The sequence below is a fragment of the Gobio gobio genome (assembly GCF_949357685.1).
Source record: "Gobio gobio genome assembly, chromosome: 25".
NCBI lineage: Eukaryota > Metazoa > Chordata > Actinopteri > Cypriniformes > Gobionidae > Gobio > Gobio gobio.
Window position 1 is genome coordinate 22832422 of NC_137121.1, and position 72089 is coordinate 22904510.

Sequence of the window (72089 nt, forward strand, 5' to 3'; positions counted from 1 at the left end):
GGGCGACACCCAACACGTTCGCTAGATTCTATAGCCTACGTGTAGAGCCGGTCTCCTCCTGTGTTCTCACCTCAAACGGGTAGAAGCACTGAGAGGCCCCGGCTCTTGTCGGCTTGCTGCGCTACGGCGCTTATATTCTCCAGAAGCAAACTCTGTGAGTCCTCCACCGCCCTTGGTGCCGGACGTGGCGGAACGTCTGGCATCAGGCCCCTTGCCGCTGAATCCTTGAGAACCGGTATTGGGCTTGGGCCATATGAGTGACCCTGCAGGGATCCCATATTTTCTTCCACGGTCGCTCCTACGGGGAGCCCGTGTCTTTCCCTAGGGAGAGCCTTCCCTGCAGTGGGACTGAGCCCCCTTCTCCTTGCGCGCTACGGCTCAGCATTGTACTCCACATAACTCCTTCGGGGTACGATGTGGGCTCCGCAGCGTTCCCTTCTATAGGGCACGCTTCCCAGTGTTATCCAATAATCACTGAGCGGGTCATGCGGAACAGCAGTGATGGACTTCCCCACAGGGCACTGGATGGGGGCAGAAGCCATGGCGCTTTGGTAGGGATTCCTATTCGTCGGTACTCCGACGTGGCGTCAAGAGTGACCGACTGAATGGGAACGTCTCGGTTACGTATGTAACCCTCGTTCCCTGAAGGAGGGAACGGAGACGCCACGTCCCGTCGCCATGTCCTCTGTACCCTGCTGGGCTGCCTGTCTACCTACTCGGCTCCTCAGCAAAAGGCTGATTTGATGCAATCACCTGTGTCTCATTTATACCCGCACGGCGTGGCATGAGCACCTGGTGCAATCATTGCATGCCAATGTGCATTGGCTCGTTTAGTTACACTTGAAGTAGATTGGCTCTCGTGAGCAAGATTCCTATTCGTCGGTACTCCGACGTGGCGTCTCCGTTCCCTCCTTCAGGAAACGAGGGTTACATACGTAACCCGAGACGTTACTTTGATTTCCCATTTATTGACTAGCATCTCTCCTGTTGCCATGTTGAGAGAAACTGTGAGTGTAGAAGCCTTGTGTGAACAGGATGGTTATTGTAGTTCTAAATGTGAGCATGCATTTATACGGTGACGCATTGCTGCCACATACAGTACATATAATTTTTTCCAAACAATTATGTCGTAATAACGAGATGTTATGCCGTTAAAACGACATATTTTTCTTGTTAAAACGACATGTATTTTCTCCTAATAAGGACGTGTTGTATAGTGATGTGTACAAAATATGCCTGTATCCACATTAGAGAATTAATATAGCCTATGTGCCTTTGTCACACACTTCCATGTTTGAAAAGCAGAAGCGAACTCAGGGTAAAATAGGCTCTTCCACTGCCTGTATCAATGGCAGTGCCAATAGCACGAAATTGTTGTAATTTATTGATGTAGCCTACGGTTCATAACGGCTTCAACTTTATATAGTTTTAAATATGGATATTTTTCTTACACAAATGCATCGATTCGCTTCAAAAGGCCTTTATTAACACCCCGGGGGCCGTGTGGAGCACGTTATTCGGCAGATAGATGCATTTTTTATGGACTTCAAAAACAGAGCAACTATTACTGCTATTATAAAGCTTAGATTAGGACTTTTTTAATATAACTCTGATTGTATTAGTCTGAAAGAAGAATGTCATACCTGGGATGACTTGAGGGTGAGTAAATCATGGGCTAATTAAAATTTTTGGGTGAACTAACCCTTTAAATTATTCATAATTCATTGAGTCTCCCTACTACTTTTATCTTTTAAAAATCAAACTGCTTATATACATTCAGAAGGTCTTCCAGGTTTGTGGAATTGCAGACCAGCTACTGGTCATGTGACTATCACTGAAAACTGAGACCCAGCAGCAGTTGATCACTGGATTTACAGATATCATTTCAATTTTAAGAAGTGTTTTTATCTAATCAGTTCCTGGCGAATACATTAATTGTTATTTGAATTATCACTCAGTGAGTCATTTTACCTTGCATTACTGTGTTTGAAAGGCTTTTCTTTTCAAACACAATAAAATGTTTGTGGCTCTTCATGAATTTTTTTGCTTGGTTAAAAGAACCCCTTCTTTCAAGGATGCCAGGGGGAAAACTTATTTTTTCTCATGCTCTATATTGACTATGCCTTGCTGTTGAGTGGCTCCTCATTTACTGTGGAAGAACAGTAACAGAACACTCCATGTCTGGAGTTATTCACGCCATGCCAGGGCCTGTTCACGTCATGCCTGCCAAGCAGGAGCCTGGTCCCATCATGGCCACCACTCCAGAGTCTCTTCCCAAGATGTCCGTCTCTCGTCCACAGTCCAGAGCCGACCAGCGTCCAATGTGTCCCCCGACCAGCGTCCAATGATGGCTCCGGCCCCCGACCAGAGTCCAGTGATGGCTCTGGACCCCGACCAACATCCAGAGAGGGCTCCGGCCCCCGACCAGCTTCTAGAGGGGCCTCGGCCTCTGACCAGAGTCCAGTGATGGCCCTGGCCCCCGACAAGCTTCGAGAGAGGGCTCTAGCCCCTGATCAGCATTCCAGTTCCACTCCAGGCCACGACCCCATCGTTCCGCCGAAGTACATTTTTTATTGGGTTGGTTGTAGGTACCTTGCTAGGCTTGACATGGCTTCCTGAACTTTGGTCCTCTGAACTGCAGGCGCTGCTCTGGCTTCCTGGGGGCCTGCCATGCCAAATATTGCATTTATTTCACTTCAGATGTGATAAAGTATGCAAACACAGCGCGAGCGTCACAGAAAGTGTCCGACTTTGTGTCTCCGTTTGCAGCTCCTCCCCGCCTGCACGCAGCCACTCTCGCCGATCGGTTGCATCCAGCTGCAGCCGATGTCGAACACACCTACCGTTTCCTGGTTTGCCATGTGTTCCCTTTTGTCATGTGACTTCCTTGCCCTCATGTGTTATGTTATCATTGGTTCATTGTCCTGATTGTTCACAGGTGTGTCTTGTTCAGTCATCAGTCCCTGTGTATGTAAGCCCTCATGTTTGCCATGTTATTTCCAGTATTGTTTGTTGCAACCCACTGTTGGTGAGTTTGCCATGTCATGCCAAGCCATGTTTTGTCAAGTTCTCATTTATTTTGTATCTGTTCATGTGTTTAAACTGCACTCGGGTTCTCATCAAGCTCGCTTTCAGTGGATCCTCATTACATTCCAATGCAAAGCTCAGTCTGGGAATCCCTATTTAATGCACTTCATGTTGTTGATAACAAAGAAAGGAATATATTTTTATATCAATGCGATTAAGATTATTGTATTGAAATCAATGCGAAACGAGTTAGGTCAAAAGTAATCCAAAAGTAGTCAGATTATATTATTTTAAATGTGTAATGTAATGGATTACTTTACTAACTACAAGTTGTCATGTCATTTGGAATCAGTAACTGAATACAATTTGTAAGTAATCAAACCAGCACTGGATATAAACTTGTCGGGGGGAAAAACAAGCTTCTCCAAGCTAAATCGGTCACATCCATATGTCACATTATGTGAATGACCCACTGGAGACACATGGATGATCGTTTAATGAATCAAAGGTCAAATGAAGGAGAAGTGATATACCATCTGAGCCACTCCAGAATAAACATATTTTGCATTTTTAGACGTAATATAATTATGTATTATTTTTTTTAAATAAATCTAATTTATGACGGGACTGAAGATTTGAATTGACTGAAGTGTGTGTCAATGTTTCACTATAAGGAACAGCCAATGCTGAAACCTGATTCTGCCACATCCTTTGTGGAGCCTCTTACTGGCATCATGCTAGATACTATTTTCACTTGTAACCTCTAAAGAATTCTCCCATAGCGAGGTGCATTAAAATGGTCATTATATATTATATTATATATTATTCTTCTATAATTCTTCTTTTACCTTCTTTCTTTAACTATTCTTCTTTTAAAATTATTTCAAATTCTGTGCTGGGCCAAAGCTAATTATTTTTAAATGCCATAACAGTTTGTTTTTACTTAGCACTGTATAATCGCGTTATTGGAAATCATACTCATTTCCTCCTCCAAGTTTATTGCTCTTTAAACAGTACAAAGTTCATATCACCCAGTCCTCTCCGATCATTGTTTAATCAAACATTCATATACACCAACATTCACAAGATTCTGCGGTTCACTATGAGGGAACTTGGCATAATTTTGTTTATTTTTACTCTGAACCACAACATTCAGGCACAAACTCGGAAGCCAGGTAAACGTTGTTATTTTAAAATATAGATAATAAATAAAACAAATTAAGAAATTAATTTGATTTGTGAGTGATAACATGGTTTATGTCTGTGTGAAGTTCAAATTCCAAACTTGATAGAAGATTTTAAGAAACTACTGGCAGCTGTGATTGCAAGATTAATTATGTAAAAATACAGCAAAATGTACACAACTTTACAGAACAAAGTACATTTTACAGTTTAAAACTTGTAATTTACAAAATAAATAAACTTGTAAATCCAACAGATCTTTTCTGCTGAAGAAGCATAACCACACTACTAAAATCTGTTTTGATCCTTTAACATATACTGACAAGCACCATAATAACACAGGTGGTAAAGAAAAAGCCACACGACGAATCCCCGTTAATATATAGAGAAGGCGCAAGCAGTGTCACAAATACAAAACACCATCATTGTAACACTCATGATGACACTAAAATAATGCAATAAACATTCATTTTTTTATTAATAAGATGTAACATAAAACCCTAACGTAGGTAACTTATAATAAACTTAAAATTAATAAGAAACAATTATTTAATTGTCACACAGGAAATGTTCACTGTATATTATTAAATTAAATGTCCTGACAGATCTATTACAGTTTTTTTTACCATATAGTAAGGGAACGTACTGTTTTCAATTTTCAGAGAGGCTAGCAATAGCAGGATTGCTTTGAAAGCATGAGATCCCACCCTCCCTTCAGAGTGTCTCCAAAGCTACGCCTCCTCCAAAACACATGAATGCGTAGCCTACCTCAGGCAGCAAACAAAAGGGTCGGGACATACAACGTTAAACTACCCCGTGTCTCAAAGCATTACATAAACAACTTAAAGAGCACTGACCTGTACCACCTGACTGCTGCAGATTGATTTCGGTGTTGATAGTGTTGCCATTGAAACACATACATTCGAGTCACAAACCGCTACGAAAATAACGTCACAGGTTTTCATCTCTTAGTTATGGAGTGAACGCAGCACAAACTGGTTGTTTTGGTTCAAAGGGAACTGTAAAAGGCGGCAGTGGTCTCGGTTATGGTCCTTGGTGACTGACGTCTAACTCGTAGCATGAAACGCGCTGATGACGTGTGATGTCTGCGTGACCAGGTGTGCGGAGGTATGGAAATATTTAAGCTGATAGGCATTCAAACTGAATGCAATGATTAGACAAACATTTTATGGTCCTACGCCTTCCACAGACGATATACACCGATCAGGCATAACATTATGTGTTGTAATCTAATATTGTGTGTGTCCCCCTTTTTGGACTCCACTAGACCCCTGAAGGTGTGCTGTGGTATCTGGCACCAAGATGTTAGCAGCAGATTCTTTAAGTCCTGTAAGTTGCGAGGTGGGGCCTCCATGGATCGGACTTGTTTGTTCAGCACATCCCACAGATGCTCGATTGGATTGAGATCCTGGGAATTTGGAGGCCAATTCAACACCTCAAACTCATTGTTGTGCTCCTCAAACCATTCCTGAACATATTTTGCTTTGTGGCAGGACGCATTATCCTGCTGAAAGAGGACACAGCCAACAGGGAATACCGTTTCCACGAAAGGGTGTACATGGTCTGCAACAATGCTTAGGTAGGTGGTACGTTTCAACATCCACATGGATGGCAGGACCCAAGGTTTCCCAGCAGAACATAGCCCAAAGCATCACACTGCCTCCGCCGGCTTGCCTTTTTCCCATAGTGCATCCTGGTGCCATGTGTTCCCCAGGTAAGCGACGCACACGCACCCGGCCATCCACATGATGTAAAAGAAAACGTGATTCATCAGACCAGGCCACCTTCTTCCATTGCTCCGTGATCCATATTCTGATGCTCACGTGCATGGGCACCCTGACTGGTCTGCGGCTATGCAACCCCTTACGCAACAAACTGTGATGCACTGCGTATTCTGACACCTTTCTATCAGAACCATCATTAACCTCTTGAGAAATTTGAGCTACAGTAGCTCGTCTGTTTGATCAGACCACACGGGCCAGCCTTCGCTCCCCACGTGCATCAGTGAGCCTTGGCCGCCCATGACCCTGTCGCCGGTTCACCACTGTTCCTTCCTTGGACCACTTTTGATAGATACTGACCACTGCAGACCGGGAACAGCCCACAAGAGCTGCAGTTTTGGAGATACTCTGACCCAGTCGTCTAGCCATCACAATTTGGCCCATATCAAACTTGCTCAAATCCTTTTTAGAGCTTGACGACGTAGATGTGACGTGAGCAACCTGTCTGACAGTGGCAAGCCTTTCAGTAGTTGTGCAACGTAAAATCTGAATCACCGAATCTTGTAGAGACAGAGAGGGTGAGCAGGAGCAACTTTTAAAGGTCCTGTTCTTCGTGATCCCATTTTTCAAACTTTAGTTAGTGTGTAATGTTGCTGTTAGAGCATTTATAATACCTGTAAAATTATAAAGCTCAAAGTTCAATGCCAAGCGAGATATTTTATTTAACAGAAGTTCCCTTTCAAAGCCTACAGCGAACGGCTGGTTAGGACTACATCCTGGTATTTCCTGCTTTAATTACGTCAGTAGAGCAGTATGTCGACTAACATCAGCCCACAAGAATGCGCGAAAAAGGGGGCGTGGTCTTGTTGCTCCCGCGTGGAGAATAGGAAGTGTTGCGTTCGGTTGCGTTCGTATAGTTTGTATGTTGCCATTTTCGTGGAGACGCTGTTATTTTCATCCCGGAGTCAAGTCACCTTTGTTTGGCTATCCCAGGGACGCTGTACTTAGAGATCATTGAGCGCATGCATCCCCGTTATGGTGAGAGGCGTGACCTTTCCGGTAACGTGCGCTCTGCGTGCCCTGAACTGCTGTCGAATCACAACACGGAAACCGCTGGCACAATCAGAACTCGTTACGTGTTTCTGAAGGAGGGACTTCATAGAACAGGGAAATCTTTCAAGCCGTTTTGAGGACAGTGAAAACAGCAGTATACAGATAAGTAAATTGTGTGAAAAAAACTGTGTTTTTTTACACGCGAAACATGAACACGTTATATTGCACACTGTAAACACAATAAAAGCTTCAAAAAAACACGAAAAACGGGACCTTTAATGAATGAAGCAGGATTTGCGACATCTCTATCGGCGTTTATGCCTCCACGTCCCCCCGATTGCCTCATAGACAGTAAAAGATTGCCTACCAGCATCTCCTCGGGTCTATACGGTACAGCGCGACGTAACTTATAACTAATACACTTAAAATTAATAAGAAACAATTATTTCATTGAAATACCATCAAATGTGAAGTGTCACACAAGAAATGTTCACTGTACATTATTAAATGAAATGTCCTGACAGATCTATTACAGTTTTTTTTTTTTACCATATAGTAAGGGAACGTACTGTTAAAGGTAGGGTAGGCAATTTTCGGAGAGCAGGGATCCCACTCTTTCATGAACATCAGATTCAAGGACATTTTAAAGCACCTTTATTTTATTTCAAGCAGATTCCTATCAGATTCATAACACAGCATATGTAGCATCACGAAAGACCTCTTAAAGTAGGCTACTTAAAGGAACACGCCGACTTTTTGGGACTTTAGCTTATTCACCGTATCTCCCAGAGTTAGATAAGTCCATACATACATTCTCATCTCGGTGTCTGGTTGTGTCTCAACTCTGTTTGACGCACCCACCGCTAGCCTAGCTTAGAACAAAGACTGGAGGTAAACGGCTCCAGCTAGCCTACTGCTCAATAAGTGACAAAATAACGCCAACATTTTCCTATTTACATGTTGTGATGTGTATAGTTACATCGTGTACTAAGACCGACGGAAAATGAAAAGTTGTTATTTTCTAGGCCGATATGGCTAGGAACTATACTCTCATTCCTGCGTAATAATCAAGGAACTTTGAGCCGTACCATGGGTGCAGCGGCGCAATGATATTACATAGCGTCTGAAAATAGTCCCCAGCATGCTCCCTGTGCAAGCACATTGTCACGTTGGATATGTTGACGGAAGTTAGCCTATTTTCAGGCACTGTGTAATATCATTGCTCCGCTGCAACCCATGGTACGGCAGCAAAGTTCCTTGATTATTATGCAGAAATAAGAGTATAGTTCCTAGCCATAATCGGCCTAGATATCGCAACTTTTCATTTTGAGCAAGTGTATGTACTGCTCTCCAAGTTTTTTTTTCCACGCTACCCCTCCACCCCCTGAACATAAGCAACGTTTCGTTCTGTCGTTGATAGCGCATATACAGTAGGACAATTTTTGAAATAACACCATTCTAAACAAAATTTATTTGAAATTTAATTCAAGCACTTTCAAGGACCTATATTTGTTTTCAAGTACTTTCCAGGCCTTGAATCCATGTGTCTGAAATTCAAGTACTTTCAAGAAGCCTGGATATAGTGTAGATTTTACAACATTTTAATTGAGCACCTTGGACAGAGATGCACTGTACAGTACAAATCACTCTCCTTGTTATTTTTTTCTCCAAATCTAGACGCCTGCAGTCTGAAACCAGAAGAAGGAACTGGGACAGCTGGGGTTATGGTTTATATGTACTACGATGGAGAAAAAGACAGTTGTTTTCCATTCCGGTACAAGGGAGAGGGTGGAAATGCAAACCGGTTCATAACTGAGAAGCAGTGCATGAGAAACTGTTCACGCAGAGCTGAAGAACTGTTCCCTACAGACGGTAATCTTTCTACGCACATTTGTCTGCAATAATGCAACATTAATCTTTTTGCATGAAAAGCATTTTCATTGATTTATTCCTAAATCAAACATCTTTGACTTAAGAAAATGCTGCCACCCTGTGGTTATTTTTTTTTAATCTACAGAAAGACTAGCTTGCAAGCTTCCAAAAAAAACAGGAGAATGTTTCGGTCACTATCTGCGGTATTACTACAGTCCTGAAGATCACACATGCAAGTCTTTCTACTGGACTGGATGTGTGGGAAACGGAAACCGATTCCTCTCACTTGCCCAGTGCAATGAAATGTGTTTCAATGCAGCAGGTACGTGTGGTAAGAAATTAAACGAAGATTTTAAGAACAGTGTACAGAAAAAAAAAACTTTACAGACAAACTACTGGAAGCTGTGAGTGCAAGATTAATTATGTAAAAATACAGCAAAATGTACACAACTTTACAGAACAATGTACATTTTACGGTTTAAAACTTGTAATTTACAAAATAAATAAACTTGTAAATCCAACAGATCTTTTCTGCTGAAGAAGCATAACCACACTACTAAAATCTGTTTTGATCCTTTAACATATACTGACAAGCACCATAATAACACAGGTGGTAAAGAAAAAGCCACACGACGAATCCCCGTTAATATATAGAGAAGGCGCAAGCAGTGTCACAAATACAAAACACCATCATTGTAACACTCATGATGACACTAAAATAATGCAATAAACATTTATTTTTTTATTAATAAGATGTAACATAAAACCCTAATGTATGTAATTTATAACTAATAAATTTAAAATGAATAAGAAACAATTATTTAATTGAAATACCATCAAATATGAAGTGTCAGGAAATGTTCACTGTACATTATTAAATTAAATGTCCTGACAGATCTATTATTACAGTTTTTATTTTTACCATATAGTAAGGGAACGTACTGTTAAAGGTAGGGTAGGCAATTTTCGGAGAGCAGGGTTCTCACTCTTTCATGAACACCAGATTCAAGGACATTTTCAAGGACTTTTTAAAGCACCTTTATTTTATTTCAAGCACCTATCAGATTCATAACCCAGCATATGTAGCATCACGAAAGACCTCTTAAAGTAGGCTACTTAAAGGAACACGCCGACTTTTTGGGACTTTAGCTTTGAAAAAAGTGTTTGTGGGTTTAAATGGCTCGTCACTCTATACACCAAGTTGCTGGTTCAGGGAGCTGACCCACCAAAGAGGATCCGACTAGAGACCACACAAAGATTCACGTGTTTCCTGGGAATAACCCATTTATTGACTTAAATTGTAATGCTTAAATTATGGCAAGTGCACAGATGTAACCTGACACCTTGTTAATGCTGCAAAGCTCTGTAAAAGCGGCACATCATCAGGTCTAGGAGTGAGCCTGACAAAAGCCAATTGTTTACATCTATTTCCCATTATGTATATAGCAAAACACTGAGAACCTTGCATCAAGCCGGCATATAACATGTATTAATAACAACAAGGACTCTCTTGCACGGAAATAATAGCGATATGTACACAAACATACAATCTAGCGAGTTATAGCCATGAATACACGCATACATATACATCGTTACCTCACGTGCATATTAAGTTGTTTACAGGAACGAATACAGTTCTCACCATCTATATAATTAAATATTGCACACTTACTTCTGCATACACGCACAACACTTTGACCCAACAGGCGATATATTAACAGTTTATCAACTTCAGCATAACTTCCGCGAGCTGTCTCTCGTGTCCCGCTGCACTGAACTAGCGTCTCTGTGAGGGAGGGGGAGATCACATGTTCATGTGTCCGGCTGCTGATTGGCTCAGGCAAGGTGTTGTGTATGCGTGTGTGCCTCAGAATACAGAGGGAGATTTAAGAGAGAGAGGTTAGTGACAGTAAACCATAGCCTTTTTTACAGCCGCCCCCAGATTTACACAAGGAAATATGTACATCTAGAAAAGGCTTCTTCTGTGGGGTTTACAATTACAGGGATGGCAGGTAATTGTATAAGGCGTGCAACTGGCCGAGTGTACGTTTTTTCTCCCACTTGAACCTTTGCTGTTCTCACTCTGGTATCAGGTCCAGGGAAAACTTCCGACACCTTTCCCACAGGCCAGAGAGCTCTGGCTAGCTGAGGATCAACAATCAGCACCGTGGTGCCAACCTGGATGTCTGGAGCGTCATTTTGCCATTTTTGACGGCTTTGAAGGCCAGGGAGGTAGAATTTAAGGTAGGGTCCCCAGAATTGGTCCGCAAGGATTTGGCTATGACGCCATCGACGCTGGCTGACCAGCTCAGACTGAGGGTATACTGTCAGGGGAAGTGAAGCATCTGGCCGCCCCATCAGGAGACAATATGGAGTAATGGGGTCAGGATCCAAAACATTAGATGATGTATATCCCAGTGGTTTGGAGTTCAAGATTCCTTCAATCTCCACCAGCACAGTTTGAAGGACCTCAAAAGTCACTGATTGAGCTCCTAGAGTAACCATCAATGCATTTTTCAAAGAGCGAATCTCTCGCTCCCAGCAACCTCCAAAGTGTGGCGCGTTTGGAGGGTAAAAATGAAGCTCAATCTGCTGTTTAGCCAACTGGCTCTGGAGATCTGGAACAAGGGCTGCAAAAGCTTCCTTTAGCTCTCTTTCGCCTCCCCTGAAGTTTGTGCCTTGATCTGACAAGAGCTCATGGGGTTTTCCTCGTCTAGCCGTGAACCGCCTGAGGGCCATAAGGAAGGAGTCACTTTCCAGACTATGGATGATATCAATGTATACTGCTCTTGTGGTGAGGCATTTGAAGATTATCCCCCATTTCTTCTCATTTCGTCGACCCGTTCTGACAGTATAGGGACCAAAGCATTCCACACTAGTGGAGTAAAAAGCGGGCTTAAAAAGACGCAGTCTTGCTGGGGGAAGGTCTGCCATTTTAGGTACCTCTGGTTTTTTTTCCTTTTTTGGCACTGCGCACACTCTCGCTGCAGATTCTTAACGGCCTCTCTACCACGCACAACCCACGCAGTTTGGAATCATAACTTTGGATGATAAGTTTAGTAATGGGATGCCTCGGGTCCAGTACTATAGGGTGCATGTTGTCCGATTCAAGGTAGGGACTATGCCGTAAACGTCCACCAACTCTGATTAAGTTAGTTTCTACATCGACTTCTGGGGCCAGTGCTTTTAGACGACTGTTGCGTCCAAGTGGTTTACCGGTCCGTAGTTGTTCCAAGTCTGATGAAAAGCATTCCTGTTGTGCTTGCTGCAAAACACTAACCTCAGCACTTCTGTAGTCACTGGCTGTGGGCTTACCATCGGCCGCTCCTTGAAGAGCCATGGACTCGATTAGCTCCTGGAGATTCTTAAACTGATTGAAATCAGAGGATGTGAAGCAGACCAAAGTACAGGAATCAGACTTGCGCAGTTCTTTATTGTCTAGTACCTCTGGACTGGGGCATTCAGGCCACAGATTGGGTGGATCTTTCAGGAACAGCGGTGCTTTGCACCAGCGGCTTCCCGTATTGAGCTTGAGTAGACTCATTCCCCGAGTGATGTCATTGGCTGGATTGCTTGCGGAGGGTACGTATCGCCAGATGTGTTACTCTGTGAGATCTTGGATCTCTGCTACCCGGGTCCCTACAAATACTTTGAATCGGCAAGATTCAGATTGTAACCATGTTAGGACAGTGGTGGAGTCCGTCCACAAGATTATGTGACGTATTGGCAGGTTCAACTCAGTGCTGAGCACTTTAGCAAGTTGGGCTCCAGTCAATGCAGCGCACAATTCTAGTCGGGGAACGGATTGTTGTTTGGGCGCTACACATGATCTTGCTGTTAGGAAGGCTACCTCTGCTTGTCCGTGTTGGTCCTCAGTCTGAAGATATGCCACCGAGCCATATGCGCGTTCAGAGGCATCACAGAAAACATGTATGTCCCGTAGACTCGTTTCGGTGTCTTTGGTGGGGCTACAGTAACACCGAGGAACAACGATATTCTGTAGGGTGGGTAGCTCCTCCTCCCATTCGGTCCAAGTTTGTAGCAGATCTGTAGGCAAGTGTGGATCATCCCAATCCCGTTTTTTGTCCCACAGTCTTTGTACAATGATCTTGGCGCGAGTGGTATAAGAGATTAGGTAACCCAACGGGTCATACTGGCTGGCCAGGATTCTGTATATGTTGCGCATGGTAGTCTTACTATTGTCCTTGGCATGGTATTTGTAGGAGATTGGGGCTCCTCTGGAACCATCAGTCTGACACAATGTTGACTCCTGACTGTCTGTTTGGCCTTGTGAGATCCAGAGTTCTGCACTGTCTGATATGGCATCATGGAGCAGGTGACTTATCGTTGAAGGGACATTGCTGGACCACTGCCTCAACTCAAAGCCTACATCTGCCAGCAGGTTCCTTATTCTGTCAACAAAACCTTTTGCTTCTTCTGCTGAGGTGAAACTTTGTAGGCAGTTGTCCACATAAAAAGATTTCAGCCCGGAATTGTGGACATAATATCCAGGCTGGCTATGGTCAAGCACGTGTTTCTGGAGTGCAAAGACGGCACAGCAGGGGCTACAGGTAGTCCTGAAAGGGAGGACTTGCCATTCGTACACGCTGGGTAGTTCCTGCATGTTTAGGTCTCTCCGGAGAAAGCGCAAGAGCGGTTTTTCTTCTGGGAGCAGTCTAATTTGGTGGAACATCCCCTTGATGTCGCTGCTGACTGCCACCGAATGTTCCCTAAATCTGAGTAGCACAGCAAGTAGGGATGGCCCCAACACTGGTCCAGGGAGCAAAAGCTCATTCAGGTTTTGTCCGTGATATTGGAATGAGCAGTTGAAGACAATCCTGTTTTTCCCATTGTGCTGCACCATGTGATGCGGGATGTACCAGGAGCAGGAAGAGTCTGTCTCAGCGTTCTGTGGCAATTTATTAACATAGCCTGCTTGTTCCAGTTTTGAAATCTCAGAAGTATAAGCGGCTGCTTGCTGTGGCATCTTTGTCAGTCTCCTTTCAGTGGCCCTCAGTTGTGACAAGACTGCTTCTTTGGGTGCTCTGAGTTCGGGCATATTCTTGACCCGCAAGAGAGGGGTTGCATATCGCTTGACGCCATCTACCTCAACCCTTACTGTCTTCCTTTCCAGAAGTTCCACAGCCTCCTGGTCCAGTCTGGATCTGATGCAAGTCTTTTCGTTGCGCCAGGGCAGTATATCCATCTCCCATAATTTCTCCACTTGCTTGAAGAGATCTGATTCTGGGAACGAAACTGAAGTGAAGAAACAGTGCTGTTCAGTCAAGTCCTTCCGTGAGTGTTGGACCGTGCCCTGTAACGTCCAACCAAGATGTGTCTTTATTGCTGCTGGTCCCCCTGGAGGGCCTAGCTTTACTGGTTCCACAGGAGTAATCAGATGGAGGTAATCCGATCCAATGAGCAGCACAGGACAGACCGCTTCAAAAATCATGCAGTGGAAGCCCTTTAAGGTGCCGATATCTCTCCCTCAGATGCTTCACTGGGTGTGAGTGCTCTGCTAGGCTTCGCTGTTGAGCAGTAAAGGCACCTTTGATGTGATACCGTTTAGTGGGCTGAGCAATTGGGGAGATCGTAAATGAGACTGCTGCTCCTTTGAGAACCTCTAACTCTTGCCTGACTGTTCAAAGCGGAAGGTCTTCGGGCTGGCCTTTAAGGCCCAACTGCTGAGCTGCACTATGGAGGAGGATAGTTCTCTCAGATCCATCATCCTGGATTGCATATGGGTTCATCCTCTTCTTTCCATTTCTGAGAATCACTTTGCAGATTTTAAGTAGAACCTTTCGGCTGGTGGGTGGCTTATGAATCAGGAGAATCTCATTCATGGTGTTGAGCAGACAGGTGTTGGTATCAGCAGTTTCATCTTGAACAGGCCTTGGATTCTCTGGTTTCCCAGCACTGATGTCGTGCAGAGCCATGAGGTGTCGGCTGCTATACTGTCTGCAACACATTTTTAGGTTACATTCTGCTGACTTATGAGTTCTACCACAGCGCCAACATCTGTTGTTGTCTTTGATCCAGCTTCGTTTCTGGTCTTTAGTAAGCTGCCTGAAGTTGGTACAGTTGTTTAGGGAGTGCTTACTGTTGTCACAGTAGGGGCAGTAGGGACTCAGAGAAGTCCTAGATGATGGGGCAGACGGTGTAGACTCAGAGATCACCTTCTCAGTGCCCAGAAAGATTGTGGTGCTTTTAGCGGCTCGGATAGTCTCTCTTGATCGTGTCAAAGGCCCTCTATGTTGATTGCTTGCATACCTTGTAGTGTCCTCTTGAGCTTGGATTTCAAACTCCAGCCACTCTGCAAAATCCAGAAGCGTAGGAATGGGTACACTATGCGGATGTGCGAACCTCCTAAACCCTGATCTTAGGTTGTGTGGAAGCTTCCCAAGCAGCCGAGACACATGAGACCCACACTGTAACTCAAAAGTGCCCTTCCTACCTAATTGCTCCAACATGCCAACCAGGGAACGGACTTTGAGAGCGAAAAGTCTAAAGGCCATCCATTAACTCTGCAATCCATTGTAGAGCTAGGTGATGTGGCTGGCCATACTGCTGGTCTAAAGCAGCCATTGTCCTGGTGTAAGGGTGTTGCGAATGGCAGTATGAGTCAGCAACTAGTAGAGCCTCCTCTAATTTCAGATGGTCCATCAATATCTGAAATTTGAATCGTTCGGTTGCATGAGCTGGGAGGATATTTTCCAGAGCAATTTTCAATCGTGAGAACTCTCTTGGGTTAGGATGTGTGAAGTCAGGAATCATGGGAGCTGGACCTCGATACATCAATTCCTGTTCAGGGGGAGGTGATGGAGTAAGTGACTGGCTCGGCATTTGTGGATGCCTGACTTTTTTACAAGCTTATTTACCGTATCTCCCAGAGTTAGATAACTCCATACATACATTCTCATCTCGGTGTCTGGTTGTGTCTTAACTCTGTCTGACGCACCCACCGCTAGCCTAGCTTAGCACAAAGACTGGAGGTAAACGGCTCCAGCTAGCCTACTGCTCAATAAGTGACAAAATAACGCCAACATTTTCCTATTTACATGTTGTGATGTGTATAGACATCGTGTACTAAGACCGACGGAAAATGAAAAGTTGTGATTTTCTAGGCCGATATGGCTAGGAACTATACTCTCATTCCTGCGTAATAATCAAGAAACTTTGAGCCGTACCATGGGTGCAGCGGCGCAATGATATTACATAGCGTCTGAAAATAGTCCCCAGTATGCTCCCTGTGCAAGCACATTGTCACGTTGGTTATGTTGACGGAAGTTAGCCTATTTTCAGGCACTGTGTAATATCATTGCTCCGCTGCAACCCATGGTACGGCAGCAAAGTTCCTTGATTATTATGCAGAAATAAGAGTATAGTTCCTAGCCATAATCGGTCTAGATATCGCAACTTTTCAGCAAGTGTATGTACTGCTCTTCAAGTTTTTTTTTTCCACGCTACCCCTCCACCCCCTGAACATAAGCAACGTTTCGTTCGGTCTTTGATAGCGCATACAGTGGAACCATTTTTGAAATAACACCATTCTAAACAAAATTTAAAATTGTATTTATTTGAAATTTAATTCAAGCACTTTCAAGGACCTATATTTGTTTTCAAGTACTTTCCAGGCCTTGAATCCATGTGTCTGAAATTCAAGTACTTTCAAGAAGCCTGGATATAGTGTAGATTTTACAACATTTTAATTGAGCACCTTGGACAGAGATGCACTGTACAGTACAAATCACTCTCCTTGTTATTTTTTTCTCCAAATCTAGACGCCTGCAGTCTGAAACCAGAAGAAGGAACTGGGACAGCTGGGGTTATGGTTTATATGTACTACGATGGAGAAAAAGACAGTTGTTTTCCATTCCGTTACAAGGGAGAGGGTGGAAATGCAAACCGGTTCATAACCGAGAAGCAGTGCATGAGAAACTGTTCACGCAGAGCTGAAGAACTGTTCCCTACAGAAGGTAATCTTTCTACGCACATTTGTCTGCAATAATGCAACATTAATCTTTTTGCATGAAAAGCATTTTCATTGATTTATTCCTAAATCAAACATCTTTGACTTAAGAAAATGCTGCCACCCTGTGGTAATTTTTTTTTAATCTACAGAAAGACTAGCTTGCAAGCTTCCAAAAGAACCAGGAGAATGTTTCGGTCACTATCTGCGGTATTACTACAGTCCTGAAGATCACACATGCAAGTCTTTCTACTGGACTGGATGTGTGGGAAACGGAAACCGATTCCTCTCACTTGCCCAGTGCAATGAAATGTGTTTCAATGCAGCAGGTACGTGTGGCAAGAAATTAAACGAAGATTTTAAGAACAGTGTAAAGAAAAAAAAAATTTACAGACAAACTACTGGAAGCTGTGATTGCAAGATTAATTATGTAAAAATACAGCAAAATGTACACAACTTTACAGAACAATGTACATTTTACAATTTAAAACTTGTAATTTACAAAATAAATAAACTTGTAAATCCAACAGATCTTTTCTGCTGAAGAAGCATAACCACACTACTAAAATCAGTTTTGATCCTTTAACATATACTGACAAGCACCATAATAACACAGGTGGTAAAGAAAAAGCCACACGACGAATCCCCGTTAATATATAGAGAAGGCGCAAGCAGTGTCACAAATACAAAACACCATCATTGTAACACTCATGATGACACTAAAATAATGCAATAAACATTTATTTTTTTATTAATAAGATGTAACATAAAACCCTAATGTACGTAATTTATAACTAATAAACTTAAAATTAATAAGAAACAATTATTTAATTGAAATATCATCAAATATGAAGTGTCAGGAAATGTTCACTGTACATTATTAAATTAAATGTCCTGACAGATCTATTATTACAGTTTTTTTACCATATAGTAAGGGAACGTACTGTTAAAGGTAGGGTAGGCAATTTTCGGAGAGGAGGGTTCTCACTCTTTCATGAACACCAGATTCAAGGACATTTTCAAGGACTTTTTAAAGCACCTTTATTTTATTTCAAGCACCTATCAGATTCATAACCCAGCATATGTAGCATCAAGAAACACCTCTTAAAGTAGGCTACTTATAGGAACACGGCGACTTTTTGGGACTTTAGCTTATTCACCGTATCTCCCAGAGTTAGATAAGTCCATACATACATTCTCATCTCGGTGTCTGGTTGTGTCTCAACTCTGTTTGACGCACCCACCGCTAGCCTAGCTTAGAACAAAGACTGGAGGTAAACGGCTCCAGCTAGCCTACTGCTCAATAAGTGACAAAATAACGCCAACATTTTCCTATTTACATGTTGTGATGTGTATAGTTACATCGTGTACTAAGACCGACGGAAAATGAAAAGTTGTGATTTTCTAGGCTGATATGGCTAGGAACTATACTCTCATTCCTGCGTAATAATCAAGGAACTTTGAGCCGTACCATGGGTGCAGCAGCGCAATGATATTACATAGCGTCTGAAAATAGTCCCCAGCATGCTCCCTGTGCAAGCACATTGTCACGTTGGATATGTTGACGGAAGTTAGCCTATTTTCAGGCACTGTGTAATATCATTGCGCCGCTGCAACCCATGGTACGGCAGCAAAGTTCCTTGATTATTACGCAGAAATGAGAGTATATAATTCCTAGCCATATCGGCCTAGATATCGCAACTTTTCATTTTGAGCAAGTGTATGTACTGCTCTCCAAGTTTTTTTTCCACGAACCCCTCCACCCCCTGAACATAAGCAACGTTTCGTTCTGTCTTTGATAGCGCATATACAGTAGGACAATTTTTGAAATAACACCATTCTAAACTAAATTTATTTGAAATTTAATTAAAGCACTTTCAAGGACCTATATTTGTTTTCAAGTACTTTCCAGGCCTTGAATCCATGTGTCTGAAATTCAAGTACTTTCAAGAAGCCTGGATATAGTGTAGATTTTACAACATTTTAATTGAGCACCTTGGACAGAGATGCACTGTACAGTACAAATCACTCTCCTTGTTATTTTTTTCTCCAAATCTAGACGCCTGCAGTCTGAAACCAGAAGAAGGAACTGGGACAGCTGGGGTTATGGTTTATATGTACTACGATGGAGAAAAAGACAGTTGTTTTCCATTCCGGTACAAGGGAGAGGGTGGAAATGCAAACCGGTTCATAACTGAGAAGCAGTGCATGAGAAACTGTTCACGCAGAGCTGAAGAACTGTTCCCTACAGACGGTAATCTTTCTACGCACATTTGTCTGCAATAATGCAACATTAATCTTTTTGCATGAAAAGCATTTTCATTGATTTATTCCTAAATCAAACATCTTTGACTTAAGAAAATGCTGCCACCCTGTGGTTATTTTTTTTTAATCTACAGAAAGACTAGCTTGCAAGCTTCCAAAAAAAACAGGAGAATGTTTCGGTCACTATCTGCGGTATTACTACAGTCCTGAAGATCACACATGCAAGTCTTTCTACTGGACTGGATGTGTGGGAAACGGAAATCGATTCCTCTCACTTGCCCAGTGCAATGAAACATGTTTCAATGCAGCAGGTCCGTGTGGTAAGAAATTAAACTTATAGCTAATAGTGATTTTACCCAATAATATGTATTCAAAAATGTATATTAATGTACATTTGTTTGATCAGATCTAGGACGCAAATGACTCCACTTGGTCTGACTTACTGGTGTCCTTATTTTCACTCTGGTGATTGTCTTTGCTGTCAAGAAGAAGTCTTTCCACAACCATGTCATATATGCAAAACAAATCAACCATTTTATATAAACCTGTTAAATACTATATCTGTAATTCAACTTATTTAAAATTCTGCAAAACAATAAAGTTTCATTTGACTTAGCATTGTTAGTCTCTGCAATCAAGTTATTTGAAAGAAATCATACTTTGAATCTACAGTAACAGTTGTCCCCTCCTCAAAGTTTATTGCTCTTATCTCGAGAGAAAGTACAAAGTGCAAAGCATCCTCCCCTCGCTGATTATTATTTGCAAACGTACATCTTCACCAGCGTTCACATGGCTCTGTGGTTCACTATGAGGGAACTTGGCATCATTTTGTTAATTTTTGCTCTGAACCACAACATTCAGGCCCAGGCTCAGACATCAGGTAAGAGTTTTTGTTTGTTTTTTAAAACGCAGAAGGGTAAAGATATTAATTTGTGTTGTGTGTTATAATAAGGTTTATGGGTTTGGTCTTTGATTTTAAATCATTACTTAAAAAAATTAATGTTGAAAATACAATTCTCAAGGTAAAAACGAAATACTAAAGCATGCATAACACAATCATCTTGTATTCTGTGTGATGAAATGAGGTAAAGTCAAGATATATAAAGCAAGAGCAAAGGTTCTGTATATGGAGCACCGACACACCTTAGAAAGTCAGTTCACAATATCAGGGTTGTGTTCCTTTCAGAATTAAATTGAGAAAACATTTTCATTTCCCATTTAAGGAAGTAGAGTTCAAATGTACTTAAGTTGAAAGAAATTCATATAACTGCAAATGTATTTTTTAACTAGAAAACAAAGGTGTGTAGAGACAAACCTTGGATTATTTCTTTAAAAAAAAAAGTTTTATATCAAAGTCCCTTTCAAGGAAAGTCTGTTCACTCAGCGGCCATATTTGCAACGCCTCCGGGCAGCTATTTCGGGCATACAAGACCAAGTCCTATCAATCTGAATGGGGAATCATTGAATCTCAAAAACTGCTTGACAAACTCACAATTAAATAACATATTTCAGATCAGCAACAAAATCTGACATGAACTGTACCATTAATGTTGTTTCTTATTATCAAATGGCGTTAAAAAGCTTATTTTTCAGGCTAGACGAGCCAATGCGCATGTGCAGTCCTAAGTGTGAGTCTCAGGTTTCTATCGGAACCGGAGCTTCTAACGGCTCCTAACAGTGACACAGTGATCAGCGATTGGCTCTTTTACTTTAGAAGGCGAGGCTATTATGCCATATTGCGCGTGAAATTTTACCTAAAAGTCTATTCAATATTTAAAAACTCTTCATATTTAATCAATTAACTTTTATTTTATGGATCAGAACAGGTAATTTGTCGTTGAATTGGTTGTAATTCAGTAAATTCCGCTTTCTGTAATTACTATTCAACTTCCTGTGGGGTGTGGCCAATTCAATTCAAATTCACACTCATGAACTGAAAAACAATGGAAAAGCAGCGTTGAAGTTTCATAATATTTCCAAGAAGAATCGGTCACATAAAAACCAGAACAGACTTCACTCTTATAAGACCTGTGTAAACTATGGCCATTGCAATTGATAATATTAATGAGAATCAGAAAACTGATGTTTGTGTTTGTTTTCTATTGCAAATGTGCACATCTGTTTCAAAAGCATATTTTTTTTTAACTGTAAAAGCAGGTACAAATAAAACCATTGTCTCAGGTTTTTGTAGGCCACAGTCAGTCACTGGTTGTCCAAGTTTAAATGTGAGCAATTGGTCTATCTGTAAAAAATGACAACATTTACAACCACCATAAAACTAGGTGTGGACTGTGTCCAGATTAGTTACACATTACTCATTCAAGATACAAAGATCACTCCCATTTCCATTATTGTTTCAACTATTTAGCAGAATGTCCAACACAATCTCACAGCGATTCATAACTATTTACGTTTTGACGAATTAGTGGCTAAATCGTGTGAATCGTAGCATCTCATTCGTATGTTTTTGTATGATCGGCATAAGCCGAGTTAAAGGGATAGTTCACCCAAAAATGAAAATTCTGTCATCATTTATTCACCCTAAAGTTGTTCCTAACCTGTATGAGTTTCTTTCTTCTGCTGAACACAAAAGAAGATATTTTGAAGAAGGTTTGTAACCAAGCAGAGCAACCGTTGACTACCATAGTAGGGGGAAAAATACTATGGTAGTCAATGGTTGCTTTATCTGCTTTGTTACAAACATTCTTCAAAATATCTTTGTTTGTGTTCAGCAGAAGAAAGAAACTCATACAGGTTTGGAACAACTTGAGGGTTATTATGACATTTAAAAAAAAACAATTTTAACTAGAAAGCTTATTTCATTTCATTCTGAAAATATTTAGTTCTATTTTTTAATGCTTTTTTTTTTTTAGATTTTTTTTTTCTCATAGCTCTATTTGGAGCAAATGAGCCGTTCCGCTGGGTCCTAAAGTCAGTTCCGTTCTTTGTGTACTGAACAAGCGGCAACCTCCCGCAGTTTCTCTTGAAGCAAATACGGAAGTGACATATACTGCAATTCATCGACTGGCCGCTAGGGACAGGCTCCAGAAGGGACCAGAATCTCATTGAGCCCCATGTTAAAATGCCCAATTTTATAGCAGAAAAAAAAACATGTTTACAGCCTGGTACAAATTGTGATTTTGGTCTATACGGCTAATTTTGCCCTTCATGACAACTGTGAGGGGGGTGAATTTTTTTATAACTCCTTCGTTTACATCATAGGGGAGAGCGGGGCACAACCTAACACTTTTTGACTTTCTCAGTTTGTGTAAATCCACTTGGGGTTCAGAGTATTTATTGTTTCCCACATTAATTGCACACATGTCTAGTACAATTATGTGGTTTTGTTTCATTAATACAGTGTATAATTTTTTCTTGATTTACCCCGAAAGAATGGAAGTGAAATGTGACAACATGCCCCATTGGTGGGGTACATTGTAACATGTGGTGGGGCACAATGTATGTAACATGACCTTAAAATGTTACCTGATATAATAAAAAAAAATATACAAGACAAACTAAAATATTTTGTCAACAAAATACAATTATCAACTTTTTAAAATATAATAATGGCATTTTTTAATCATTAAAAATATAAGCATTTTTGTGTTTGACTACAAACACATCGCTAAATACAGCTATAGAGCATAGTTAAAAACATAATAATAATTAATAATTTCTGAACATTAACTCTCAGTCATTATTCACCCTTTTCTCATGGTTTCTCAAAAGAATTCATAAAAGTATAGAATATAATGGCATATTTCTAATAGGGGCTCATTGTAACGCAGTGTTACAACACACCCCATCTGCGCAACTGGGATTTAAACTGCGGCTCGCGTCTTCTGCTGGTTAGATCAGCATTAAAGAACGATCTCAGCTGTTAAATAATAGATATAAGATTAAAATAATATTGGATTTCTTATTTTAAATAAACACAAAAAACAGATGAAAACTAAACTTAAGTAAGAAATTTACTTTTGCTATGGTTAAATACATGTTCAGCGATATCTTCCAGAGATGTTTTAATTTTGGCGCTATTTTTTCTCTAAATAATGTTGATATGGCAACTAGTAAATACACTAAGTTTCGTCATTCTGGCATGTGTGGAAAGGGTTAAAACATGAGTGTTACAACTAACCCCACGTTAGGTTGTGCCCCGCGCTCCCCTATAAAGCATTACATTTCTGCATAATTAAGGGCGTGGCCACTTCGAGTGACAGGTGGATAGCCATTTATCTGCTTTCTGTTAGTCATCGCGTCACCTCAGCTCCACCCACGTCCCACCTTTTTGCCCATTTTCTGTTATCCGGGAGTGACGCGTTGCCAAGATGGCAACGGCCATTTCGTCCCTACTTTACGCTTCAAACCTGCTCTTCAGAATTCTATGGGTGACGTCATGGACACTACATCCATATTTTTTTACAGTCTATGGTACTGAAGCAAGAGGGAAGGATTTGTTACTTTTTTACCACATAAACTCCTCAAATCCAGTCAATTGTTTTGGTGTGTATTCGTGGTTGAAGTGCGACAAAAGTCCTAAGGTCTTGGACCACTCAGATTTAAAAAAAATTAGTTTCGGGTCACAATTACCCGAGGGAGAGCTTAAGCATTTAAAATGGCCGACAACACAACCGCAGCATGTGCTTATAATAAACATAAAAATAGTAACAATATAATATAATTAATTATGCATCGTTTTCGTTATTATTCATATCATGTATCTGTATCGTTATCTTTATAGTTCATTCTTGGTGTGAACGGGCCTTAAATCTGGGGTTAGGGGTAATCGCCACCTCGTAACAGTTATATTTTCCTCAGGTTGGAATGTAGGGGTTAAAGGTGGGCTGTGTACATTTTAGCGGCATCTAGTGGTGAGGATACAAATTGCACCTGCCCACCGCTCACCCCTCCCTTTCAAAGCATAGAGAAGCTACGGTGGCCGACACAGGACAAAGATGTTGTCGTCGGAGACAGAAGAGAGTAGCTAGCGCTATGTAGAGCAATTTATTCTGTTTAGGGCTACTGTAAAAAAAATGGCAGCGCAAAATGGAAATTTCACTGTAAGGGGACCCGCGATGTACACACTGCACCTTTAAATCTGTGGTTAGGGGTGGATCTTCATGCTTACTTTTTTTAATACTCGTACGTTTTCACATTGTACAAATTGATATGTAATCGCCACCTTGTAAAAGTTACATTTCCCTGTGAGGTCAGGTTGGAATGTAGGGGTTAAGTAACGCTTTACTAGATCTTGGACAAGACCATACTCTTCCTTTCTTTATTTTTTCAAAAATCTAGACGCCTGCAGTCTGAAACCAGATGGAGGAACTGGGACAGCTGGGGTTATGGTTTATATGTACTACGATGGAGAAAAAGACAGTTGTCATCCATTCCAGTACAAGGGAGAGGGTGGAAATGCAAACCGGTTCATAACCGAGAAGCAGTGCATGAGAAACTGTTCACGCAGAGCTGAAGAACTGTTCCCTACAGACGGTAATCTTTCTACGCACATTTGTCTGCAATAATGCAACAAATCTTTTTGCATGAAAAGCATTTTCATTGATTTATTCCTAAATCAAACATCTTTGATTTAAGAAAATGCTGCCACCCTGTGGTAATTTTTTTTTAATCTACAGAAAAACTAGCTTGCAAGCTTCCAAAAGAACAAGGAGAATGTTTCGGTCACTATCTGCGGTATTACTACAGTCCTGAACTTCACACATGCACGTCTTTCTTCTGGACCGGATGTGTGGGAAACGGAAACCGATTCTTCTCATTTGCCAAGTGCAATGATACGTGTTTCAATGCAGCAGGTACGTGTGGTAAGGAACTTGTAATAGTGATTTATATGCTAAATGTATATTAATGTACATTTGTTTGAATAGATCTAGGCCACGAGGACCACACAGGTGAATCAGATGTACCAGTCGGTAAGTGAAACTCGAATATGGTGTTTTCAGCTCATTCAACTCATTTATCCACTGATATTAATTTCTTATTATCCCTTCAGGAATTATCTTGGGCGTTGTGTTTGGTCTTATTGGTGCCATTATTCTCATTGTGGTGCTTGTCTTTGCATTCAAGAAGTATGTCATTACAGTACACTATTGTTTGTGTTAGGCTATATTATTTTTTACTTTCACTTTTTTCTGTAATTACGCTGGAATTTATATCATTCAATTTTAATTTTTGTAGGCCTAGCTCGAAGAAACGTCAGAAAAAAGATGGGAAGACAGCAGAACAGCCGCTGAAAGAGCAGGCCATTGAGATGGAAGGAGGGGAAGCACAGCCAGCGACTCTTGAAATCTCTACAGCCCAGAATTGAAATATCTGAACTTACATTTTAAACCACAATGTACATTGAATTTTTTTTTTTTTTTTTTTGGTAAAGTGATTTTTTTAAAGAAGGAAAGGCTTGACTGTAAAAAAAGGGGTAAATAATATTTCTGTTGCTTATTTACTTGTACTTCATACTTGTGTCTACTATATTTGGAAGGTCCTTTCTCATTTACATTGTTTTATATGTCAGTCAAACTGGTCATATCACAATAAAGATTTTAAGTAGAAATGTCTGCATGGTCTTAAATTGCTTAAAATGTATAACGGTGGCATGTTTGTCTCTATGTGAGAGAACTTCAGTGCATGGTAAAAATGTGAAAATAAATCAATTAAAACTTAACATTTACAGAAATAATTGTATTATATTGTTAGCCATAGTTTTATGTTTCTCTTCAGAAATAAAATAAATATGAAATAAAAAAATTGCGATAATAAGAACAAAATAAAATGAAAACTAAATAAGTTAACATTTACAGAATTAATTTTATTGTTAGTCACAGTTTTGTTTCTCATCAGAAATAAAAGGCAAAAATATATAATAGCAAAATAAATAAAATGTATGTAAAATGAAAATAAATCAATAAATAAATTACATATCGAATTTATTATATTGTTAGCCATATTTTTACATTTCTCTTGAAAAATTATATTAAAGGGTTAGTTCACCCAAAAATGAAAATTCTGTCATTAATTACTCACCCTCATGTCGTTCGACACCCGTAAAACCTCCGTTCATATTCGGAACACAAATGAAGATATTTTTGTTGAAAGCTGATGGCTGAGAAAGGCTTCAGATAGGCCTCCATTGGCATTCAGTACATTTACACTCCCAAAACCCATAAAAGGCACTTAAAACGTTGTTACAAAGTCCATTTCACCACAGTGACTCTACAATAATTTTACGATGCGACGAAAAATAGTTTTTGTGCGCAAAAAAAAAAATCAAAATAACACCTTTATCCAACTTGTTATTGTCTTCTGCGTGTGACTCCACGACGCATGCGCGAGAATATGACGCAGATCCGGCGTTCGGACACATGACCCAGAAGCGATTTGTTTACGAGCAGAGGAAGACGCGAGTATCTAAGCTGTTGAATTCTACATTGATCGTGCTTTAGGTCTCGGCGTAGTTCTCAAAATGGGGCTTAAGTGTGCATTTCATGGATTCCCGAACGCTGGCGCTACGTCATATTCTCGCGCATGCGTCGTGGAGGCACACGCGGAAGACAATAACAAGTTGGATAAAGGTGTTATTTTGATTTTTTTTTGCGTACAAAAACTATTGTCGTCGCATCGTAAAATTATTGTAGAGCCACTGAGGTGAGATGGACTTTGTAACGACGTTTTAAGTGCCTTTTATTGTTCTGGGGAGTGTAAATGTACTGAATGCCAATGGAGGCCTATCTGAAGCCTTTCTCAGCCATCAGCTTTCAACAAAAATATCTTCATTTGTGTTCCGAAGATGAACGGAGGACTTACGGGTGTCGAACGACATGAGGGTGAGTAATTAATGACAGAATTTTCATTTTTGGGTGAACTAACCCTTTAATTTAATAAAATGAAATAAATAAAATAAATATAATAACAAAAAAGTAAATACAATTATTAAATAAATAAGCTAACATTTACAGAATTTATTTTACTACACATTAGCCATAGATTAAAAAATGAAAATAAATAAATAAAATCTGTTTTTATCATGTTTCTCTTCAGGATTATATAATTACATTTATATATTCAGGGGCTCAAACTGGGATAATGATATATTGGGGCACACGGTATCAAAAAGTTTGAAAGTAAAATATTGATTTGATAGTTACACTGTATCACTTATCGGCCACTCTGACAAATCCTTTACAGCACTTGTTCATAATATGCACTTCCTCCCTCAGTGCATTTCCAATTTTCAAGTTAAATTTAAGTGTGCTTTATTGGCATGGCAAAAACTGTACATCTATTTTGCCAAAACAAATGTAGCTAAGCTGCGTTCAAAATGTGTGCAATGTACAATAACATTAGTGCAAATTCTTCTCAGTATTTATCACTGCTCTCCCTATGAATGTTACGTGGCCCTGGTGCAGAATTGAATCATGCCTTTTCTCGATTAACACACGCTTGTGTGTATACATCCCATCAAAGTAAAAGTAAAGTTTGAAGATTGTCAAGTACGCTCCCCATTTAGACTGTAATTTTGCTGTCTAGGTAGGGAGCCCAGTGGGTTTTGAGACAGCCCGAGTGTGTGGATGCATGTCGGCTCTCTTAAACCATAACAACGCACTTACTAGCAGAGCAACGTCAACTGCCAACACATCTATACGTCTAGGAATCTACCTACTGCTTCTCAAAAACACATTGTGTGGCTTTTAAACATACACGTTTAGAGCTTAAACAGAAATCGTGCTGAAGAGGACAGGCTGGGTTAGCTAGTGCTGTAGCTACTAGCTCACAGGCTCATGGAGTGCCCTCATCTCAACTCCAGTGTCTGTATGACGGTGGACCCGAGCCGCTTCCCCAACGGTTCCCCTTCCTCATGGTGCTGTTCTGGTGAGTTAAATGCGGATACCAATGAATATTCACTAATAATCACTAACAATTAAACCTGTTTCCTGTGAAATAGCTCGAGCTAGCCGAGCCGGCTAGTGCTTCATTGCTCCCACAGCAGCTCGCGCTAGGAGACTTTTGTGTGTTTTGTAAAAACTAATATAACTGAAAACTGAGGAAACCGTAATCGTAAAATATAGTAACATGATGTGAAATGATAATATTTCGCAATTGTACGCATTTAAAACCCCAAACTAAATAGTTAAGCTTCACACAGCACTAAAACTTGCTAAGCGCAAAGCTTATTGTTCTGTGAACACATTTCACATTTTTTGTTTTCAAATATGAAACGGTTCTCACATTTACTTTCGCGAAGGAAATGTTTGTGCTTCAGAAGGTTGACTTTTTAATCTGCGATTGGCTCTCAATTAACGTTAGTCATTTTCTTTATGTCGAGCTGTTGATTTAATATAACAGGCCTTCTGATTTACAGTAAATGATTAATTTATGATCTTTATATGCAATATTGTGAGGAAAATATAAAACAGGCTAGATATGCACACCTTGCTAACAAAATAAACCGGAAATAACGTCTGCAAACGTTTTTGCAACACTAGTGTAATGCATTCATGGCCTTAAATGAATGCTTAAATGTGTGAAAGGATCAAAAAACTGAAATCTAGAGGATCTACATTTTATACTTTTTCAATCTTCTCACCTTCGTTTTGGATTTGGTCAGTTGCTGTATGTAGGAAAGTATTGGGCCTAAATGTGGCATCTGAAAGTAAGTTATTGTAAATGGTAATTATTGGCTTAGTGTGGGACCCGCTCTTTTAAGGGCCAGTTTGCTGAAAAATGTTCCCGAGGACATTTCGAGGAAGCCATTAAAGGTTGGAGAGACTTTTACAGTAACCCATTAAGTCTTACGGCAACAAACTTGTGGAAAGAAAAGAAGTGCGGGATCTATTTTTTTCACCAAATCATAGTTTTTTAGACCAAATAAAAATGTAAAAATGGGTGTATTCGAACAATTATTTCTGGGGGTGCATTCATGGATATCAAATTTTTGCAGATAATTGTTTTTATATCATGGCCAATATTATAAATATTTTTGAAAGAAGTCTCTTCTGCTCAGCAAGGCTGCATTTATTGGATCAAAAATATAGTAAAACAGTATTAAATATTATAATATATTATTATAATTAATAGAAATCATTATAATATGCTGATTTAATGAAGAAACACATTTTCTTATCATTACCAGACAACGTTTGTAACATTTAAATGTATTTACCGTCACTTTTAATCATTTTAACGTATCCTTGCTGAACAAAAGTGTTAATTTCTTTCTTTTTGATGCCACATTTTTCAATGCTAAGTGCATTTGGCAAAAATTGAGTTTTTCGACATGGATAAATATCATTGCAGAAACATTTACTTGTTTAAGATGTTTTGTAGTGAATATAAAAACTAGAAAATGGCAATGCCGTATAAAATGTGTTAATTTAAATGTAGCCATATTGTGTACATAGCCTAATGTATTTTATTATTTATATACATGCATATATTGTGTAGATATAGTATTAAAAAACCCTTTTCAGGTGACTGATTATAAATATTTATTGTCGTGCCTGTTTTTGAACGCCATTCACCCTAATATTTAGAATGAATAAAATATAAGTTTAATACCAAAATAGCATCACCAATATATCATGCATCCCTAATTGAATTGAACATTGAAGTAGAAAGACTGAAATAGTATCTTAGAAAAATCTTTTTTTTTTACTGTGTATTTTTGGTTGCAAGGCCAGAGGCGAGATGAATTGTCATGTTAGATTACACTGAAAACACATGAACATTTAGGGCGTGACGCCAGAGGCCCTTTAGCACACCCACGGGACATGAGAAATGCCCCATATCTCTTTTTTAACACATTTCACACGTCTTTTCAGAGACCCTCTCACTAATACTACTAAAACATGCTTTAATATTAATTTAAAATGATCAAATTAGTAAAAACAAAGCTGTGAACTCCCTTAAATACCATATAATTAATGTTGCTCTACATTGTGGGAGATTCTTTGGAAAAATCATACAAATTGTACCTGCTTAGGTGACATTGTTCCCGACTTTGTTAAAATGTCGCTTCTTTTGTGTGAAGCACATTAAATAAAGCATGTTACAATAGCACAGCATTGCTGCTTTCTTAATCAGCGCACAGCAGGTACGAGGAGACGCACGGGGTCTATTGACTTTTTCCACATTTGTTGGGTCGTGCACAGACCAGCATTCACCAGAATCGACCGTTCCTTAGCAACGGCTAATTCAGATGCTTGTTGTGCACTCAGAAGGGAAGGTGATCAAGGCAATTAGAACAAAGCTCTCTCTCTCTCTCTCTCTCTCTCTCTCTCTCTCTCTCTCTCTCTCTCTCTCTCTCCCAGCAGGCCACAGCTAGAGATTACTTTCACATGAGGTTAACATGCCACCTCAGCTCTTCACAGTGCAAAAGTGCTTCTTCTTATTATTATTATACACTAGGTTTCATGTTTTTGTTGTGGGTCTGGATGTATTATACAGCTTACATTCTTATTATAAGTTACATTCTGGGAAAATAAAAAAGTTATTGGAGGGAAAAATAATGAAGGAAACATTATAAAACGTAAAGTAAAAAATACAAATATTATACAAATGCAGAAAATATTTAGAAACATAGAAAAAAATATTACACTGTGTGTTTATTTATTTATTTTTATTTTGTATTAAGTCTAAGAGAAGAATGTGTATGTCTAAATATTATACAAATTACACGCATATTATACACATACAGAAAATATTCAGAAATGTAGAAAACATATATATATATATATATATATATATATATATATATATATATATATATATATATATATATATATATATATATACATATATACATATATACATATATACATATATACATATATACATATATATATATATATATACATATATACATATATACATATATACATATATACATATATACATATATACATATATATATATATATATATATATATATATATATATATATATATATATATATATATATATATATATATATATACATATATACATACATACATACATACATTTTAATTGTTATAATTTGTTTTATTATTATTGTATTATTATTTTGTAATATTAGGCCCAAGAGAAGAATGTGTATGTAAAATATGCCTTGTGGGAAAATTAATAATATTTTTAATAATAATACAATTATATTCATAATAATTGAACTTGCAGAATATTTGACAATGCATTATATATAATATAAAGCCCAAGAGAAGCTGAAAATTCACATGTAAAAAAGTATTAAAAAAATGAAAAGAAAAGAAATATCGGCTGTTACTCCTATATTTAGATTTTTTTTTTTATGTGTGGGAGCTGGATAAAATATGTTTTGGGAGAAAATGAATCAATTAATATTTTTTTTATATAAAACAATTATACAAATTTTGCAAAGTAAAACTACATTATACAAATAATATTACTATAATATTATACAAATAGAGGAATATTAAGCTCAATTTTTTTAAAGGTGTTCAAAATAAGAAAAAAATGGTTTTATACATTTCTAAAATGCCATTGTTCATGGATGTATTTTGAATTTTTTTTTTTTTTTTTTTTTGTAGTTTGCCGGTCAAACAAAAGCCCATGGGTTTGTCTGACGTGCTTGAACGTGCATTGCGGAAGGTGAGTGCTTAAATTGATATTTTTAATCTGTATGGTTTCATTTATGATTTACAGTAAATATTACATTCAGATGTAAAGCTATAGTTCCTTGATTTAGTATTAATATTGTGAAGAATTATATTTAAGCTGTATTGAAATATTCAAATTATTTTAGTAATTAAATTAAATTAAAATCAATCAAATTTTAATTATTAATACATGAAATTTCACACATATTAAAATGTCTTTGCATCTGTTTGCTGTGGCAGGTATGTTAACGGCCATGCCAAAAAGCATTTTGAGGAGATTCAGGCTCCAGGTGGCGGTCAAAGGAAGCCAGAGAGAGAAAAGTTGAGCGAGAAGAGTCAGCCGCACTCTGTGTGTATGGACTGCAACAGTTTTAGCACATTCTGGTTGGTTTCCTTCCACAAATACTTTAAAATGGACATTAATAAGATGAATGTTTTTCAAGGGACAGTTATACAATATTATTCATTGAGCTTTGTTTGTGTTAATCTTTCACATTGTTTTCTTCTGCAGTTACAGATGTGACGAATTTGTGGTGAACGACACAAAACTAGGGCATGTGCAGAGGGTCAGAGAACATCTTCAGAGTCTGGAAAAGTAAGACTGATGCTTGTCGAAGTGCATCCATTCAACAACCATCGTCACATGAATACATTGTTGATGTTATTGTCAAACTATTTATTCTCTTTGTTCAGCTCTGTGTCTAATACCGACAGACAGAGGAAGAGAAAACTGTCAGACAGTTCTTCTCCTGACAGCAAGCTGAAGAAAGACAGTGTAAGTTCAATTGGATTCTAGATATGCGTGTAAAAGGGCCCAGTGTGCTGAGAAATGGTTCCGAAAAACACAATGCGACCATCTACATATCTAACCAAATATTTAATTTAATGATTTCTGGAAGGTAAAAAATTCTTATGATTCCCCACTGCAATATGTTGTCATGTTGTAGCCTATTAATATTTGAAGTTTAATATTTTGCTTATTTTATTAAGCCTAACAAGGAGCTTTAACATTTTTAAATGGTTCGAAAAATTATTATAAATAAAAAATGATTATCATTATTATATATATATATTATTTTCTATTATATATGTTATGTATTAATTAATTATAAACATTTTAAGCCTAAAAAACTATTTTACATGTATAGGCCTAGCATAGAATTTAAAAAATGCTTTGGGGAAAAACATTCATAAAAAATAAAAAAAATTAAATGTTTATATGAATATAATGTATAATGTACGCAATAGTTTAATAAAATACTATTCTAAATACTAATACTATATTGCCAAACATTTTGGGATGCCTATATATATATATATATATATATATATATATATATGTGTATGTATGTATGTATGTATATGTGTTATTTTTATTAATTATATTTTATTATATCAAAAATCTCTCTCTAAATAGATAAAAATACATAAATGTACATTTCATAGAAATCTCTGGTGATGCCACTGTTAAGAAATACTAGGATTTTTGCTTTGTAAATGTAATTTGTGGTATTTATGTATGCATCACTTGTCAAATTTGTGCTGGCTCCATAATTTTTCTGAAATGTCCCCACACAGGACGGCACTCTAGCACATTGTGCCACGGGCCTCCGCAACCTGGGCAACACCTGCTTCATGAACGCCATTCTCCAGTCCCTGAGGTAAGAGCAACCCTCACGACCCCGAGCCAAGGGCAGCCGGTGATGTGTATCCTGGCAGGGTGTGTGTGGCCCGGCTGGAGGAGGTTGACTGGCTCCCTGCTCTCTGCTGGCGGAGAACAGTGTCTCTGTGGCCAGTGAGCTGGCTGGAGTACAGCTTGATGGGCAGCCAGGTGACGGATTAGGCCGTCTTCCTGCTCGCCGCAGCCAACCTTACACTGGCCGGGCTGAAGGCTAAACCGCAGCGAGTAGCTCATGCCAAATATCATATAAACCGTTAGGCCTGTGTTGTCATGAACTAGTGAGGGGAAGCATTAATTTCACTGCAGTTACACTACCAATCAAAAGGTTGAAATCAGTATTTTTTTATTTAATTAATAATTTTACTCAGCAGGGACACATTACAATGATCAAAAGTGACAGTTAAGATTATACATTTATAAAAAAAAAAAACTATATTTCAAATAAATGCTGGTCTTTTGAACTTTATATAATCTTGGAAAACATGTATCATGGTTTCCACCAAAATATCAAGCAGCACAGCTATTTTCAACGTTGATCATAATAAAAAATCATATAAGAATGATTTCTGAAGGATTGTGTAATACTGAAGACTGGAGTAACGGTGCTGAAAATTCAGCTTTGCATCACAGGAATAAATTACATTTGAAAATGTAATAAAATAGAAAACAGGTATTTTAAATTGTAATAATATCTCACAATATTACTGTTTTTATTGTATTTCTGACCCCAAACTTTTTGATGGTAGTGTATGTGCTTTTGCTTTCAGATTTGTCATGGTCAACTATGTTACAAATATGTAATGGGTCTTTTTTTATTTCTGAGCTGTCATTAGTTTTAAGGCCTGAATGAGGTCTAAATCTACCTTTAAAAATAAAAAACCTTTCCATTTGCGCACTTTTGCTGATCATAATCCATGGAAAAGGAAGCTTTTGCAAGGTTTCAGAGGATTCTGGCATATTGTCGATGTTTAGTTTGCATTTGGAAAGATATACTAAAAAGTCATAAGGATTTTTAGTTATGCTAGAGTCAGATCTGTTTAGTTAAACGCTGGTTTTTGTTTCCTGTCTCCAGTAACATCCAGGTGTTCAGCTGTTATTTCAAGGAGCTGCCCTCCGTGGCCTTACGAAGCGGAAAAACGGCAGGAAGGAGAATGTACCACACCAGAAGTCAGGGGGACAGCAGTGTGTAAGGTCCTCTCCACTGAATGGCAAAGAGGGGGATTTGAATGGTGTCCTTTATTTTAAAGAAAATAGTCAGAACACACTTTTCCTAGTGTAAGCTTTTAAAGTATTGCATACGTAAGGGATAATCCATGGCTAGCTGTGCATTCAATTATTTAAATGATTTTAATGCACAATGTGGAGGCAAAGAACCATCTGATGTGAAGCGAAGTGCATTCAAATGGTTTAATGCACAGCTAGCCGTGGATTATCCCTCTTATACCATGATCATTTGCCAGCATTAACAGCGTAAGGCTGTTGTTGATGTTTGCAGTACAATATTTGACCTGAAGGGTCAGTGCCCGGTTGCATAAAGCACCTTAAGTTTTTCCCTCAAGTATGATACTCCTTACCTAAGAGAATAACTTAAGGGTGTTGCATATAATCTCTTAAACGGTTCTCTTAGGTAAGGGATACATTTAAGTGTTTCATGACAGCGATCCTAGATTCATTTTATAAAAGTCTTGTTGCCATAGATACGCGAAACACACCAAACGTGAATAGAGCGTCAAATTCGCGTCTAGTTTGACGCTTGAATGCATTCGCGAGATGGACATGCATAAAAAGCAAGCGTTTGAAGTGAAATTGACGCACGTCCTTTTGCGCTTTTCACAGTGGTTGTGTGTGGCCGCGAAATTGAAAAATACTACTGTTATTGTGTCATGAAATGTAGTTTTAAGAGTTGTTCAGTCGAGAATGTAGTTGTTTAAAGCTCAAATCTGTGGTTTATTTGTAAAGATAGCGCCTATTTAAAAATGTTGTGAGATCCCGGCGATCACCGGGAGCTTGCACTCATGTAACCCGCCTGGAACAGCCTTACCTCGGCTAGTCCTCCTGACTTTTGCCGCTGGTAAATGAGAAATGTGTAAATTCACAATCTATAGCTTTGCTTCTATTATATGAAACATATAAGTTAAAAGACATTAATGACTTGTTATAACGTCAAACGACTTCTTTAACTATGTGAGTTTTTCTTCATCTCATTCAGAAATGTACGTATGACTGCAAGTGTTCAGTGTCACAGTGGTTGCGCTGTGTGACGATCAAATCGGTATTCTTGCAACAATTTTTCATCGCTAAGATGGTCCAAAGGGTTCTCCCTATCCCTAAAAATTCTTCTTGGCACATAATGATCTTCAGCTGGTTCCATAAATAGTTTTTGTCCGCTTTACTCTTAAGGTTACGATTTCCAAACCTTAAGTTATACTTAGGGAAATGACCGTTAAGGGGTTTTATGCAACACTTAACGCTTTTTAAGGGATTACTTAAGTGAAAAAACAGCATTTTATGTGTTTATGACGTTTCACTTAAAGAAACCCTTAAGTAACACTTAAGGGTTTTTTTCTGCAACACCCTTAGGTTTAAGGGAAACATAAGGGCAAACTTAAGGGAAAATTACACTTAAGGTGCTTTATGCAACCGGGCACAGATCTAGCATTCTGCCCACTTTGAATCAGACACAGAGATAAAGTAGTGCGCAAGATTGCATTTATTTGAATGAATGAATTATAGCATTAACTTGAACTCGATTGAGAGAGAGAGCCATACGAGTTCCATTTTGATCTAAATGTCTATGGAATATATATATATATATATATATATATATATATATATATATATATATATATATATATATATATATATATATATATATATATCCACCGATCAGGCATAACATTATGACCTAAAATTGTGTTGGTCCTCCTCTTGCTGCCAAAACAGCCCTATGCAGCCCCATACGCAACAAACTGCGATGCATTGTGTATTCTGACACTTTCACCTTTCTATCAGAACCAGCCTTAACTTCTTGAGCAATTTCAGCTACAGTAGCTTGTCTGTTTGATCGGACCACGTGCATCAATGAGCCTTGGCCGCCCATGACCCTGTCGCCGGTTCACCACTGTTCCTTCCTTGGACCACATTTGATAGATACTGACCACTGCAGACCGGGAACAGCCCACAAAAGCTGCAGTTTTGACCCAGTCGTCCAGTAGTCGTCTAGCCATCACCATTTGGCCCCTTGTCAAACTTGCTCAAATCCTTACGCTTGCCCATTTTTCCTGCTTCTAACACATTAACTTTGAGGACAAAATGTTAATTTGCTGCCTAATATATCCCACCCACTAACAGGTGCCGTGATGAAGAGATAATCAGTGTTATTCACTTCACCTCATAATGTAATGCTTGATCGGTGTATATAAATAATCAAATATAGTATAATAAATTATTATTATAATCATTTATAATTATTATTGTATAAATTAATTAATTTATTATATATATCACACTATATAAAACTATAAATAAAAAAAATCTGAATTTCATATATATATATAATTTTTTTTTTTTTTTTTTTTTTTTTTTTTTTAATTTTGGTGTCTTGGTCTCAGCAGCCAAAAATTCAGCTTACAAAACACAATGTGGTTGATCCAATCCATGTTTATCCTCAATACAACCTGTATTTAATATAGTCTGGGTAATTTTTTTGTTACTTTGTGTAGTTTGTTTATGGTTGTCGAGGATGAGGGCAGCCCATTTATTTTGACATCCTAAACACACAATTATATGTTGAGATGCATTGTTTTTATTTGCATTAATCATAGTTTGCTATTTGCCACCCCAGAACAGGCCTGACGTATCAGTTCCTGTAATGTCTGCTAAAATGCCTGTGTTTTTCTGCTCTGTTGTGCAGATCTCTGGTTGAGGAGTTCAGGAAAACACTCTGTTCACTTTGGCAGGGGAGTCAGACTGCCTTCAGCCCAGACGCCCTCTTTTATGTCATCTGGAAAATAATGCCAAGTTTCAGGTATCATAAAATCACACAATTTATTTCAGTTTTTCCATGGATTTTTTTCATCCTGAGCTTTTATAAGATATGCTACAAGTTGTACCAAAATGCTACATTTTACATCATTCAAGCACCCTGAAGAATAATTTGTCTTCATCCATTTTTGCTAGTGGTCAACCGTTATGGATTTTTTTTGATGGCTTCTCATAAATTATTTGTAATAACATTGCGTAATATAAGTGACCCAAAATATTAAACAAGTAAAAATGTGTCCAAGTTCTTGATTGTGAATAACCAATATGCCGTCAGACCAAATTTCAGTTTTTCTAAACTAATGCCTAAGTGGCTGTTTGATTATTGGTTAACATTATCCAATAGCCTGCATGGCCTCAGTGATGTCATCGGAAAAAAAGGTTTTTTTTTTCTTTGTTAATTTTGAAATAAAGTTTACAGTCAAACTATTTTTGTCTTTGAAGTAATATGCGCTAATGAATCTTCAAAAAATGCCAAGAAAATCTTTAAGAAAGTAAGTGGGATCAATGTTGACGTTAATCTGATGTTTTTCAGGGGTTACCAGCAACAGGACGCTCACGAGTTCCTGCGTTACCTGCTGGATCATCTTCACAGAGAGATGCAGGGAAGCAAGAACGGGTCGCCCAGTCCCGCCCTGACCCCGGACCGACCCAAACATGCCTCCGAGAGCAAATGCTGCATGTACGATACCCCTCTGAACACATATTTGTAATTTCAATGGACAAACAGGTCCAAAACTTAAGCTGCCTTTCCACTATCTCCGCCATTTTTATGTGATTCTCACGTTTTGTCCCATAGTGACAGTTTCACAGAACTTTCGATTTGGTCATAAAGCTACTATTAACCGCTGCTTATTCACCATGTTAAAATAAATTATGTGAATGAATAATTTAAATGAATGTATGAATATATCCACACAAAACAAATGACGCCCAATTTTATTAACAGAATTATTCATAGCTGGCAATTTTCAGAAATGGTGTTTAAAGAAAAAATGTTTTGTGGAAAAATACTGGTCCTTCTCCCCCGTGCTCATAGTGTTGATTACGATACATCGCATTTGGTTAGGCAGTCGCATACAGTCTAGCCACAGTTATTTCAACACATCCAAAGCTCAAATCGGATCTGAAATTTCCGCATATATAACCGGTCCTACTCGATCTGCTCCAAGCGGGATTTAAACCAGGGTCTCCAGCATGGGAGCCGGACGTGTAAACAAGTAGCCGTTAGTGTGCCTCTTAAGTCCAGGGGAGTCAGGTTTACGCGCACAACTCTTACTGGCCTACGTCCATTACACTCGCGCCCCTAAACCTCACTCCCATCCGGGTCACGGCACCGAATATAACCGGTCCTACTCGACCCGCTCCGAGTGGGATTCGAACCAGGGTCATTGGCGTGGGAGGCGGACACGCTAAAAAGGATGCTAAAGACTGCAGCCGCTGTTGCGCAGCTTGAGGACCAGGGAGTGAAGTTTACACGCACAACTCTTGCTGGCCTACATCTGTTTCACTCACCCCCCTAAACCTCACTCCCATCCAAGTCAACAGCACCAAATGTAACCGGTTGTACTTAGGATGCTAAAGACTGCAGCCGCTAGCGTCAGTCGCTTTACACACACAGCTCTTATTGGCCTACATCCGTTACACATATAGTCAGAACTCCACAAAGCTCCCATACTACTCAACATCAAAAATGAATGACTTCCGGTCTGTCACTTGTCGGAAATTGTGGAAAGGCAGGTTGAGCAAGAATTTTATATATTGGACTACTCAAACAAATGCAGCGTTTTTTGAAAACGCCACAGTAGCAGAAAGTCTTTAAATTGCATAAAAAAAAAAAAAATTGCACAACTTCTCTTCAGTGAACTACATTTTTCCTAGTCAAAGCGGTACACAGATGGTTCGGGGCAAATTTCTAATTCGAGGTATGTCTATCTCAGCAGGCGGCCCCTCGTTCCATATCTCCCCTGCTAGTTTAGTGAGTTTGTGGGCAGCAGTGATAAAGATAACTCTTTACGGCACACAGAGGGAAGTCTCTTTCGTATACAGAGACGGCTGTTCCCACACTGGCCTGCTGGTAAAGGCAGAGCCACCCTGTTGTGTTTGTATTAATAGCTGCAGACAAGTGAGGAAGCCCCTAGCCAAAGGCTGTGAGGGTGACCTGAGTGGATTTGCCAGGGTTATTGAAAAGGAAGTGCAGTGTTGTGTCGTGCTCACTGGATTGTGCGGAACAAAATGGCAGGTTAATCCTGCTGCCAATAGACAGACTAGATGTGCTTTCATAAGGGCCGGATTCTGTTGAACACTTGGGAAATGGTACTCATGTTGGTTTATTTAAAGGGGACCTATTATTCCCCTGTTCAAAGTCTTTGGGGTCTACTAGAATAGGTTTTCATGCTTGAAAACATAATTTTTCACAAATTTGACATTGTTGCAGCACCTCTCTTCCCAGTCTGTCAGTAACGCTCTGTTTAGTTTGCGTTTCTATGAAGCCCCTCCTTCTGAAAAGCGCAATGTGCTCTGATTGGTCGGCTGGACCAGTGTGTTGTGATAAGTCAACCGCTTTGAGTGTGTTTTGGAAATGTCACGCCCCTTATCATAACCACACTAATTTCAACACACTACTAACACACAATTTAAACAGGCCTCGCCTTTTTTTGCGTATACGTTGGGTGGGAGTTATTTAAATAAGGAATATTGTGACGTGTTCTTTCCCGGAAGAAAACTTAAGACTACAATCAAGGCGTTTCAGGGAGTTCAGAAACAGTGCGCACTGATATAGACAATAATTCCCTTTAGAGTGATAATAGGATCCCTTTAATAATGCAAAGTGGTTTTGCTTTTCTGCCAGAAATGGGACCTCCACTATTGTTACATCTGTGTTTGGTGGCGTCCTACAGAATGAGGTGTACTGCTTGATATGTGGCACGGAGTCTCGAAAATTTGACCCATTCCTAGGTGAGTTGTCAATCTGGTCCATCAGCTCTAAAAGCTTTGTCTGCCTTTGTTGCCATGGTTACGCTAAATCTTGCTCTCCTCCAGATCTCTCATTGGACATTCCCAGCCAGTTCAGAATCAAGACCAAGACAAAAGACCAAGAGCCGGGGCCAACGTGCACTTTGAAAGGTAAGAGATGTTATTTGAAACCTATTAAGTTGAGTTCATTTTGTTCTCCGGTGACACTAAGAGCATCTCTCTGCCGGCTACAGATTGCCTTTATAGTTTCACAGACCTCGAGGAACTCGATGAAACTGAGCTCTACATGTGTCACAAGTGCAAAAAGCGACAAAAGTCCACCAAGAAATTCTGGGTCCAGAAACTGCCCAAGGTGATGGAAGTATAGAAATATCTACGCTTTAAATATCATGTTTCACGTAGTTTGCAACGGCTGTATGATGTGTTGTCCATGTGCAGGTGCTTTGTTTGCATCTGAAGAGGTTCCACTGGACAGCGTTTCTGAGGAATAAGATTGACACCTATGTAGAGTTTCCCATGCGTGGCCTTGACATGAAAAGCTACTTGTTAGAGGTGAGAGCAAACCATTTAATTCTCTTAATTCTGTCAAATTAGTTTTTACCTATAACTGAAGACGATGTGTTTCTTTGTAATTTCTGCAAATATTTTTTATATGTAAATGTAATTTATGTTTAATTCATTTAAAATTATTATCTATCATTATAATAGTATAAAGGGGTATGTATATTTTTTGTATTATACTATTACTTATAATAATATTTAATTACTTCTTATGTTATCTAATCTTAAAGGATACACTTATTATAATTTATATATAACTTCATTATACTATTACTTTATTTATGAAGTAATTAAATAGTATTATATTTTTGTTGTCTAATACTGAAGAATACAATTATTATAGCATAATAAATTGTATATATATATATATGTATATATATATATATATATATGTGTGTATGTATATATGTATGTATGTATATATATATGTATGTATGTGTGTGTGTGTATATATAGACATCAAATATATTGCTATCAAATATTAATTATAATATGTATACTGTTTATTCTGTTATATATATATATATATTTAATTAATTAAACATGTATTTATATGCATAGTATAATAATAAAGTAGCATTCATATTACTCTGCTACATATAAATTGATTAATTATTCATTTAAGATAATTTAATAATTATTCATATTTTAATGTAAATAAGTAATTTGACTTTTTAATTGATATGATTATAATATCACATTAATATCATATAAATAATTATATAAATAGTAATTATAGTAATTATTTATCCAAGTATACTTATTTACAAAAATTAATAATACATGTCATTTTTAATTAAATTCCTATATCAAATAAATACACAATATTAAAAAGAATCGACATCAAATATATTACTATTAAATATGAATTATATGTATACTGTTTATTTTGTTATCTTTAATATTTAAATAAGCATAAGTAGTAATAATAAATAATTATTTATATATATATATATATATATATATATATATATATATATATATATATATATATATATATATATATATATATATATATATATATATATAATATTAAACATGTATTTATATGCATAGTATAATAATAAAGTAGCATTCATACATCCTACATATAAATTGATAAGATAATTTTATAATAATTAATATTTTAATGTAAATAAGTAATTTGACCTTTTAATTGATATGATTATAATATTACAATAATATCATATAATTATATGACTATGTTGTTATAGAAAATATAAAATTTTATAACAATGATGTAATTATTCTCAGCCTGAAAACAGCTTGCCTGAGAGATGCCTGTATGATCTTGCTGCAGTGGTGGTGCATCATGGATCTGGGTAAGTAAAGGCTTGTAGTGTATAGCTCATTTACCAGCCTGACCGCCTGTTTCATTGTCATCCACTAGGGGGGGATGTTATATCAATAGCTGTTTCCTGTTATATCAATCACACTCTGGACAGATAATCAGATCACACATATATACAATATTCCATCTCCTTTCTCTCCCGCAGGATCGGCTCAGGACATTACACGGCATACGGGCGTCATGAGGGCCAATGGTACCACTTCAACGACAGCACGGTCACTTTGGTCAGTGAGGAGGCTGTGCTGAAAGCCAAGGCCTACATTCTGTTCTACACAGAGCACAGTGATCAAGAGAGTCAACCCAAGCTTTAAGACCCACTCCAGATCAGTCATTGGACCTTCATACGCGTGCCGTCATCCGTCTCTCATGTCTTATGCTATCCAGTTATGTTTTCTCCGTCACAGAACCTCAGTATAAACCGAATTGCTGCTTACGTTTTGACTTGATGACTTGTGTTTAATAGACTGTCCCAGTTTTTTTTGTTTTCATACGCCACCAGTGTGAAATGAGATTCCAAAGGCAATTCTTCAGGGGGGATTTTTGTCTGCTGAAAAAAAAATGGACTGTAGAAACAAAATGCTTTACAATTGATTTTTTTCCTAACTGAGTGTTTGTCCGTCGGCTGAAATGATGACAGCTGTCACGTTTCCGTGTCAGACGCTGACGTCTCCTACTCACGCCAACGTTCTGCTCGCTGCTCCAGGAAAATTTATTTCTGTTCAGCTCGGAAATTCATTCTTGTCCTCTGAGCCTGCTGTTCATTTGATCTAGGCTGGCGTTTGAGGTATTTCCGAACCAAAACTTGAAATGTATGATTTTATGTAACAAAACGAGATGTCATTTGTACCACCAAGCAGTAGTTGACTCACAGCTATCACCTCACTAATGTGAAAATGTCTTTTGAAAAGAAGGGTCCAGTAGCTCACGCGTTTCATTTCCTTTACGCTTGAAAATGTCTGACCTGATGTACAGTTTCTGTCCTTTTAGTATTAAAGGGATGCAAATTGTGCAAAAGTTGATTTGTGCTTTTGTTATATTCTCATAATTAAAACACGTACAATGTATTATTGTATTCACTCGTTCATTTTGAATCGACCAACTAAAGTTCATTTTGTTTTTAGGTTCTATATAGGATCAGGTAAAACTGAAATCCAGTGATTCATTCTTCCTCACAACCTTGCTAACATGATTGTGTTTCCAGTAGTTGTGCAAAATGAACCAATCAGAGTAGCTTGCCAAATAGAGAAAGTGCTTGCTTGCGCATCAGATGGTCCGTGGGTGTGCAGACTTATGCTGAGACTAGCTTTGCCCCACTTCCATATCAGTCATTGCAGATAGGGTAAAAAATTAATAGATCTGTTAATCAAAAAAAATCCTGAAGGAAGTAAAACTAAAAAGGTGCCATATTTTGTCAATACAATGTCTTTACAGTGTAGTCAATTCAACAACATGTTTAGGTACGTGAGTTTAAAACTTTTTAATATTTAAATGTATAATAAAAGATAATATATATTAGATAATAAAATATTTGGTTATATACACACAAACATAAACATTAAATTTTTTATGTTTTTGAAAGAAGTCACTTATGCTCATCAAGCCTGCATTTATTTGATCAAAAATACAGAAAAACAGTAATGTGGAATATTACAATTTAAAATGTTTTTCTATTTTAATATACTTTAAAATATAATTTATTTCTGTAATGCAAAGCTGAATTTTCAGCATCATTACGCCAGTCTTCAGTGTCACATGATCCTTCAGAAACCATTTTAATATGCTGACTTATCATTGTTGGAAATAGTTGTGCTGCTTATTTTTTATCACCTGTGATTCTTTGATGAATAAAAAGGGGAAAAAAAGGAAAAAAGAACAGCATTTATTTAAAATAAAAATCGTTTGTAACAATATACGCTACCGTTCAAAAGTTTGGGGTCAGTCATTTTAGTTCTTTCATTTATTGTGAAGGAAATTAATAATTTTATTCAGCAAGGATGTGTTAAATTTAACAAAATAATAATAATAATCAGTATAGAGTTATATTTTGAATTTTTAACTTTTTATTAATCAATGAATCTGTTGAAAATTCAGCTTTGCTTCACAGAAATAAATTATATTTAGAAGTATAGAAAATCATTATTTTTAAATTGTAATATTTCACAATATTACTGTTTTTCTGATCAAATAAATGCAGGCTCTTGATGAGCATTTCTATTTTAAAAAAATAGTAACGTTCCCAAACTTTTGACCGGTATACACTATCCAGTGATCTCAATGATAACCTGGGCGTGTGTAACCAGGAATGAAAAGCATTTGAGACTTTTCTAGTTTAGTTAACTAGGGTGTATTTTGTATACAATAGGACGTGCTATTGCTCAATGTGAATCTGATCGCATAGGGTTGAATGATTCTAGTACGCACTGTTCTCAAACACGGGTGTGTGTTCAGAGTGGCACAACGTGCACGTTTGCTTGTATTTCCTCTGTCCTGCCCATGTAATTGCTCTCTCTTCAACCTCGCTTTAAATATAGTGACAAGTACAAGTAGCCTACAACAGTTCTCTATAATCTCTTTTTCTTCTTCAAAAGACTACTTACAGTGTCAACCACTGTGAAATGTAAATGCTGAATGGTTTTTAATGACGTAAAGCGCTCCAAAACAACAGCGTATGAGGGTGTTCATTGTTCCCATTGTGAGTATTTCTTTTCCTTCCCCCTCACTCCTATCAATTGTTGCCGCCCACACGCACGAGCTCCCGGGGGCAGAGCAAACACCGGGACTCCCCACACGCCACGTGCAAGCGGGGTAGCGGCAGGTGAGGAGGAACAGCTGCTCACAAGTGGCTGTCTGTCTGAACGCTGTCATCATACTTTAGAGAGGACAACAAAGTTCGTCCCTCTCTCTCTCTCTCTCTCTCTCTCTCTCTCTCTCTCTCTCTCTCTCTCTCTCTCTCTCTCTCTCTCTCTCTCTCTCTCTCTCTCTCTCTCTCTCTCTCTCTCTCTCTCTCTCTCTCTCTCTCTCTCTCTCTCTCTCTCTCTCTCTCTCTCTCTCTCTCTCTCTGTGTTAGGTCACAGCTGCTAATAAGATCACGTTGTGTTATCAAGTGCCACTGCGTCAGTCCTAGCATGTCATGGTGACTCATTGAGAATGACTCAAACTTTACAGGGTGAAATCGCACTTTACTCGGAAAAAGATTCGCCAGGTCCTCTGTGATTCATGATATCAGGTGGTATTGGCAAATGCCATATCAAGTGTAGATATTGTGTAACGTTAGAGTAATTCCAGTAAGGGGGCAGGAATGCTAGCCTAGCTAATTTGGAAGTACACTTTGTTCGGTGGTGGGCACAAAACGTGCAGAACTGCAGCTCACACTGTACTTTCTCTTTACTTTGACACATTGCCAAAAACGAATGCCTTTCTTTTTTTTCCTGAACACTGTTTGTTTGAGGGTTCTGACTAGCCTGACACAGCAGTCTTGGCTCAACTGAGGGTGTGAGTTTGGGGCGTGCTATCTGTAACTTTTCAAAAAAACTTAAGAGTGTGATTTGGTGGGGCTTGGGGACACTCTCTGCATCATCATTTGAATGGGGTATTTATTTTCTTGTCTATTTATTTTCGACATTTAAGTCCACATGTCATGAAAACAAGAAACTCTGCTTCTAACCACAGGTCGAGAGCAGTCATTCCAACCACTCAACTTTGCGATGCTGTTTGCGAACGTTCGTTGGAACTATGTTTCGGGAAACACCGACTCATTTTAACTACGCTTATAACGATGGAACTTGCGACCATAGTTAGCTAATGACGCTTTCCGGGAACACACCCCTGATCGTTACAGGCTCGTTCTCGTCAGAACCCAAAATGGATTGTAGCTTTCAGTCGCGCTACTCCGTATTTATTTGCACATTTAACAGTCCTTCCAGAAAAATGCAGCTTTTTTTGTGATTGTTGAGGGCAAAAATCCTTGATTATGCGGCACGTTTTCTTAAAAATTGCGATGGAAAATGCGGGATTTTAATGCGATAAAATTACGGGAACTTGCAAAAACTGCGGTTTGATGAAAAAGAGAAAAAAAGCACTACATCACAGAAAGTGCTGGGAATATTTAAGTTCTCATCTTGTTTTATTGAAGACCTTAATAAACACATGGCAATTTACAAAACATTGAGTCAAACAAGTTCTGTAGCTTTACAAAAAGAATATGCTACAACTTCTGAAAAAATGAAAAAATAACTTCCTGTTTTACAGAGGTAGCCATACAAAACAGACATTTGAGTGCTTCCAATGCACAAAGTGCAATCTCTTAAAGTAAAGGGTTAGTTCACCCAAAAATGAAGATATTTTAGTTGAAATCCGATGGCTCAGAAAGGCCTCCATTAGCACAATGTACTTTACACTCTCAAGACCCATAAAAGGTACTAAAGACGTTGTTACAAAGTCCATCTCACTACAGTGGTTCTACAATTACTTTATAAAGCAACGAGAATAGTTTTTATGTTAAAACCTAAATAACGACTTATATAGTGATGACCGATTTAAAAAAACAGCATCATGAAGCTTCGAAGCGTTATGAATCAGCGAGTCGATTCATGATTCGGAGCGCGTGTCAAACTGCTGAAATACATGACTTTGGCGATCCAAACCTCTGAATCCACTCACTGATTCATAACACTTCGAAGCTTCATGATGCTGTTTTTTGAAATCGGTCAACACACCGGGAAACTGCTTTGCGCGGTCTTTTGCTGTTATTTTTGTTGGCAAATGGGAATTTGTGTGCTTCATCATGGTTTCACCGATATCTATGGTTTCACCAGGGGGTTTGCAGCTTTTCGACGTTGACGTCGGGTAATTGCGTCACTTCAAAACGTTCCCATGGCAATAGGGGGAAATGGCGGCTCTTGTGTGAAGTAAACAAACATTTTTCAACTTTCTGCTGATATATATGACTTTTTTGCAACGAAAATGCGGAGATTACGAAATCATGCTAGCCCCGCATATTTTGCACACGGAAATAGGCAATTTACGCTGCGAAAGTGCGGCGTATTTGAAAAAATGCGGCCCCCGCATAAATATGCGGACTTTGGATGATTATGCATTAGATCATGCGATTGCATAATCACGTTTTTCTGGAGGGACTGATTTAACTTGAACCACCTCACCGAAAGCATAACTAATCGATCACGAGTGGCTCAACAGGTAGATCTATAGATAAACTCATCTTTCAGGCATTTGACCGACCGGGTTGACACTTCAGCGTGAGAAATTGTGGGTGTGGCGTGTGAGCGTGTGAAACCAATCAAATGCGTATGTCTCGCGGACAATGCGTGAGAGTTGGCAGCTCTATGTTTGGCTGTCCAATGGCAGATGACAAGGCTCGCCATCATTTTTGCCATTTCATTTGGTGCCGCAAAATTACTTCATCTCTAATATTGTAAGAAATATATTCAGATTTAGTCAAGTATGTTCAAACATTTGACTGAAGAATTTTTAAGCGAGGCGACTTACATACACTCAAATTCTGGAAATTCGTGGACAAATTGCCAGAGAGCCTTTTGCAAGATGGAAACGGAATGCACTCCCGGTCTGAGCCTTAAAGGAACATGCCACTATTTTTTTTTTAAAAAGGCAAATTTTCCGTCTCCCCTAGAGTTAAACAGTTGAGTTTTACCGTTTTCGAATCCATTCAGCCGATCTCTGGGTCTGGCGGTAGCTCTTTTAGCATAGCTTAGCATAGATCATTGAATCTGATTAGACCGTTAGCATCTCGCTCAAAAAAATTGCCAAAGAGTTTCGATATTTTTCCTATTTTAAACTTGACTCTTCTGTAGTTACATCGTGTACTAAGACCGACGGAAAAGATGTGATTTTCTAGGCCGATATGGCTTGGAACTATACTCTCATTCCTGCGTTATAATAAAGTAACTTTGCTGCCGTACCTGTTGTGCTGCATAATCTCATTGCGCCGCTGCACCCATGGTACGGCAGCAAAGTTCCTTAATTATTACGCAGTAATGAGAGTATAGGTCCTAGCCATATCGGCACGTGACAAAAGAGCGATACTCGTACCCGAAGACTCGAGAGATGAACTAAGCATTTCTGTTTCTGCATTCAGCCTATGGGGACTTGAACGAACAACTCGACTGCATAGCCTTGCCTATGGGGCTGGGACTTGATGAACGAATGACTCGAACCCGAAGACTCGAGAGATTAACTAATCTTTTCTGTTTCCGGTGACTGCATAGCCTTGCCTATGGGGCTGGGACTTGAGGAATGAATGACTTGAACCCGAAGACTCGAGAGGTGAACTAATCAATTCTGTTTCCTGTACAGAACATATGGGATGTCGCGCATACGCGGTCAACACAAAATGAACAAATCGCTCCCTGAGACAACTCGTTGTTCTCGAGTCATATTAAAGATTCGTTCAAAATGAACGACACATCACGAGTCTGCATGTGTAATTGCACGTCGACACGGACAATGATGCAGAAGTATGAAAACCGATACATGGCCTACGCCGTAGAGGCTACAACGTAGGTCAGACGCAGAAGTATAAATCAGATGGGGCGTAGACGCTTAAAGGAGGCCGTGTCAGAAGCTAGGTGCTGACACGACCATCATAGTGACAACATCCAATCACATTACTTCCAGCTCGGATTGTAACACATAGGGTATTTGCATTTGCATGTGAATGCACTGCTAGTCTTGTGGGCTGTGCTCTGATATTGCTTTGTTGTGCTTCAGGGAACTTGGAGTTCAAGTCCAAATCTGTCCAGGTACTTTTCCCCTTGCTTCTCTCCTATCGCTTCCTGTCTCTCCTTATTCTATTCAATAAAAACAAAAAATTATCCCATCAGACCCACCCTTGTAACATTTGATCAATCAACACAAAGATCCAAAGCTGTGAAAAGCATGTTCCTCTTGAGAAGCCTTGCTCTTTAATTTTTTTATCCTCTTTTAAACATTTTCATATGGGACCGCTAAACTGACAGATCATTTCAGAGTCTGCACAGATAGCCAGTAGCTCCTTAGTCTTGATACCAGTCCAGTTATCAGTCATTGTGATCTAGGTTTTTTTTAACGTTTTTGTCTGTATACAAACTTTTTTCTTTTTTGTTAGTTATGGAAAAATCTGGAAATGTGAATAAACAAAATCCCAGTTGCTGAGATTCTTTTTTTAGAATCTCTAGCCCATTTATAACTGATAGTTGGTCGATCTGATCATAAGTGAGAAACAGGCTAAATGCAGCTGTAAATACATTTAAAAAAAAAATCCACAGTTTTGTTTAATGTGTGCTTATCCACACACAATGACTTGGTGCAAAGTGTATGCTTTCATGAATTCGGAGACCCTCCTCTCTAAATTCGAGTATTAGTGGTCAGAGAAGAAGCATTTGAGATGCAATTTCTACCAGGTATAAATAGCGAATGCCTTCTTTGACCACTTTAAGGGTGTGTTCCAACTTGGCATGTTTGGTTCAATTAAAATGAACCCTGGTGTGAACGCTCTGTTAGTGCGGTTCATTTGAATAAGTGTGAACAATGCCATCCGAACCCTGGTGTGCATCAAACAAGTGGACCGAGAGCGCTGAAAAAATGGGTCTTGGTCCGCTTCCATACAAATTCTGGTGTGGTTCGAATTAAATATGAACGCAATACGGACCAAATACATGTAAACGAATCAAAAACGAGACATGATGTCACAAGATGCGACAATAATAAGGACAGAATACTCAAGCATACCTTTTTCTCGTCATAGTCACGATGTTGCCCATCACAGTTCAGTACAGGCCTCCGAACCGTGTCTTCTCAAAGTGTGTGTGTGATGGAGGGATTCCTGCTGCTGTTTGGACTCCTTTTACGTTTTATAAGCTCTTCACGAGTTCTCAGCTGGTCAAAATACCATATACAGGCTACGCACATGCAACGAGTACATTTAGCCTAGCCTGACGTCGTCATACTCAATTCTAGTCAGAATATGAGTATGATACTGCTCCGTTGGGCTGTGATTATTAGGCGTGTTTCAACCGAACCAGGAAAGACCTCAATTGGATAGACCGACAACCAATCAGAGAAATGGAGTGACGCATAGTTGTCAACAGAACTCAACTGCACGCACGCTGGAAGAAGAAGAAGATGAGTGTAAAAGATCTTTGCAGGTGTTGTAAAAAAGAATTTAAGGATACATGGAGGACTTACCAAAACGGTCATCCTTTCTGAGAGAAATAGTAACGGTGAATGCATATACGAACAAGTTCTCCTTTTCAACCCAAGCAATCTTTGGTGACGTGGATGATTACGTTACTTTTGATCATCTGTCCATCATCGTATAAAGCCCATCCTGACACAGGGTTCTTGCAGGTTTCAGAAAGTCAAATTTAAGACCTTTTTAAGACATTTTAAGACCATAAAGATTGAAATTTAAGACCTATACGACGCATTACCAAAATTATTTAAATCAAAGAAATAATAAAAAAAGCAATGACATTAGTAACCCTCCACAGCCAACAAGGTGCCAAATGCCCAAAACCTTAGGCCCAAAATGAAAATAGGCTAAAACAAACTTGCCCTCAAATAGAATAGATTACAAAACAGCATATTAATAGCCTAATAGAGATTGAACAGGGGATGCTCTAGGGAGATAGGATAAACTAGGGATGCACGATTTGGGGAAGATATCTAATTGCGATTATTCTGTTTAAAATGCACTTTTTTTTTTTCTTTTTTTTTTTTACAAATGAAAAGTGTATATAACATTTTATATATTTATGTTTATATATTAACGAGACTAATAATAATGATTATATTTAATAAATACAAATATTTAACAAAATTTGAAATATTACTATTACAATAACATTTTAATTATTAAAAAATTAAAAATAGAGTATTTAAGAATAAATATAACAATATAATAATAATACTAATAAAATAACATATATTTTACAGAAAACTTATTTTACAAAAAAACCTGCTGGGTTACCTGTTAATATGCAGACAGCCTATGACTAAAAATCATTAGAAAGGTCTAAAGATTTATTGTAAAAAATAAAATAAAAAAATAAAGAAATTCTGTGCTTTTTATCTGTGATATAAATTTCTTAAAGTCTATGTATTTAATATGAAATATGAGCCTCTTATGCATCCACTGTGGGGGAAAAACTGTACATTGGAGAAAAACATATGGGTTGTCATATAAATTTATTTAGAGAGAAGTATTATTTTTCATATTTGTTACCCAAACTTTCATTCATACTGGAAGCCACAGGGCGCCCTCGAGCAGAAACTCCACATTTCCCTCAGAGAAGTTATCCTTAGCCCTAATGTGAAGCTAGCGATGTAGGATAAACTGAAGATAGAAACGCTTTGACTGATGAAACGAAGACAATAAACACGACTGCATCAAGCTATGGTGTATTTGAGTTCTTCAAGTCTTCACTATTGTCATAATAATAAGGTATGCAGTGCTGATTGAGTGCAGACTTTATCACTGTTTAGAATAATATAAAACAATGCATGTCTGCCTCATTCTGTCCAGAAAAATACAACGTTATTAAATGTAGACGTATTTTGCGGGCAGGTAATTGCATTTATCACGGGATTTGTAGTTTTATCACCGAGTACGTGTACCAACACCCCCAGAAAGAACTACAACACACCGAACGAACGCTCTGAGGGCGGCGCAGCAAAGACTCTAGAGCTCCGCTTTCGCGATTCGATACTTTTTTGCTACAGTGTAACGTTAATAGCTTTATGCAGCCAGCATTTCTGGAAATGAACGAGGATAACACTTTTTTTAAGACCTAACTAAATTAAATTTAAGACCTCGGGTGAAAATCTGGCCGTTTTTAAGACGTTTTAAGGCCTTAAATTTAAAAAATTAAATTTTAGACATTCTAAGACTTTTTAAGACCCCGCGGGAACCCTGCTGACAATTTGATTGGTCCGAACAGCTCTTGTTCGAGCATAGTTGCTCCACAACGGATCAAGTCCAGACCGAACTTCTCGACCTCAAATGTTGGTATCAGTATCTTTAGGTTTTGTGTTAAAATGCTAGTGTGAACGCTAAGCGGATCGGGACACTTTTTTTTGGTCCGAACCAAACAAACCAAGCGAACCGAACTACAAGTGTCAACACACCCTAAAGGGCCGTTTACAAACCACCGTTTTCAACTCAAAACTGAAAACGTTTTGGCCGTTCATTTATACAACAATGGCATCTTAGAGGCCTGAAAACGCAAACTTTTGAAAATGGTCTCCATGTAAACAACAAAAACGGGAATTTGTGAAAAAGTAATGTCATGTGCATGCGTATTATGCGTTCAGCAAATAGGTGCATAGTTTTTCTTTACAAAATGACATCGCCAACTACTAGCTTAGCATGCATAATACATCTGTATTAACGGGGATCGTTTTGTCAACATTGTCGCCTATGCGAAGAACGCGAAGGAAAAAACTCTTCCGTTTTTAGTACATTTTTGTCATATAAACATACCCTAGTGTGTGTCGTCTTTGATTACCCAAAATGCAAGCAAAACCAGGTGTGAACGTGGTCTCAGTGTGGAAGAGTGTCTCGCCATTCCCCATCCCCCAAGATGCTGAGTGAAGACTCTTGCAAGTGATAAACAGAAGCTGCCACACTCTAAACGTCCCTCACACTGCCTCCTGTCCAGGCGTCGGAGACAGATGGACCGGGAGAGTCCATGTGCCTCACACATTTCCATTTTTGACCGTGCCTGCAGCGGTCCTCCCAAAATAACCCCCATTCCTTACGACCTTATATGTGCAAGGCCTCAGTGAGATTACAGTCTGGGGGAGAATCACAAATCCAGGCCACACGAGACTCGCCGTTGTCTCTTTGTTGCTTTGTGGTTGTAAGCAGGCCTGTTAGCATCTCCAGTCTTGCTATGCATCTCACAGAACTAGATCAGGAGTGTTTGCTACACATATTTTCGTACCTAGACAAGGACAGTCGCCGCAGCCTGTCATTGACTTGTGTACGACTAAGACACGTCTTCCTGGAACCGCAACTGTGGACGCTACTTCACTTCAGGTCTCCATGCGAGCTAAGGAGGGACAACTTTGTTCTGGGCTCTTCGCTAAGATACCTGGCTGTATGCTGGCACTCGAGCAGGGTCAAAGTGTGCAACATTGAGGACTGGATGAAGACCACGTTCCAGAGGGACCTCTGCAGAAAACACGAGAGCCTCGTCAGTGACTTCCTGGAGCGTGTCTGCCACATGTGAGTGTTTCTGTTTGTCTTGGCATCAACATTCATTTTGTCATTTTGTCATTGGCTTGATCTTGGACAGGCAGATGTTCTACCCTGATATATTTAGAAAGATTAAGTAACCTTAATGAATCCCACATCCACTTTCAGAAAAGTAACGACTGCAAAATTAAGTTTCCATGATCGCTTACTCACCCTTGTGTTGTTCCAAACCTTTCAAGAAGAATGTTTACACAGCCCTGTCCCATTGCAAACAGCAGTATCCAGTGACTGTCAAGCTCCAAATAGGACAGAAAACCACAATATTATTAACTTAAATGTACCATACAAAAGCAATATGGTAGATTTGTGTCGAACATACCAACATTTTAGTCGTTGAATCTCATTTGCTCTTGCATTTATTCAAACTTGGTGCATGAAGATGTTACCTAGGATGTACATCAATGACACCAAATCACATTTGATTTTTGTTTCATAGCCTATCATGACAGGGCGAATCGAGTGTGAAGTTTGATATGCACAAGCGAAAATTATATTTGAAAGATTTGTCAGTGAACAATGACTTGACGTCACCATAAAATCGAAACTGACAATTCTTATTTTTGTTTCTTATAAATTATTTATCTGTCCACATCCTTTAAAAAAATTATAATATTTTTTACCAAAATCATCCCCTCCCTCTCACAACAACATCTCTTCATCAGTCATTTCACATGAGATTTCAGAAATTAGCAAAATTATGATCTAACAATTCCATATGGACAAAATTAAATTATGCCCCACAATTTCTTTCTCATTCAAGAGGCCGTTTCGCTCAAAAGTGTACTCATCCCTTGCAGAATCTGTGAAAAAATGCATTGTGTTTCCTTCTGGAGCATCAGTGAATGTTTGAATCTTTTTTTAATAACTGTGTTTGAGTCACTCAATTGTCCTCAGTGTGAAAAGATGGATCTCAAAATCATAGTCACAGCTGGAAAGGGTTCAAATATGCAAAAGATGCTGGAAAACTGAAGAACTTTTAGGACCTGAAGGATTTTTCTGAAGAACATTTGGCAGTTTAACTGCTCCGGATAAACAAGGGACTCAAGAACAACCATCACAAAACAAAAAAACAGCCGTTGATTATCCAGGTAACAACACAGTATTAAGAATCAAGGGTATCTAAACTTTTCAATGGGGTAATTTTTTATAAATTCTTGTGGACTATAACATCTTTTATGTAAAATATCTTATTCGGGACCGTACTAAATAAAAAAATAACATTCATTTTGTATGTTACCTCTTTTGTCAAAATGTTTCACATTTTCGGCATGGGTGTGTAAACATTTGAGCAAGACTGTATATCACAATTTAAAAGAAATGTTTCATGTGCTGGAGGAGACTTTACAGAGTGCTTGACTTTTGCATTGACAATACAAGATCTTGCGCCTCTTGATGGAAATAAATGTTGTAATATGTTCAACCATTTTTGGTCAAGGTCTTGTATTGACAATGCAAGAGTCCAGCACTCTGTAAAGTCTCCTCCAGCACATCCCAAAGACTTTCAATGAATTTAAGGTCTGGTGCCTATTCATGTGTGAAAATGATTCTTCATGCTCCCATTCTTTCACAATTTGAGTCAGATGAATCTTGACATTGTCATTCTGGAATATGTCCATAAAGTGTCTTCCTACATGGTTGTTTAAGAAATGAAAAGCTTTACACTCCATTAATTAGTGTTGGAAGAACTGTTGCCAAACATATAACATGCTAGAAACATAGTCATTGATCCAATCATAGACTCTTAAGCATTTGCCTATTTCAATCCAAACATATATGCATTCATTAAATCTCTATACAAAAGATTGTCAATGGAAGCAAAGACACCAACTGGTAAATTTCACGCATTGCCTGCAACAACTGGCCCATCACTCCACAGCTACAGACCCTCTCATTCAACAGGGAGCTGTGGGACTGTCACTCATTGTATGGAAGAATAGAATGCAACACTGGCCATTCATTCACCCAAGTTCTTGTGAACGTTCTTATTACTCATTGGCCAGGTTCTATTATGTGTTGAAAAGATTTACACGAGGACAGAACGTTCAGAAACTTCTGTTTTTGATGGATACAGATACATTGGGACGTAGCGTGATGTTTTTTTTAAGGAACAGACACAATGGTGGGAAGCCTGAAATGACTTGTTCCTCTCGTAGCCATTTAAATCAACCAGACTAATGTGTCTCAAACCTTCATTCCTTAAAAGTTCATCAGAAACACATTTTAGCTTTAAGCATGCACGTCATCACCGCCTTCCATCGATAGATGCGGCTTGTGTTGGAAGCATGCTGAGGCTGGGAATGTAGTTTGCCTGAAGTTTTGAATGACACGAGGTCTGCGGTGGAGCATGCAGTGCACAGCTGAATTACCCTCTGGAGTTTTAAGGGCAGATCTGTGCAGCCTCTTCCAGGCAGCCAATAATAACGGGAGACATGATGGAGCTCTGCGGTTTCTCCCGCTGCTGTTTTGCACTGTAAACTCACTTACGAGGGAAAAAAGAAACTGTGTAATTTGGCAGAACACTCTTTAAAAAAAAAAGGTTCTTAAGTAATTCTCTGCATTGCCCTCAGATAACATAATGTGTTACGAAACATTGAGGGCCAGATTTACAAAACAGGGCAAATTAGCGTGAAGGCACAATTCCATAAAAGCATCGATGGGAGTAGACAGTTCTGCACGTGAAATACTGACAACCCGTGTATTAATAAACACAGAGACGCAGCCGGATAATTTCCATAATGATCAACACTATCTACCAGTTAGCGTCTGGTTTAACCCTAAAGCCATGTTCTGGACAAATGAGGGCAAAATCTTTTATTTTTTATTTTTTTTAACTTTCCTTAATCTGAGCGGTACAAGACTTGGCTACTTTTCCTAAGTTTGCCACCTGAACACACACAAACATTTTTTGACTCAATTCTACAATGTTAAGTGCTTGAAAAAAAAGTCCTTAATCCCGCCTTCGTGGACAAAAATGGGCACCGATAGGAATGAATGGATAAACTGTAATTCTGACCATATTTTTTTATTTGTCCAATAAAAATCAACACATCCAACACAATGCAGATCATACATACACACAAATGAAGGAGTGAGCCTATACAAAATTCTCAATGTGGCAAACACTCACACACGCGCGCACACACACACTCAAACACACACATCCACAAAAGCATTGCATTGAAAGCCATTGAATGAGCCTATAACAGAGTGAGTCACTCACACATACACAAACAAAGGAATTAAATGAGCCAATAACTGGGCAATTAAAAAAAAAGTTTTTAAAAATTGTTAAAACATTTGTTTAAAGAGTTCAGCCCATATGCAGCCATTGAGTTCTATTGCTATCTAGTGGCTATTGATATTTTAACTTTAAAAAGAAATTAATACCATCATAGTCACCAGATGTCACCACAGTCACCACATTTTTAGGACTTGCATATATGTTTTTTTTTTTTGTTTTTTTTACTGAAGTTAAAGAAATATTAATTCATTAATACCCCAAAAATCACCAAAAAAGGCATAAATTGATCAAAGATGGTGATATAACATTTATAAAAAAAAAATTTGGAATCACACTTGTGACTTTCGTGCCCAAATGTGTCCACGGGGGTGGGATTAAGGGCTGTTATGCGAGGGTGGCTTGAGGGTTAAGACATGCTTTTTTGGGGCTATAAATAATGGCGCAAACACCAGTAAATTGACTAGCGCAAACCTTTGTAAATCACTTCGGATGATTCATTTAAATACTCTCCTCCCATGAATTTTCTGCCTGAAAGGGAAATTGCATATGCAATAAGGTCAGCTGCAAAAATAACCCTGTCCACGCCTTTTCAGCGCTAATTTATCACTGCGTGTCTTTAGTAAAGCCTGACAGTAGTTTTTATAACGGCAAAATAAGTTTTGCGCTGGTGCAAGCTGTTAGTAAATCTGGCCCCAAGAATTTTTAATTTCCGAAGAACATTTTAGTCAACGTCAGGTGGTTTTTGAAGGTTTTTTGTGGAGGTTAAAGGGTTAGTTCACCCAAAAATGAAAATTCTGTCATTAATTACTCACCCTCATGTCGTTGGACACCCGTAAGTCCTCCGTTCATATTCGGAACACAAATGGAGATATTTTAGTTGAAAGCTGATGGCTGAGAAAGGCTTCAATCAGGCCTCCATTGGCATTCAGTACATTGACACTTCCAAGATCCATGAAAGGCACTTAAAACGTCGTTACAAAGTCTATCTCACCACAGTGGCTCTACAATAATCTTACGATGCGACGACAATAGTTTTTGTGCGCAAAAAAAAATCAAAATAACACCTTTATCCAACTTGTTCTCGACTTCCGTGTATGCCTCCACGACGCATGCGCGAGAATATGACGCAGATCCGGCGTTCGGACATATGACCCAGAAGCGATTTGTTTACGAGCAGAGGAAGACGCGCGTGTCTAAGCTGTTGAATTCTACATTGATCTTGCTTTAGGTCTCGGCGTAGTGCTCAAAATGGGGCTTAAGTGTGTATTTCATGGATTCCCGAACACCGGCGCTACGTCATATTCTCGCGCATGCGTCGTGGAGGCACACACGGAAGTCGAGAACAAGTTGGATAAAGGTGTTATTTTGATTTTTTTTGCGCACAAAAACTATTGTCGTCGCATTGTATGATTATTGTAGAGCCACTGTGGTGAGATAGACTTTGTAACAACGTTTTAAGTGCCTTTCATGGATCTTGGAAGTGTCAATGTACTGAATGCCAATGGAGGCCTGTGTGAAGCCTTTCTCAGCCATCAGCTTTCAACTAAAATATCTTCATTTGTGTTCCGAATATGAACGGAGGTCTTACGGGTGTCCAACGACATGAGGGTGAGTAATTAATGACAGAATTTTCATTTTTGGGTGAACTAACCCTTTAAAGTCTGTGTGAACCCAAAGTTGCAAACCACTTCAGTGTTGTGACATATTTCCTTGTGAAACTGAATATTGAATAGAGGACAGGGTTTTATTTTAGCGCACATCCTGTCCATCCCTCGCTCATAGCAGACTGACGGTTGGAAGGGAGTGGTTATAGATATTCTACCTAAGCTGTCAAACTGACGTCATCAGACGTCTATTCCAGAGTGGAAGCAAATTTTCGAATTTTCAAATTACCATGCCAAACAATTGTTTTTCTGTATATTAACTCGCACTGGTTAATTGTTCACCACAATACTAGTAATGTGCGCTAAGAAAGTAAATAGTGTCAATTTAAATTTTGTGCCAACATTAAAAACGTGTATTTATGTTACATTATAGGTTTCTCAGGTCAGTGTATTGGTTTCTAGGTTCTTTAAAGGGATAGTTCACCCCAAAATGAAAATTAGCCCATGATTTACTCACCCTCAAGCCATCCTAGGTGTATGACTTTCTTCTTTCAGACGAATACAATCAGAGTTAAATACATAAAAAAATGTCCTGACTCTTCCAAGCTTTAAAACGGCAGTGCATGGGGATTGAGATTTTGAAGGCCAAAAAACTGTTCACGAGAGAGTGGCGTTCCAGGCGAAGAGTAAGCTTAGGGGAGAATAGATTATGTCATGCGTGTCAGAGTTCACTCTTTGGGCTGGAACTAGACTTTGCATAATGTTATACCGGAAGCCAGTGATTAAAGTTTATAAAGTTATAAATATGGATCTTCAGAAGTCCTTTATTAACCCCCACCTTTTATGATGGATGGATGCACTTTTATTGGCCTTCAAAATCTTGACCCATATTCACTGCCATTATAAAGCTTGGAAGAGCAATGATATTTTTAATATAACTCAGATTGTGTTAGTCTGAAAGAAAAAAGACAAATACAACTAGGATGGCTTGAGGGTGAGTAAATAATTTTGGTGAACTATCCTTTTAAGGTACAAGTACATAGATTGTTTCCTCAAGAACTAAAATATAAAATGTTTGTAGCATTTATGTACAGAAGCCCTGAACCGCAAAGTAAAAAAAAAAAAAAATCTGAAAAATAAAATAAAAAAATCTAGAATTTCGAGAATAAAGTCGAAATATTTTGAGAATAAAGTCTAAATATTTCGAGAATAAAGTCGAAATATTTCGAAAATAAAGTCAAAATATTTTGAGAATAAAGCCGAAACATTTCGAGAATAAAGCCGAAACATTTTGAGAATAAAGTCGAAACATTTCGAGAATTAAGTCTAAATATTTAGAGAATAAAATCGAAATATTTCGAGAATAAAGGCGAAATATTTAGTGAATAAAGTCGAAATATTTCGTGAATAAAGTCAAAATATTTTGAGATTAAAGTCAAAATTACAAACGCAGCCTCATTGACGGAACACACACACACTACAGCGCTGCACCTGCTAGTGTATTTGAACTGGGGGCTGAAAACTTTCATCATCCATCAGGTAGCCTAATTGCCCTTAACGTACAGTAAATATCACTAAACAAGAGATAAAATTTAAATATAAAACATAGTGTTCAGGTTATCTTAAAGGGTTAGTTCACCCAAAAATGAAAATTCTCAAATTGTTCCAAACCTGTATGAGTTTCTTTGTTCTGCTGAACACAAAAGAAGATATTTTGAAGAATGTTTGTAACAAATCAGATAGAGCAACCATTGACTACCGTAGTAGGGGAAAAAATACTATGGTAGTCAATGGCTGCTCTATGTGCTTTGTTACAAACATTCTTTTACTTTATTCACAAAATATTTTGACTTTATTCACAAAATATTTCAACTTTAATCACGAAATATTTAGACTTTAATCACGAAATATTTCGACTTTAATCATGAAATATTTCGACTTTAATTTAAAAATATTTCGACTTTAATCACGAAATATTTAGACTTTAATCAAGAAATATTTCGACAGATTTTTTTTTTTTTACTTTGCGGTTCAGGGCTTCCGTATTTATGGGACCAACTGAAACCTTTGTTTTTTAAGAATGAAAAACAAGTGTGAATATAGATAAATCTTGACTAGAGATTTCTAGAACGACACATGATGATATCAGTAGGGTTTTTGAGTTGGCTATACTGGATGGTTACTTCTTGATGATTAAGTTCTTGATGTTCTTTATAGGTTCTTCAGATCGGCATGTTAGTTTCTGCTCTGTCAAAAGAATTAAAACACAACAACTAGATCATTCTACGGTTCTCTTAAGACATCAGGGAACAAAATGATCTAAAGATCCAATGCAACTCAAGATGGTTGTGAAGGGTTCTTGAGAGGATTCTTTAGGGCTAAAAAAAGATGTTACATTATGGGTTCATCAGCATAATGATGGTTGTTCCTTGACCAGAGAAAATTGGAGCAACACATGATGAAATTGGAGAGAAGCAGAAAGAAGTCCCTCCCTTCTGAGCTCTCCTCTCGTGATTTGCATTGGCAGGTGGAGCCTACAATCAGTTCTTTGTTGATGAGGGTGGAATGCACATGTGCGTCACAGTCACTGTGGACTGTGTGTGCACGTGTGTGTGTGTCTCGCTCACTTTCCTACAAAGACACACACACACACACACACACACACTGACTGATGCCATTATGGCAATATATTTCAGCTGCAGGAAATATTAAGGCCTAGGGAAGAGTCTCGGTCTCAGATGGCGTCATTAAGTAGGGATCTAGTTTTATTCTTCAAATAAAACCTTGCTTTCTTTCTCTTTCTTGAACACCTAGTGCAAATTACCGTTGCCATCCACCAACATTTAGAACTGAATTCAGAAATGTTCATGGCCAAAAATGCATACACTAATTTCTTCTAATGAAAAACATCTACGCATACTTAAAACAAGATATGTTTACTCAAGAATTATGTTAAGATCGTAAAAGACATTAAGAACTAACTGTTTAAGGATAAGATATCTTTAATGGAATAGTATTGATGCTTAAACCATATGGCTTAACATTCCTACAGTTAATATTTTGATAATCCGTCTTGAATTATTGATTAAAATCACAATATTTCTTCAATATCACTTTAAATAGCCAACGGCTTTAATCTTCTGTAGACCTTTGGCTCCACAAGAAGGAATTGAATGAATTTGTTACGGATATTGAACATGATGAATAACACAATTTCTCCAAACAGGCTATTAGAAATGAAAAAAAATGAAGAACGCAACTACATCTGACCACATCCATCTGCTGTATGAGACTTTTTTTGTTGGCGTTCTTGGAGCAGACCGATCATTATGCCGCCTGAGGGAAAAGAAGTCTCTAGACACACCCTCCACAGTGTCCCAAGAGTGACATTAGCCTATAGAAAGACGACTGTCACTGTGATGATTCTTTGAGTTCAAAGAAAAAGCATTAGATAGAATTCCTGGTAAATTACCATGCGACGTACGTCCTGCCACGTGTGGGATGTCTATAGAGGCCACATCCACATGGGGAAACCTTCACGGTTTGTGTTATTGAATATGCACCCTCACACCCAGCCTCATTCCCAGAGGCAAAGTAAAATAAGACTTAGTTAAGTCTTTGTTAGTTTTTCGTTACAAAAAACTAAACCCTGTTTGGTGGTAATGCCTCTGCTTAAAAACACCAAACCAAACATCTGCACAAGAGAAAGGCGGAGCTACGAGAGGAAGGCATGCTTATGTAACCGGAGATGATGCGACGCATATATCTGGCGTGTTTACTTCATCTGGCCAGCTCTGGAAGCTCCTCCCAGTCAAACACAATGGCTGAAAATCTAACCAACGATCCCCAAGACTTTGAATTCCTGTGAGCCTCTCTCATCCTTCCTCTCCTGTTGATCCCTTTATCAGACTGTCTGTGTCACAGATGGCCGTCTGTGATAATGAAAGCAATGGCACGTGTAGCGTGAGATCTGCCCCATGGCCAGGGTTATTGGGACAGTGCTCATAACACTTAGAGGCGGCTGGAATGTGCCGGTCTCACATGTGGTTAAGTGGTAAGATTATGTAAGAGTTTATATAATCTGCATCAGTAAACGTGAATGACATCTCAAAGCAACAGCCATTAGCTTGCTCCATGTGAGCGCGTGTGAGTGTTGACCCAGTGCGAGTCCACCAGCAGGCTGCAGCAGAGGAGAAACGCGGACACACAGAAGGGCGACTCTCCAGAAGCCAGTACAGAAGGTTCCTGTTGCCCGAGCTCACTGGTGTGGGCATGGGAAACGGCTCGGCTTTCAGCTGGTGCGATTTAGCAAGAGCACCAGCTGTGTTTATGTGGCAAAAACAGCTGATACAGCAAACACTGACTAAGGGAATGTTTTTTTGTTATGCTACAGGTATGCTGAGTATAATACCATGCAAATGCTTGGTGGGGCCACATAAATTACTGCCTAAACAGTCTTGGGTTACAGTTTTTTGACAGCATGGCTTGTTTATTATACTGTCTAATGGGCCCCCTGAGGAATAAAAAGCATTCGCAATGCAGTAAACTAGTGTGTTTTCCAGCCACTTAATCTCTGGCGGTTGCTTTTCTTACAAGCAGTGACTACATTTGTGCAATTTATCTCATATTTCTCACTGTCTAGTCACTTAAAGCGGTCTTTTTGATGAAAATAGCTTCTTTGATTTCAAGAAAAGTCTGTTTTCTGTCACTCGCTGCGCCCGAAATATGCAAAAAACAGTACGCCATCAGAGTAGCATGTCCGAATTCATATTCGAAAAACAGTAGGCGAATAGTCCCCGGATGACCTGCTACTTCCTGAAGTGTGCATTCGATGCCCACTTTACTATCCCATGAGGCCACGGGAGGGGATTTATGAATGGAGGTGAAGCAACGCAACTGACGCTGGTAGGTCATGTAATAATGACAACATGACGGATGTAGTACGTCCGGATTACATTCATACAAACACATATAGAACACACTTTTTTTTAACGGTCGCGAAGTAAGTTCAAATTCAAATGTACCTACTCCGACAGTATGCAATTTCGGATACACAGATTTTTTTCAAAAGATTTCTCTGTTGTTTGAGAATTCCAACCAGCCTTACACGGCAACACAGGCTCAACCAATGGGGTGAGTTTTGGGGCGGGGCTATCTATTTGTTTGACCAATGGCAAATGGGGGAGCATTCAGGAAACCTGTTTGAATGCTGTTGATTTTATTGCCGCATATAATAAAATCTTAACCAATTATATTAATCATTTTCTTAAGTCACAATGCAGCATTTTGTAAGTGTGTATTTTTTTTCTTCTGTCCAAGTTTTTTGTTTAATTATTTTATCGTAGTGTAATATGCAGTGTACAAGTGTAAGTTAGTTATTCTTGAGTCCCCGACAGAGTGCAAAAACTGTCTCTGTGGTGTTTTTAAAACTTTGCTCTTGAGCATGATATTGCGACACTGACTTAACCAATGGGATGATTTTGGGGCGGAGCTAAGTGTGTGTTTGGCATGACGAGAATGTTCAGAAAACCTGCTTGGATGGTTTTGATTTCTAATAAGCGCTTCCAATTAGTTTAGCTAATTATTAATTTACTTAAGTTCTATGTCACACAATGTTTTCTTTAAAGGCACTAAAATATAAAAAAATCACTAGAACAGTGTTATTTTTGGTTGACTTGTGTACTTACATTATCCCAAATGTTTCCAAGAATGTTTAAATCCAGATAAATAAGTTTCTCATTATATGCAGAAACCATGGGAATTTAGTCATTTGTATGTTGAATCCCACAGTCTTTGTGGTGCTTTCAAAACATTATTCTTTGTTTGAAAATCCTGATCAGCCTGCATAGCAACACGGGATCAACCAATAGCATGAGTTTGGGGGGCGGGGCTATCAGTTTAATTGACCAGTCACATACAAGGGGAGTGTTCAGGGAAACCTGTTTGAAAAACAGCAGCACAGAAATTACTCTTCAGCTTTAACAGACACTTGTTTGTTACTATTCCAATCTGTTTTTCCTCAGACAAATTGCAAGCAAATGTGTATGCACTACATGTTCCTCTTTTTGTATTATTATCAATTATAAATATTGCTTATTTATGTCATATAGCATGAAAAATTATGTTTCTTGTTTCTTTAGGTGTCCGAATCTACTCTCGCTGACTCTGTCTGGATGCGGACACATTACGGATCACAATGTCATCAACGTGCTTCAAAGCTGCAGGAGGCTACGTAGCCTTAGTCTAGAAAACTGCTCTCGGATGACTGACTCCGTCCTCCAGGCTGTGGTGGACCACGGCAACAGTCTCAAGGAGGTGAGGGTGGACTTCTGCCGTAACGTGACCCAGGCAGGGCTGCAGGAGGTCAGAGACAAGAGACCAGAAGTGCACCTGAGCACAATACACAGTGCGGATATGATTCCAGACAGCAAGCCTGAGGAGAAAATGCCGATCAGGAGAGCTCTGCAGAAGTTCTTGATCTTCTCCTGACAGCTGGAAGCCACCTAGAGACTTCATGTCAAGTTGAGGTTCACAACATTGCCCAGTACTATTACAGATGGTTTATTTTTTATTTCACTATTGATATTGATTTTACACTTGAGGTTTCTTTTGCAACTCCTTATTTTGAAAAGTTTCCGTGACACAGTCTTCACCTCTGAAGTTTCCATTCCTATTTCGTTTGAATTTTACATTCTTACAACCTTTCTAATATTTTATTTGATCAGCGTTCTCATTTTAAATAAATGTTTTTGTACCTGCGCTGACAAGGGTTGTTTTTCATTTGTTTGTTTGTCCATTTGGCCTTATGAAATGACTCACCGGTCAAGTAAACAGTACAAAGACTAAGTATTCAATATGCAGGGCAGTGGCCCAATCCTCACATTTCAACCAAATCTTAGGTTTTGATTATAAAACATTTGTGAACTTTTGTGAAGGGCCGTATTTCATCTTGTTTTGGTTGCATAATCAAGGTTTGTTCTGGAACAAGTCATAGTTGGTTATTCTCATTGTGGGTTTTGGACTTCCTCCTAGTTATGCAAGAACAACAAAATTGACCGAGCACAGGTTTACAGCCTTGTAGCATGACTTTTATTAAGCAATAATGTGTGAGAGGCTGTCCTATATTTTGAATATTGTCATATTGTGAATCATATCATGTTGAGCACAACACGCCAGAAGGACTTTATTCACAATACAGCATGGCCTTGAGTGCCTTATGCGCCTATAAAACCTTCATTTCATTAAGCAAATTCAATAATTCATCTTGTATTAGAAAACAGTTCCAGTCCTGGTTGCTGATTGTTCAACACAGCGTTTCAGCCCTACTAAAACACACAGTATACTATACACTCACCTAAAGGATTATTAGGAACACCATACTAATACTGTGTTTGACCCCCTTTCGCCTTCAGAACTGCCTTAATTCTACGTGGCATTGATTCAACAAGGTGCTGAAAGCATTCTTTAGAAATGTTGGCCCATATTGATAGGATAGCATCTTGCAGTTGATGGAGATTTGTGGGATGCACATCCGGGGCACGAAGCTCCCGTTACATCACATCCCAAAGATGCTCTATTGGGTTGAGATCTGGTGACTGTGGGGGCCATTTTAGTACAGTGAACTCATTGTCATGTTCAAGAAACCAATTTGAAATGATTCGAGCTTTGTGACATGGTGCATTATCCTGCTGGAAGTAGCCATCAGAGGATGGGTATATGGTGGTCATAAAGGGATGGACATGGTCAGAAACAATGCTCAGGTAGGCCGTGGCATTTAAACAATGCCCAATTGGCACTAAGGGGCCTAAAGTATGCCAAGAAAACATCCCCCACACCATTACACCACCACCACCAGCTTGCACAGTGGTAACAAGGCATGATGGATCCATGTTCTCATTCTGTTTACGCCAAATTCTGACTCTACCATCTGAATGTCTCAACAGAAATCGAGACTCATTAGACCAGGCAACATTTTTCCAGTCTTCAACTGTCCAATTTTGGTGAGCTCTTGCAAATTGTAGCCTCTTTTTTCTATTTGTAGTGTGGTACCCGGTGGGGTCTTCTGCTGTTGTAGCCTATCCTCCTCAAGGTTGTGCGTGTTGTGGCTTCACAAATGCTTTGCTGCATATCTTGGTGGTAACGAGTGGTTATTTCAGTCAAAGTTGCTCTTCTATCAGCTCGAATCAGTCGGCCCATTCTCCTCTGACCTCTAGCATCAACAAGGCATTTTCGCCCACAGGACTGCCGCATACTGGATGTTTTTCTCTTTTCACACCATTCTTTGTAAACCCTAGAAATGGTTGTGCGTGAAAATCACAGTAATTTAGCAGATTGTGAAATACTCAGACCGGCCCGTCTGGCACCAACAACCATGCCACGCTCAAAATTGCTTAAATCACCTTTCTTTCCCATTCTGACATTCAGTTTGGAGTTCAGCAGATTGTCTTGACCAGGGGCCCGTTTCAGAAAGGAGGTTAAGTGAAAACTCTGAGTAGGTTAACCCTGAAATAAGGGAAACTCTGGGTTTTCTGTTTCAGAATGGGAGGTATGTCAAACCCGAGAAAGCAGGGTAAGTCAAGCCCGTTTCTAAAAGAGAGATAACTTATACTCAGAGTCAGTTACCAGGGTAACTTACTCTGTGAACCTAACCTGGTCTGGAGCAGTTTCTTTCGTTCTCCTCCGCCTTTTTAAAGCACCAGCAGTGTTTAAATACTTTATTCATTCATTCAAATGCCACAAATGCTTTTCTTACTAGTATTTTGGTCGTATTTCAAGTATAAATATAATTTTTAAAAAAATGTAATCTAAATCTAAAGTAAGCAAAGTTTACTTAAAACAAATTGAATTTTCTGCCACTTGACAAAAATACAAAGTAAGAAAAGCATTCTTTGCAGGAACATTCATTGCTCATATTTTCATCATGAGGACACTGTCAAAGTGACAAAAATGGCATGTCCTTTTATACAGGAAGGATCCTGACGTTCACTTGATAATCCTCTAGAAGTAACCTAATAATTCGAATTTCATTTAGGATTTCCAGTGGTTGGACGCATTTATGATACCCATATTCCCATCATCACACTTTCTGAAAACGGATTATTGTATGGAATGGAAGGATGCTGCCAGATGGTAGTATGAGATATATGCCATAACCACCACCACAGCTGTGAAATACATTTATTTACAATTTTTATAGTCATCTTTATTTCCTACAAATACTTTATTCTTTTTCCTGTTGGGTGTTAATATTCTTCCTCCATCTCCTCTTCATCTGTCAGTGTTGCTGGAGTTTGGCTGGCCTGAGTAGAAGTCAAATGTTAATGTCATTACCCTGATTAATAAATGTAACAGGTGGGATCAGAGAACATTTCATTATGTGAAAGAGCATAGACCCTTTTCACATTTCTGGGTTTCCGAAGCTGAAGTCGTCATAGTTTGGTTAACTCTTATAGCGGTGAATGAGAGAATACATTAAATATATATTTGTGTGTCTCCATTTGCTCAAATAGCAAAAGAAAAACTCCACAATAGTGATTTCACAACTTTCAAAAAGATGGAAAAATTAAAGTGAGATTGATAACGGAAGTGAAAAGAGAGAAAGATGTTAATTTTAACTATCACTCCCATAGACGCTGTATTAGAAACACTCTCACAGCAGCGGTAACTTGATTTTTGTAATTTGATGCAAAAGTAAGTAATATAATACAAAGTATTAGTGTTATAAATGTACATACATAAAAAAAAAAAATACAAAAAACGTTGCAGGATTTACGATATTGATGAGCATTAAAACACGTCATCACAGTCTGTGAAAAGGGTCTATGTGGGAAAAGCTGCTGCACATTGGACACTGAATGATATTTATTTAATATGTCAAATGTTTGTAAAGTCATTAAACCCATGAACATTTTATGCTTAAAGCTTTTCCTGATTGAATTATGTTTTTTTGTTTGTTTGTTTGTTTGTTTTTTTAGCTGCTGCCACATTCTTTGTTTGCCTTTTGGATACCATGAAAATTAAACTTAATTAAAATAATGAAGAATTAAACTTACATATTGACCCGGAAGTATGCAAACGTCTTTTTGTTGGGTGCTGTTGCCATGGTGAATCGTAATTTCAGAGCTCCATTGATCGTGGCTTTTCAAAGTTGGAGTGCATGAGCTTAACTCAGAGTCAGTCTACTCAGAGTTGATTGAACTCCTCAATTCAGCTGTTCTGAAACCCAAAACTCAGAGTTTCCCATCTCAGAGTAAGTCAACTCAGAGTTCAGGTTTAAACTCAGAGTTGGTTGAACCTCCTTTCTGAAACAGGCCCCAGGACCACACCCCTAAATGCATTGAAGCAACTGCCATGTGATTGGTTGATTAGATAATTACATTAATGAGAAATTGAACAGGTGTTCCTAATAATCCTTTAGGTGAGTGTATATAGAGAACAAACTTTGGTTTACATATCAAGTTCTGTATTTTCTAGCAGAATGATGTAACAATGAATTTTCTTAATAAAATTACGTTTGTTTTTATCTTTTTTTGTATTATTATTATTTATTTTGTACATGTTCTTTATGATGTACTGTATAATTCCTGTACATTTAGACTATGCACTTCGATGTAAGAACTTACTTGTTGACCGTTGAAGAAGTATGCTTTATGTGTGCAGGTGTGTCATATAAATACATTTATGTACTATGGCATGTTGGCATTGCCCTCAGTTGATGCAAAAGGCAATTTGGGTTCACCACTGTTCCTTCCTTGGACCACTTTTGATAGATACTGACCACTGCAGACCGGGAACACCTCACAAGAGCTGCAGATTTTCAGATTATTCTTTTGAAATACTAATGGGTTGCAAGGAAATACGTACGTATGTTTCGGACACAGGGAATATATATATATATATATATATAAACATACAGGGCTTGACATTAACTTTTTTGCTCACCAGCCACTGTGGCTTGTGGTTTTCCAAAGTTACTAGCCACGCAACATTTTCACTGGCCATCGATAACATCGGGAAAAACTGTTTTATCTCATAATTTGGCAGTAGGTAGCCTATATTAAGCTACGTCACTTTAAGACCTGACGCACAGATCCATTATACTGTTACACATGCGTTTTCTTTCTCAGTTCACTTAAAAAATAAATGACTGGCTGCGTCCGAAATTGCATACTCTTTTGAGTAGGTACTTATTTTGAATCAGTAATTATTTCACATCCGCTAAAAAAGTATGAATGTAATCTGGCCATACTACATCAACCATGTTGTCATTATCATGTGACCTACCAGCGTAAGTTTCGTCACTTCACTACCATTAATTTAGGGCGGCAATGACTCAGTGGTTCATGTAGGTTGTCTACAAACCGGAAGGTTGGTGGTTCAATCCCCGGTTCCACCTGACCAAGTGTCGAGGTGTCCATGAGCAAGACACCTAACCCCAACTGCTCTCGACGAGTCGGTGTATGAATGGGTGAATGTGAGGCAATACGTGAAGCGCTTCGATGGCGCTATATAAATGCAGTCCATTTACCATTAATAAATCCTCTCCTGTGGCCTCAAGGGATAGTAAGGTGTCCATCATATGCACACTTCAGAATCTCGCCAGAATAAGTAGGTCATCCGACTACTTTTTGCCTACTCTTTTATGAGTACTGTGAATTCCGACATACTTCTTTTGTCACATACTGTTTCTCGCCTACTATATAGTAGGGAAGCATGCGATTTCGGATGCAGGCACTGTTTTACATGAATACTCGCCAAGGCCTGGATTTTGACATTATTTTGTGTGTTTTTGACTGTTTGAGAGCAATAAGCAGTGAGAAAAAAAACAAAATTTAGTAGTGGGGGCTGCTTTATCTGTGTGAGCACAAAATCAGCACGAATGCACTACGTGCAATATGTGCCGAAATACAAGACATATAAAAGCAACAATGAGTGAGTGAGTGGAGGCGGGTTTGTGTGTCAACTCACTGTCGGAGCGAGAAAATGCAGCTGGTATCGTGTATCTATTATGTGGAAAATGAGTATTGGAAGTGTTTCAGATATTTCAGTATCGATATGTATAGAAAAATTGCTACACTGCACTTAGTTTGTTATTTCACATGCCTTTTTAAAAGACTACAATAAAAAAAAAGATATGTAACATTCAACCCATCAAAGTGTGTAGTAGGAGCGACTGTTACACGCCACTGCTGAAATACACTCGCATTTGACGAGTTGGCGGGTGTTAATGTCAAGCCTTGTATAGCCTATATACTGTGTGTGTGTGTATATATATATATTTAATTTATTTTCTATTGTGTCTGCCTTAACAGAGATTTATGACCTAAAGCCTGCACAGAGTTCTTTGAGGCCATGTTGGACGTCTTCCAGCAGTGTGATTAGAAACATATTATATAAGAGCTCTGGAGTGTAGAAGTAGGTTGGCCAGTGTCTGTGTTGTCCACGTGACCATGCTATTTTGCATCGTAATTGCAGCAAAAATAGTCGTTCAGAGTTACAGAAATTGTTCTTCCTCTCGTGTGCCTGTTTGACCTTTTTCAAGTGCATGCAATCCAGCAAACACACAACTACTGTTTCCTCAAACCCCCAGGGCATCATCAAGACCCTATGAACAACAATCGCACATTTTGTCCCTAAATAGTCCGTAATATTGTTGGAGATAAATTTAGAAAAACAAAATAATTTGTAATGAGTCTTAACAGAAAGTCCCTTGTTTTACAGCCAATGTTCTCCACAGGATGTTCCCCGCAATGGATTGAAGGCTGGAGGGTGAAATAATATTAGGATAAATGTTTCTCTCTCTCTCTCATTCTTGTTATCAGTATCTCTTTCCAACTCTTGCTCTCTTTCTTTTGGTTTTGTACTTGTCAAGTTACGTAAGTAAATGTCTGGGGGGAAAAATCAGTTATCGTTGTAAAAAATGTCTGTTATTGTGCAGTTCGAAATGGAGATGGTTAGATAGCGTCTTTCTAATCAATACTTTACAATAATTCCCATGACCAGGACCATCATCCCGGGCCTGTGACTCATGACCCACCCATAAAACTCTGGTCCCGGGCCTCGTGATATTTCGTAAGACTTTAAGAGGTCAAATGAGCCGCAAAACACGATCAGCATGCTGTGCTTGCCAAAATCAGGTATTTCTTTGTTGTGGATGCCAATCCACTCCAAGTGGTTACACAATCCAGTTAGCATTTGATAATATCAAGCAAACAGATTTAGAAAGGCTGAAAACATTAGGCACTATTTATGTGCACGATCACGTGTAAGCAATTAGCAAGTGAAGCCAAGAAACTGCCTTTCAAAGAAAAATAAAAAAGTTGATGTTTTTGCCAGAATGTAGACCTTCTTTTTCTCACAACTGAGACTAGTTAACACCCATGGGCAACTTTAAGGTTGGTGTTGATTGGCTGTAGACAGAAATGGGTCTCTAATGTGTGCGATTTGCCTGAAGCTACACGGGTTTGTGTTGCTGAGGTTACAGTTGTAAAGCGTTTGATCTGTGAAGTCTACATATAGGCAAACACAATCTCTGAGGAGGTCATAAAACATGCTCCATATCACAAGAACTATTTGTTCTGTTTTATTTTTTCAGTATCAGAAAGCTTATGCTTATGTAAAGGCAGG

The 72089-nt window shown here is 38.7% G+C and overlaps 3 protein-coding genes across 7 annotated transcripts; all 3 read left to right on the forward strand.

Moving 5' to 3' along the window:
- Positions 1 to 4076: 4076 nt before the first annotated feature.
- On the forward strand, positions 4077 to 25562 carry LOC307121470 (actinia tenebrosa protease inhibitors; the record flags this gene model as incomplete). Of its 5 annotated transcripts, none has more annotated exons than XM_079809069.1 (8): positions 4077 to 4202; positions 8682 to 8876; positions 9022 to 9198; positions 16658 to 16852; positions 16998 to 17174; positions 18905 to 19099; positions 19245 to 19430; positions 19517 to 19727. In XM_079809069.1, the coding sequence occupies 8 exons, from the start codon at positions 4130 to 4132 to the stop codon at positions 19531 to 19533; spliced, it is 1215 nt and encodes a 404-aa protein (XP_079665195.1). In that variant the 3' UTR covers positions 19534 to 19727. The 5 variants fall into 5 exon arrangements, with proteins under 5 accessions (XP_079665195.1, XP_079665197.1, XP_079665196.1 ...); XM_079809071.1 differs by having other exon boundaries at positions 19245 to 19421; XM_079809070.1 differs by having other exon boundaries at positions 9022 to 9207; positions 19245 to 19421; positions 19517 to 19725.
- A 2083-nt stretch (positions 25563 to 27645) lies between these two features.
- usp3 (ubiquitin specific peptidase 3) lies at positions 27646 to 43410 on the forward strand. The gene is made up of 15 exons (XM_079809065.1): positions 27646 to 27996; positions 31668 to 31728; positions 31977 to 32120; positions 32248 to 32331; positions 32430 to 32511; positions 33315 to 33397; positions 34490 to 34603; positions 37331 to 37444; positions 37994 to 38140; positions 40310 to 40416; positions 40501 to 40584; positions 40668 to 40786; positions 40873 to 40986; positions 42250 to 42317; positions 42492 to 43410. The coding sequence occupies exons 1-15, from the start codon at positions 27906 to 27908 to the stop codon at positions 42655 to 42657; spliced, it is 1578 nt and encodes a 525-aa protein (XP_079665191.1). The 5' UTR covers positions 27646 to 27905; the 3' UTR covers positions 42658 to 43410.
- A 9746-nt stretch (positions 43411 to 53156) lies between these two features.
- On the forward strand, positions 53157 to 68199 carry fbxl22 (F-box and leucine-rich repeat protein 22). The gene is made up of 2 exons (XM_079809011.1): positions 53157 to 53588; positions 64604 to 68199. The coding sequence occupies exons 1-2, from the start codon at positions 53254 to 53256 to the stop codon at positions 64950 to 64952; spliced, it is 684 nt and encodes a 227-aa protein (XP_079665137.1). The 5' UTR covers positions 53157 to 53253; the 3' UTR covers positions 64953 to 68199.
- Positions 68200 to 72089: the final 3890 nt, after the last annotated feature.

Excerpts from the sequence above, each read along its gene's own strand:
- usp3 (XM_079809065.1), top strand. The coding sequence starts at position 27,906 with ATGGAGTGCCCTCATCTCAACTCCAGTGTCTGTATGACGGTGGACCCG. Across the intron at positions 38,141-40,309 it reads TCCGAGAGCAAATGCTGCAT|AAATGGGACCTCCACTATTG; the intron begins GTACGATACCCC and ends CTTTTCTGCCAG. Across the intron at positions 40,585-40,667 it reads GCCAACGTGCACTTTGAAAG|ATTGCCTTTATAGTTTCACA; the intron begins GTAAGAGATGTT and ends TGCCGGCTACAG.
- fbxl22 (XM_079809011.1), top strand. The coding sequence starts at position 53,254 with ATGCATCTCACAGAACTAGATCAGGAGTGTTTGCTACACATATTTTCG. Across the intron at positions 53,589-64,603 it reads CTGGAGCGTGTCTGCCACAT|GTGTCCGAATCTACTCTCGC; the intron begins GTGAGTGTTTCT and ends TTGTTTCTTTAG.